Source organism: Pseudopodoces humilis, chromosome 12 (assembly GCF_049639895.1).
Source record: "Pseudopodoces humilis isolate 2021_Gansu_Grassland_sample_001 chromosome 12, ASM4963989v1, whole genome shotgun sequence".
Lineage (NCBI taxonomy): Eukaryota > Metazoa > Chordata > Aves > Passeriformes > Paridae > Pseudopodoces > Pseudopodoces humilis.
Genome location: NC_142211.1, coordinates 20,215,241 through 20,287,329, shown reverse-complemented (window position 1 = coordinate 20,287,329; position 72,089 = coordinate 20,215,241). Strand labels below are relative to the sequence as shown.

At 44.5% G+C, this 72,089-nt stretch overlaps 1 pseudogene; it reads right to left on the bottom strand.

The window, feature by feature from the left end:
• Positions 1-40,405: 40,405 nt before the first annotated feature.
• On the bottom strand, positions 40,406-58,557 carry LOC148183482 (uncharacterized; annotated as a pseudogene).
• Between the last annotated feature and the right edge of the window lie 13,532 nt (positions 58,558-72,089).

Below are 72,089 nucleotides of genomic sequence, written 5' to 3'. Positions count from 1 at the left end.
TTCTGAGGGCCCTATGGTAACATTGAGAATTTCAATAATTTTTGCTTGCCAGCGGGCTTCAAGTTGTCTTGACATAAAGCCAACAGTGCGATTACACTCTCATAACATTGCCAATTGATTCGGATGAGTTTCATTGCTAACTAAACTTTAAAATGCTTGAGGATCCAATTCAGGGACTCCTATGAGACAGGTGCGAAAAGGATCTCCAGGTGTGGCTAGGCTTAAACACATTGATTTTTGGCCTGTCAAGTGTGCCAGAGTGACCCATATGTTCTGTCACTTTTGGATGTTAGTTAACGGACAGTTGGGACTATACACATTACAATTACGATGAGCAGTTTGTTCCATGCAAATGACACCATGCTTTCAGAATCACGGCTAGGTTTTAAGGTTAAATGAACTTTCAAATATGCTCACTTTAACTCTTGAAGAGGGAATACTTATACTTTATACTAATATATTTTCTAAACTTATCAATAACCTACAAATAACAATTACCACACAAGCTGAACTCTGTATCCTAAACTATTATCTAACTACTTCTAACACACGTGTTCTGGTATTTATGCAATATAAGCGGGAAAGCAATTTGCTTAAAGGATAAAATACAGATACAATTTGCTTTTATATACAGTTAGATGGAGTCTCTATACTCTTTTAGATCTTCTACAGAATTCTTCTTACAAACAGACCGATTTAATGTGATTCAGTCTTGGAACATCTGCTGCTCTGGTGACGTCAGCTGGCAGCCGATCAGTGACTGACTGAGGGCATTGATGTTCAGGTTGTTCTTCACATGTAAGAGATGCTTTCGGGGTGTGGACGGTCTGGGACACGGCAGAGACCTATATAGTCGAGTTAGATGTTAGTAGTTTATTTCAGGGCGTGGGAGAGAGAGAGAGCCTGCTATGAGCCAGCAGATAGAGCTCAAAGCAGGCTCAGAGGGAACAATACAAAAGGGGGTAAAATATGAATACATGAGTTCAAGACTTAAGATTGCTAAGAAAGAGAGTAACAGAACAGAAGTGAGAGAGCCGGGAAAAAGAGAGAAGAAAAGCAGGAAAGAGCAGGAAAAAGAGCGTAGAAAAAGCGAGGCAAGAGAGACAAGAGAGACAAGAGAGCGAGGTCTCTTACAATTGCTTATATAATCTATACATTTGAATATTCTATTCCTTTACTAACCAATCTTTCTAAGTATACTAATACAGTAACATCTGTGTGCGACCTATAGAAATCGCTGCTTTTGCATATTTTCAGTTATCTCAGGGTCCTTCAGACTTCTCCTTATAAGGCTGGGGAGAGGGGTCTCAGCTTAGTTTTATTGGGGGAAAGAATGTGTTCTGGCATACCAGCCCGGTTTCTTTGAATTATTCAAACCGTGCTTTCATTTGTATTTCTACCTTAGCCTTTCTGCCTAAGGAGTCATATTTATAATTCCTTTCTAATTCTACCTTCCCAAAATTCACATCCTTTTAAATCTTAAAACAAAGAATAACTGAAAAAAAATGGTAAGGACATAATATCATGATAACAACATAAAATTTCTGTTGGCAGTCTGTGTAGTTTTCAGACACAACTGTGTCTTTGCAGCTCCACTTCTGATCTTGTTTGGAGTACCAAGGTTGTGTGGTGACGTCTCCGTTCACTGGATCTCATGTTTTCAGAGGCAGACAGTCTGGTCAGATGAACAGGTAACCTTTTTGAGCCTGTTAACAAAACACAGACACTTCTCCCCTTGAAGTCAATAAATCAATTTGGCTTAGCTGTGGTACACCCAATTGTAAATTTAGGTTATATGATCTTTCTAAACTTTCAATATAAATATTTCATTATTGTGGTCCAAATTTCTAATGCACATATTACACTAATCAAACGCTTCTAGGGCATCAGTTCCCTTAATTAAAAAAAAAATAAATAAAATGAGACGTACTTCCGTCATACACATCAATATCAACACAAAACTACATACACAATGAATAAAAAACTTTTAACAGTTAAAAATTAATCAAATAATAAACATTATTAATAACATATGTGATATAAAATGACTATTAACTACTAAAACACTGCACCAGCATCTCATAGTCTGCAAACAAACAGAAACAACAAAAAAATCAGTGAAGGATTGGATAACCACCTCTGGAAATGATTCTCCAAGCCCACTTCAAAACTGATCCAGCTGTCATATTAATAGGGTCAAATTGCTGAGTCAAAAAGCGCCTCACATACTGATTTGGTACAGAAATCATCTGGATCTGTTGGCAAACATTCTGACCAGGTAAAGTCAAGGCTTGGCCAGGGCCTTAGGCTTTAAACTGGAAAGATGCCTCTTAACTCATTTTCAAAGCAAGGTTCTCAATAGTAGCAGCTATGAGATGCTTACAGCACAGCAAACTGTTAAAATGCATTTGTACAAAACAAATGATCAGAAGCTTTAGGTACCAGACCAATTAAACCATTCAGCAGTTGGTTTAATCTGAAGCCTCTCCCATGGCAGCTGACCCTCAGCAATGGTACATTTTCTTGAAATTCTGAAACCACTGAAAAATAATAAAGCTATAAAAAACAAAAACTGCATAGATTGCAGCAAACAATAAAACTCCCGATGAAATCAAGGGTGTCACAGACTGCATTCACTTATATCCACAAGCAGGTGTTCTTCAGTGTTCTATCACAGCTGTTTTAATCATAGTCATCTTAAACATAATGAAACTTAACTTTACTTAAGTCTATTAACACTTAATCTATATCAAATTAAAGCATAACTTAATCTTATTCTATTATTACAAAAAGGCAACTGAAAGTCTGATATATACTTTTTAAACACAATATAACAGTAACATGGATTCGCTATAAGGATTATAAAAATGTAACAAATACATCACAATTTTATGTCATTTGGCTTTAAAAATAACTCACAATAATTGCAAATGTTATTAAAAATACTTATTCATAACAGAAATTTGCCTAGTATATCCTTAAATTGGTGAGGATTTAAAGTGCAGTTTTACTAGAGAAAAACCACAGCAACACAGGATTTGGGAAGTTGCCATTCAGCTTTTGTAGCACTTTTCAAAAACATCAAGTCTAACTTTTAATTAAAATTTGAATTCCAAATGGGTATATATGCTGCTAAACGTGTTTTTTATAACAAAAGGACTCACATTGAAATTACCTTATTAAAATTGTGGAAAAAACCAAGCAAATGGGTAATATATGCTTTAAGTTAACTTTGTCTTGTACAGTAAAGTTCTCCTAGCTAATTATTTTTAAACCATAAATATCTTTTGTAGATAACATTAATTGGAAGGTTGTTTTACTAGCAACTGTAAATCATTCAATATTTTAACATTAAGTTTTAAAATTAGTTATTGCAAGGTAACTTTTACTTCTGTTAATATTCACCTTAAACACTTTTTTTTTAAAAAGGGGCTTTTTGAACTTTCGAAGAATCACAATAATTTCTTTAGTAAAACTCTAGAAAACTGCAACTGCATGAATTCATAATTACTTAAAACACAAAATTAACTCTAAAAGGGTATATAAAAACATTTTAAAAAACCAATAAATCATGACTTTGTAAGAAACTGGATATTATCCTGGTGCTTTTTCTTAGAGAGGGAGTGGGGGGGGGCGGGGGGAAACTGCCTGCTCTGCTGCTGCTGCTGGTCTGCTGTTATCTTTCTTTACATCCCCCACATACTTTTGCAGACAAGAAAAATGGAGAGAAAGAAAAAAACCCTCACAAAGTTAACTTTAACAAATGCAGTTCTTTCTCTCAATATTTCTCTCGTTGTTCACAGATAGAGGATAAAGGGCACGATTTTACAAAAGCAGGCGATATTACATGAAAAGTCTCTCAGGGCCAGGTGCTAACAACGGTGACCCTTGCAGCTTATCAGCTTTTAATTACAGTGATGAATTTTGAACTAGAGACCATATAGCTCGCGATTTTTTGGCTATTTTGTCTCTCTTTGAAGCTGTCTGAGCCACCTGTTTCTGCTCAACTGCTTCTGTAATTGGTGATAATTGTCCCACGTGGCCTTGGAGCTTTTTCTGCACTGCCTCTGCCCTGGGGGTGCCTTTGTTCTCTGTTCACACCTCAGTGCTCCCCCATGTCCTCCCTGGTTGGGGTGGAAACCAATCTAAATTTGGCTTCTCTTCTTCCAGGGTAGTAAAGTTGTAACTTAAGATTGTAGTGTTAAAAGTGTCTCCAAAGGTGGAGCAAATAGATCAGGATGTGTCACATCCTGCCATTGCTGAACAGATTCTGTTCGTTGTTTAGGCATTTGTTGTGGAGCTGCTTTCTCATTATTTTCTTCTCTCTGACTCTCCCTCCCTCTCTCCAAGGGTGGCATAGACAGGAATGCTCGCCCAGCAGTGGGAGGTAAAGACAGCTGCTTTGACACAGGTAGAATTACGGTGCTCGCAGCCTGAGCATATCTCGCTTTCCTTTTTTTTAAGGTATTAATTACAATCCTCCAAGCTGGACCAAGAGACAGTGTGTCTTTGCTTTTCCCCGTAATTGTTGTCTTCCACAACAAATCTCCTGTCTTTCCATTCTTCCGCTGAAAAAGGTAGCAGCTGGACCTGGGGGCGCCTGCGCCAATTATCTCTAGCCCGTAAAACGAGTTTTTCAAGCCCATATCCTTTGTAATGAATGCACTCAAGAGAGTGATACGATTCAATCAAAGAGAATTTTATTAATTGTAGCAAGCAAGCAATAAGCAAAAATCAGCGCTGGGAGACAGGGGAGTCTCTGCTCCATCTGCTGCCGTGCTTCTGATTTCCGTGTTCTCCCTTTTAAGTGGTCCGACTTCCGGGTTACGTGTCCTTTCTCGGGTGTCTCTGCGCATGTGCCTCCAGTCTCTGGGGGTCGTTTTCTGCCTTCTGGTGGTCGCAGGATGAAGATCAGGAGTCTTCCTCTTTTGACCTTTCCTATCTGTTTTCCTTTTAAGGCTTATCTGGGTGGCTTAGCTCTCTGAAATTCAAGAGAACTTGCAAGGCTGTTTTAATGATTATGCGAGCATCAGCAGCAGCCTTCAACCTCATCCCTATTTCACAAAGCATAGTTTTGCAAAGCATCATATCTACATGTTTAGTCGAACAAAAGGTTCTCTATTTACCACAATTCCCCCCTTTTCCTTTTGCTTACTTTTGTTCGTTAAATCTTTGTAGTTCTCTTTTACTTAACTCTAAATAATCTTCTGTCTCTTCCTCATTTAAGGCTTCATATTTACCTTGTATTAACATAAGGTGAGCTGCTTCTAACCTGCCTTTCACAATGCTAATGATTTTGTTAAAAATGCAAGGTCCAAACATAAGTCCTAGGATTAGTAAAATCAGCGGTCCTGCTATGGTGGATAGTAGAGTTGTTAACCAGGGAGAATAGTTAAACCAGGATTCGTACCAGCTTTGTTGCATTTCTTGTTCCCTCTTTCTCTTTTCCAGTCCTTCTCGTAATTTAGCCATGGTCTCTCTTACTATCCCACTTTTATTTACATATACACAACATTCTTCTCTAAGTGCAGCACACAGGCCTCCTTGCTGTAAAAATAATAGATTTAATCCCCTTCTGTTTTGTAAGGCTACTTCAGCCAACGAGTCTAGGGAGTCTGTGAGGTCTTTTATAGATTTATCAATTCTTCTCAAATCTTCATCTACTGAAATTCTAAGCTCCCTGAGCCCCTGGTGTTGATTCGCTAAGGACGCTACACCCGTTCCTAATCCAGCTCCTCCTATGCCTAGTAATACGGCTACTGTTAGTGCCGTGAGGGGTTCTCGCTTCAGCACATGATGCCCTGGGTTTTGATATTGTGAATACACATATTCTTCAGGATGATAGATAATTCGAGGAACTATTATAACCTGTATGCAAAATTTGTGGGTTTCATTAAAGATTTTTATGGAAACACATGGGGTTACTCCTAAAGTGTTACAAACCCATTTTGTATTAGCTGCTGGAATCAGCCACTGAGCCGGCTTATGAGGGTTGTTAATCTGCATTTTTGTTTGACATAAATGATCTTTGTCTGGGGGCACATTTCCCACACATATTCCTTTCCCGGTAATTTGAGATAACGTTATTCCTGGGGTGTTTTCTCTTCCCTCTTTCCATAGGCAGGCAGCGGGATTAGTGCCGTTTACTCTTTTCGGTTCGGTTATGGAACCTATGGCCTCATAGAAGGGTGGGTTAATGTTATAGCATAACCAACATTCTTTAGTTAAATTTGGGTATGTGTTATTTAGTACTTTAAAGGTAGCTTGTAAAATATTCCAAAGAGCCCCGTTTCTATATTCCTGAGGTGTCTCCTCTGTGGTTGATACTTGGGACCTGTTATTTTCTGTTTCCTTTGAACAGTTATTCTGATCCCTTATTTTGGGGTCTATTGCTCTCCATACCACTGGATTTGGTCCAGCAGATCCAGAATCATGGGGGACCCCTTCCTTTCTTATGAGAACATGCCCTCCCCGATCCTTTCCGGGTTCCCATATTCTGAAACCCCAGGTCCGTCCTAATAACCACCCAGGATCTTGGGGTTGTGCAATATTGATGTAGTAAAACTTACAAGTCTCAACATATGTCACTACCCCCGAGGGATCTGTCCAGGGTTTTATACATCCGTGTGGACCCCTTTCTACCTTTAGATATTTATCTGGGTTCTGTACTTTCCATCCCACGGAAATTGTCTCACAGCCCCAATATCTACAGTAAAATTCACCAGGGTAATTACAATATCCTTTGCCTGGATTAGAAGCTGGGCACATATATAGCACATTATGCCCGGGCCGGCTATAACCAGTACCCCTCCACTTAATGAGAGAGTCCAGAGTAACTTGAAAGCTAGGGGCTTCAGAGGTGAGCTGTGATTGGATAACGACCTGGTCTTCCCATCGGATTAAAGACCAATTGAAAGGTTCATGAGTCTTACTTGCGCAAATATTAAATGTGCTGGTTAAGATTATAAATGTTATTAACTTCTTTAACGAACACTGGTTTCCCCTGCTATAATAGAGGCTTTTCTTTTGTGAATTGCTAATTTGGATTCCCCAGAAATTACTTTGCTGGGTTGTCTCATCCCCACTCTTGTGGCATTTCCAGAACCATGACCCTTTGGTCCCATGTATATTGGAGTGCTTCCCTCCATGGTTTATTACTCCTCTGTCTCTCCCGTCGACCCGGTTGCTTCGGGACACAGGGTGTACCATCTTCTCGACAGCAAGAGTACTCTTCAGGAGGGGGATTATTTCCTCTTTTATTGATTCTTTGTATATATTTTTCCCAACTTTTATGCTTTATTAAAGGGGTATAACACCCTAATTTCCAGAGCCACCGTCTGCACAACCCAGCTACTATATTGGATACAAAAGGCGTAGGTTCGTTTGGATGATAGCAATAATACAAGGGATTGACCCATTTTGAGTAGATGGCCCACCACTTCTCTGATCCTTTCTCAAATCCTCCTGCTCGTATTCTGGTTATTAGGGCCCAATCAGTGAGTTCCCTCTGGGCAGTGTAGCAAGCGCTACACACCCCTCTTGGTGGGTAGCCTCTATGACAGTGGGTCCACCAGAGTTCTTCACATATTATACATTTAAAACAAACAAAAGGATAACAATCCTGACACAAAGTACAGCCTATTCTAACACCTCTATTATATATTTCCTCACCACTAGGTGGAGGTCTTCTATATTCTATATAAAAGCCTTTATGGAGTTTATTATTCATAAGTTTCTAAGCAGGTTAATAGTTTTTTTTGGGTGTCATTTTGTTCGGGATATTTTAAGTCTCAAGTCCCCAGCCGGGCTAACCACTTCCCAATTACTAGCCTTTGGTGCTTCCACAGGTCCTTTTATTCGACTCGCATGTGTCTAGCCTTTCTCCGCCGTTCGAACCACAGAATCAGTTGTTAGAAGGACTTGATACGGTCCTTCCCACTTCGGTGTTAGGGGATTCTCTTTCCAACTTCTTATTAGCACCCACTCTCCGGGTTGCACCTGGTGCAATATAAAATCCAATGGTGGTCTTTGGGCTAACATCCCTTTTTCCCACAATGCCTTTTTGAACTTCATTAATTTTATCAAATACTCATTGATGTATTGATCACTTACATTTGGATGTGTTTGAATTTCCTCTATATTATAGGGCATACCGTATAACATTTCAAAAGGGGAAATTCCCAAATCTGCCCTTGGCTGGGTTCGAATATTCAGAAGGGCTAGTGGAATACACTTGACCCATGATAGTTTTGTTTCCATCACTAGCTTGGTAAGTTGCTTCTTTATTTCTCCATTCATCCTTTCTACTCTCCCAGAACTTTGAGGGTGCCAAGGGGTGTGTTGTTCCCACTTTATTCCTAATGCTTTTGCCACATCTTGAGTTATTTTTGATGTAAAGTGGGGACCTTTGTCAGAGTCTATTGTCTCTGGTACTCCGTATCTAGGGATTATTTCTTCTAATAACACCTTTGCAACTGTTCGTGAAGTTTCCCTAGATGTTGGGAACGCTTCTACATAATGGGTGAGATGATCTACTAGGGCTAAGAGATATTTAAGCCTCCCTACCTTTGGTAGTTCTGTGAAGTCAATTTGAATATTTGCAAAGGGTCTTTTTGCCAGGGGTCTCCCTCCATACGGTAATCTTCTGAGATTTTTCCTATTTGTTTGTAAGCATGGGAGGCAGCTTCTAGTAATTTGCTTAACTAAATCTCGAATACCTGTGCTCATATATTTTGCAGCGAAATAGTCTGTTAACCCCTGTGCTCCCCAATGTGTCCTTTGATGTATTTTTTCTAATATTCTTTGAGCTATAGCTTTTGGTAGTACTTCCCGGCCATCTGGGAGAAACCATCTTCCCTCTGGATTCTCGGTTGCTCCTGTCTCTGGGAGTTTTAACCTCTCTTCCTCAGTAAATCTACTTCTCAAGTCATTATCCCTGTGTTTCCAGATTTCTTCATGCCCCCTTTTTTCTTTTAGGACCATTATTCGTAATGCCGCTCATTTTGCCTCCTGATCGGCGGCATTATTTCCTCTACTCTTCAAATCTATTCCCTTCTGGTGTCCTTTCAAATGAACCACTGCCAATCTTTTGGGCTTTCTCAGGGCATTTAATACTTCAATTATGAGTTTTTGATGAACCAAATCCTTCCCTTGGGAGTTTACTAAACCTCTTTCTTCCCACAGTTTACCGAATGTATGCACCACCCCATAACTATATCTGGAATCTGTATATATTGTCCCCTCCTTTCCTTCTAGTAGTTTCAATGCCCTTAATACTGCATACAATTCGCAGGCTTGGGCGGACCAGGACTTGTCTAATGGACCTGATTCCAGGACTTGCAAATCAGGTCCTCGCACGATGGCATAACCCGCTTTCCTCCTTCCTTCTATTACTCTGGAGGACTCATCTACAAACAACTTTTCTCTGCTTTCTAATTCCTCTTCTTCCAAATCAGGTCTAATTTTGGTTTGTTCCTCAATTGTGGTTATACAGACATGTGTCAAAGGTTCACCTTCAGGTTCTCCATATAAAAATGCAGCTGGATTTTGTAAAGCTGTCGTTTCTAGTGTTAAGTTTGGGGCCTCAACTAAAATTCCTTCATATTTTAGAAGTCTAGCATCTGAAATCCACTTGTCTGCCTTTTGTTGTAACACACTACAAATGTTATGGGGGGACATTACCTTCAAATTGCTATTAAAGGTAATTTTCCTAGCTTCCTCCACCAGTAGGGCACATCCTGCCACTACTTGCAGACAAGCTGGCCAGCCCTTACACACGGGGTCCAAGATCTTTGATAGATACCCTATCGGTTTCTTTTTCCCTGCCCACTCCTGAGTCAGGACTCGGAAGGCAATTCCGTTTTCCACATTTACAAACAAATAAAAGGGTCTTTTTAAATCCGGGAGACACAAAACAGGAGCATGAATTAAACTTTCTTGTAGTTCCTGGAGTTTTTCTGTGTCTTCTGAATTCCATTTTATTAATCCCTCTTGTGTCAATTTATGATATAAAAATTTAACTTTGCTACTGTAATTTTCAATCCACTGTCTACAGTACCCTGTTAACCCCAAGATTTGATGTATCTGTTTTTTATTTTTAGGAATCGGCAGTGACAGAATTCCTTGTATCCTTTCAACGTCTATCTTTTTCTCCCCCTTTTTAAGGTAATGGCCTAAATATTTCACTTCTTCTTCTACAAATTGGAGTTTTGCCCTGGATACTTTCAATCCCTTTAACCCCAGGAAATTTAACAGCTTAATACTCTCTCTCCTTACATCTTTTTCCTCTTTCCCAGCTAAAAGCAAGTCATCCACATATTGTATCAAGGTCACTCCTGAGTCTGTTTGATAATCCTGTAAAATCTGCTCCAATGCTTGTCCAAACAAATTGGGGGATTCTGTGAATCACTGGGGCAATACTGTCCATCTCAGTTGTTGTCTCCTTCCCGTGTCTGGATCTTCCCATTCGAATGCAAAGTAATCTCGGCTATTTTCATCAAGAGGGCAGGCCCAGAATGCATCTTTTAAATCTATAACACTGTACCATAAACTGTCAGGTCCCAGCTTGCTTAGTAGTGTGTATAGATTTGCTACTACTGGGAATCATGCCACTGTGAGTTTGTTAATTTCTCTTAAATCGTGTACCAAACGATAAGTCCCATTTGGTTTCTTTACTGGCAGTATGGGTGTGTTAAAAGGTGACATACATGGTTCTAATAGTCCCTTACTTAGCAATCTATCAATTTCTGGCTTCAACCCTTTTAGTCCCTCAAGTGATAAGGGATATTGTTTTATTATAACTGGGATTTCTGGGTTTTTTATAGTGACCAAGAATGGGGTTATCCTCAACTGTCCCACACTCTCAGGTGCATACCACACCTCTGGGTTTATTTTATCTTCATCTTCCACCCTTAAAGAGCATAGCCTTATCCTCAACTCTTTATCAACTATATCTAAGTGTATTCCCAATTCAATAATTAAATCCCTTCCCAACAAATTATAATATGCTTCTGGTACTAATAAAAAATTTCCCAACCCAATTTTTGATTCTGATTCTATCATCACATCTTTAATAACCCCCACTTCAAAGGGTTCCCCCTTTGCCCCTACTACCGTAGCGGTTTCTTTGGATATACTACATCCTTTAGGTAAAAACTGAATGGTTGATCTCTCAGCTCCAGTATCTACCAAGAAAGTTATTTCTTGGTACTGGGGACCCACTTTTAACTTTATCAAGGGCTCTTTCTGGTGTTTTCGGGTCCCGAGAATGTAGAGCCCCTGACCCCCCTAGTCTTCTTTGAACATTTTTTCATCTTGGATCCTCACCCTACATTCTCTCTTAAAATGTCCTTTCTTTCCACAGTAAAAACAAACCTTAACATTCTGTCTTTCCTTTGAATTCCTGATTGGTCTCTGTTGCTTCCCTTTCCAGGTTTGATCTCTACTCTCTCTCACAGCAGCCACCATCATCTTAACTTGCCGCTTCTGAGCCTCCTCTTCCCTGAGAACATACACTTTTTTTGCCTCCCGCAAAAGCTCATCGAACCCTCTGTCTTGCCACCCATCCAATTTTTCTATCTTCCTCCGAATATCCTCCCAGGATTTTGCCACAAATTGTGCTTTAAGCAGCGCTTGCCCCAACTGGGTGTCTGGATTCATCCCGGAATATAGTTGGAAGTTCTTTCTTAGTCTTTCCAACCATTCCGTAGGGGTCTCGTCTTTCTTTTGCCTCTCGTTGAATGCTTTATTGATATTCTGACCCCTTGGGACTGCCTCTCTAATCCCTTGAATTATAATAGTTCTCAAATCCTGCACATGTGCTCTGTGCACTGGATCTTGGTGATCCCAGTGGGGATTTTGGAGGGGCCATTTTACATCTGCCAGTGGTCCCTGAACATGCTGAGCATCCCAAATGCGCATTCCTTCCCTTCTAATCATGTTTTTCTCTTCTGCCGTAAATAAAATATTCAGGATAGATTGTAATTCTTCCCATGTGTACATATTGGGTCCTAAAAATTGATCAACTCTTTCTGCAACCCCCAATGGGTCTTCCAGCAAATGCCCTATTTCCTTTTTGAACTCTCTGACATCCCCCGAACTGAGAGGGACAGATATAAACCCTATTCCAGCTTGGGGACCACCCATTGGCATTTCCCTTAATGGGAATAGATTCTCTTGTTTCTTTCTGGATCTATTCCTGGTAACAGGCCCCACATCTGGCATGTCTAAATCCTCCTCCTCAGGGTTTGGAAGGGGGGGGGCTTGTGGTGGGGGTACATAAGGAGGGGGCATTATCAAAGTATCTTCTTTTCGGGGTTCCTTTTTCTTCCCCTTCCTCTCCCCCGAATTCTCTGTTAGTTTAAATATAAAAACTTCAGGACTTGCTATCCAGATTTTTGCATAAGCACTTTCCTCTGAGCTGAAGGGGATTTTTGTGTTTACCCAGGAATTTAACTTTTGTCTAACCCAATCTTCAGTTGATCCAAATATAGGCCAAAATACAGTCTTTGAGATTTCCTTTCCTCCCCATATTTCTACACAATAGTGAATCATTTTTGCCTTATCTTTATTTTCTGTTCCCAGGAAATGCTTCCAATTTTCTAATATAAAACCCAACGGACTATCTCTAGGTACCGGAGGGAGTTTAATAGATACAGGGGGCTTGCTTTTCCCCTGCCCCATTCTTCCGGAGTGCCTTCAAATCACACAGTCTCTTTCGCTTCCCCTTGTTCGTGGCCCACGCCCTCGCGGGCTAATGGGAGACGCACTAATGAGGGTCCGCTCTCGCTTGGGGAATCTGGCTACCAGTCCCCCTCTCACACACACACCACTTCGCCACACTCCGGGATCCCTACCCCAACCGAACGGTTCCCCGTTATACTCACGCGTCCCGCATCTTTGTCCGGACTCTGTGCACAGATTTTAAGGGGTTGACCGGTCTCCCTTTTGCTTATTGCTTTAAATTTAGGTTCATCGGTGCAATCGAGGCAGAAACCGGCCCTCCGGGCCGCTAAATAATAGCGGGGCGCCCCCCCGTAATACCGAGAATCTGTCCTACAGATTGCATCCGAGTCACGGCACCAATCTGTAATGAATGCACTCAAGAGAGTGATACGATTCAGTCAAAGAGAATTTTATTAATTGTAGCAAGCAAGCAATAAGCAAAAAATCAGCGCTGGGAGACAGGGGAGTCTCTGCTCCATCTGCTGCCGCGCTTCTGATTTCCGTGTTCTCCCTTTTAAGTGGTCCGACTTCCGGGTTACGTGTCCTTTCTCGGATGTCTCTGCGCATGTGCCTCCAGTCTCTGGGGGTTGTTTTCTGCCTTCTGGTGGTCGCAGGATGAAGATCAGGAGTCTTCCTCTTTTGACCTTTCCTGTCTGTTTTCCTTTTAAGGCTTATCTGGGTGGCTTAGCTCTCTGAAATTCAAGAGAACTTGCAAGGCTGTTTTAATGATTATGCGAGTATCAGCAGCAGCCTTCAACCTCATCCCTATTTCACAAAGCATAGTTTTGCAAAGCATCGTATCTACATGTTTAGTCTAACAAAAGGTTCTCTATTTACCACATCCTTGACTGCTTCACTTCATTTAACAATAATGTTTAGAAGCAGTTTTCGTGCTGCCGCAAACCCATTCATTCTTTGCAGACACAGGCAGGGGGAGGGGAGTGACCCCTCCACTTGGGTGCCGATGCGCACTCGCCCTCGGTCTTCGCCCCAGCTCCGTCACCCTTGGCTTCCCCCAGCGGTCCGCATCCACGTCCTCTTACGCACGGACTTGCCTACCCAGTACCGTTCCACGTCAGCGTCTTCTTGCACACAGATCCACTCCACCGGCCCACGTCCGCAACTGTCTGCACATGGACCGCCAAATCCCTCTGCCCGCAAATGGTCCCAGATTGGAGCGCCAGATATTGAGAAACCACTCAGACTATTCAGCTGAGTTTTCACAGAATATGGTGAACGTTGTTTATTTCTATCTTTAGCACACTTTTATAGGGTCTGACAGAGTCCCTGGGCTTCTCAAGATACTATTGGTTAATACATATGGTTTACATTCTTTCCCCAATAAACAAGGCTATTGTTTTTCTTTAATTCTTGCTGCTTCAGGAGAGTTTCAAGAACACTACCTTTAATATCATCGCTTATACCAAAGGCTGGCTTGTGCAGACAGGCTTTTACTAAAATGTCATGCTTTTACTGTTAAAATGTTTTACTACACCCCTCCCTCCGAATTACTATAAATTTGAAATCAAGGGGCTCTCAGGCAGAGATCTGGGGATAGGAATAACAGTTCTTTACTAATATGTATAACAAAGCAAACAAACAACAATAACTACAGCATTAGCAAGAAAACAGAACCAGGGACGCCGTGACAGCTTTCTCGGCCGAGATGGGACAGGATGGAGGAGAGGCTTTGCTTCACAAACCCCCTTGGGCAGTGAGTCCCAGTGCTCCTGCAGGGCTCTGCAGAACACCCAGCTGGAACGGCAGGAATGAGCAGATATCCCAGGCCAGTGGATGAGGTGTATCAACAGCTCCACGGCAGTGGCTGGCACTACCACTCGTCCCAGCAGGATAGGGGTGCGAGGCCACCAATGAAGAAGAAAGAAGGAAGCAGGAGAAGAAGAAGCAGCAACGCCATCTGGGTGATGGCGAATTGCCTTCTTTCAGCCCCAACAGCTCCCAGCGATTGTTCTGCTCTGAAGCTGAAGCAACCAGCCAGCACCCAGCTGCCCCTGCCCTTCCTTTTTCTTTCCCCCCTTCCCCCCTGGGCCCAGCCGAACTATTTGTGTTTCTCAAGCACCCACTAAGTACCAGCAGTCAGATTTTCCCTGCCACTGATGGGTAAAAATTCTATAGGTGAGCTAGAACAAAAGGAAGGACACCTAACACCAAACAATACAAACAGAAGCATTATTTCAGTAGTCATTGACTGTTTCCCCAGGATATTTGTTGAGATCATTTTAGGCCAGTGTACTTAAAACATACGGTGGCAGTGTCATTCAACAGCTAATATTACATATACATTTCAGCATTACAGACGATTCTCACCCAAAAATCAAATCCCATTGAGGTATACATTGTGTTTCCCCATTCTTCTGCATTATCCACCAAGTCCAACATGGTCTTTGAGCAAAAACAGTCCCACAGATGAATTTGCCTTTGAGGCAGGAGTAATCCAAACTGTTTTCCCTAACACATTCCTCATATGCACCACAGGGCCTTTATTCCCTTCTTTGTTACATAAGGGTTCTGACTGAGCAGGCCCAGCTCAATTGGTGGAGCCTCTGGTGTAAACTAACGAGGTGGCTGTTAAAAATAACAATATACTATTGTTTTTCACATTTATCTGTTAGCTTTTGCATGTTGTTATTGATCATAAGTATTTGGATATGGTACAATTTGTAACTCCTTTTAGCTGCTCATTAGTATAACATAACCTATGTTTGCACCATATAGATTGTAGAAATAGTGGTGTGAGCAATGTATTATATTGTAGGCCTTAGCAAAACACAAAATGTTAAAATGCTTCTATGTAACTAAGAGAATGGTGTAAACAATTGTTGTTTCCCCCACATCTGCTGACTGACCTCTCCAAGTGATAAGATAACAGTGACACAAACCAGAGCACCGGAAAAGAATTGAAGAAGGACTTGTTCACTCCTTATCAGGAAGTGTGAAACAACAGGATGGAAACACAAGATGAAATAAAATATATTGGCTTAATCCACAGGATGTCATGCAGATAAGTCAGAGTGTAAAACCAAACAGAAGAGTTCCTGAAACATCAAAAAGCTCAAAAGAATGTTTGAATAATGTATGAAACATGAATATGCACGTATCTCAGTAATGTAACAGTATATAGATAACTGTGGTGGTGTATATTTCTGGGAGTTACCTGGTTTCTGTGTAAACCCTCCCTGCAGCTGTGACGTGTTTTCCCCTCCCCTCCCTGTCCCTGAAGCGTTATTCCATTGGTTGGTGTTATATGTCCCCCCGCCCCTCTCCCGAGGTTTGAAAAAGCCCGGGAAGGAGAAACCTGGTCTCTTCTCTCCTCTGGAATCCAGCCAGAATAAACATCCTCCGTTACCCAGAGGGAGAAGCAGCACTTTTTGGTCTTTTTCTTGGTCACGAAGGATCTCCCTGAACCTCTCCATCAACTGAGCTAATGTGGATTACATCGAGGGGCTAAGGGACGATCTCTTAGGGTGGCGACCAACGTTGGGGCTTTAGATCCCCTCGAGAAGGCTGGAAAACACCCCACGGGTGTTCTAACAAGCCTAGGTACCGTCACCTACCCTGCAGTTTTACTGACAGGGGTCGGGTTGGTAGCTCGGTGGGTACACGAGTCAACTCGGACCGAGAACCTTTTTCTTTTCTTCGAACACCGCGCATCCTTCAGGAAACAGGTACTGGGGGGGGCGCGGGGGGTGCGGGAGATCCAGCGGTTGTTGTGGGGTTTTTGCGAGGCACGGTGGTGTGGTGTGGTGCTGGTGCCAGAGCCTCTCCCCGGTATCCGGACCGAGGGAGCCCACATGGCACTACACGTGGTGTGGGGGGGGGGTGCACTGGCGGCGCGTCCTGGGCTCCGCGGTGGGTTTTAAACCCGGACCGCAGTTTGGATCTTTTCTGCTTTTCGGAGGAAAAAAAAAAGGCTAGATCAGCCTGTGTAGTAAAGCCTTAAGATTGGCCATGGGTACTCTTTTGTCTACACAGAAAAGGAATAAATATTCCCTTATTAAGAATATTTTAAAGGCTGGAAATATCAATTTCTCAAAAAATAAGCTGAAGAAATTAGTAAAATGGGTTTTTTTGCATTTTCCGGATTTGAATGTTGATTCCCTGCCTGACTGGGAAAAGGTTGGACAAGCCCTTACTATGCAAGTTGAACTGGGGGACAGCACAGCTGGGAAATACCTCCCCCTGTTCCTTTTAATTCGGAAAACATTTCTACAGAGGCAAAAGCCTCCGGCTTGCTCTTCCCCCTCCCTTCCCTCAGCCCCCCCGTCAGAGGGTTTGTCCCAGGCATTACAGGCAGACAAAAACTGCCCGTACCCTTCCCTCTCCACAGAAAACCCCGAAAAACATAGCTTTAAATCCTCCCTGCAAGGAGGGGAGGGCTCGGCTGAACTTACTCAAGAACACATGGCTGAGAGCCAAGATGGCGCTGGCCACGTGTTACCTGGCCACATGGTGAATCCTCCTGTGTATCCCCTTTCTCCTACCCATGATCCCTCCCACCCACCGGTTCCCGCCCCCAACCCTTATCACAACCCCTTTGTTCCCCCTGACGTTCCACCCTGCACCACCCCCCAGCCCTGCCTGGCCCCACCCTATGACCCTGTCCCCCGAGGCTGTAACCCTATCCCCTATCCCTCCGGCCCCTGTCCCGCGGGGAGGAGGGGCAGGAAGGGAGATAGTTACACCCCTTGCTCCTGCAGAGGGGCAGGGGGAGGGGTGTCCCGGCACTGCTGCCCGATGGGGGGGTGCCTGCCTACCGGGCCTGGAGTGGTGGGGCGCGGGCCCTGTGCCGGCTCCTGTGGGGGTGGGGCTGGGTCTCTCCACAAGCCCGGTGAGGGAATGGGAACCCCGGGGCCCGGCGTGAGGGGGGGCCGCCCCCTGCCCGGCTCCTGCGGGGGAACAGGGACCCCGGAGCCCAGCGTAGGGGTGTGCGGAACCCCGGAGCCCGGCGTGGGGGTGTGCGGAACCCCGGGAACCGGCGTGGGGGGGGGGGCGCCCCCCGCCCCGGCTCCTGCGGGGGCGGAGCTGTGGGCTGGGCCGAGTGGGGGGTGAGGGGCGGGGCCCCTCCCAGTTCCCACGGTCCGGGGGGCAGGCCCGGGAGTGAGCAGGGAGGTGAGGTTGCCTCACCACATTCCAAAGGCGGGTGTGGTTGTGCTGCTGCAACATGCCCTGATGGCCCCGGGGGACGCCCCGGGGGATTGAAGGGTGGATTCTCTCAGCCTGCCCCCACTGTAGAGCCACATGGTGCCCCTGGAGGGTGGGGGAATGCAAGCCTTCCCGATATCCGGGCAGGACAAGCCTGTCCCCCCTGCCGGTTCAATGCAACTCCCGGGAATGGAGAACAAAATAGTTGTGACTCAGCCTTTTTCCCTACTGCTGCTCCAGTTACTTTTACTGGAACAAGACCACAGAATCGTACTTACAAACCGTTTTCATACCAAGACAAAAAGGAAGTTTGCAAAGTACAAAGAGAATTTGGTCGTAATAGTGAAATATTTAAAAGCATTGTTAAAACAACACTAACCTCAAATGATTTAGTTCCTACAGATATTAAAGATCTTTTTAGGGGTTTGCTTACACCATCCAAATTTGAATTATGGGAAAACACATGGAAACGATTTCTGAAAAACATACTGGTGGAATCACTAAAAACTAATCACCAATATGTAGATTTATTAAATAATCCTATTACTTTAGAGCATTTATGTGGTGAAGGAGTATGGGAAAAACCTGAGGACCAAACTAGAGCATTGCCAAAGGCTGTGATAGATAAAATCACTACAGCTGCAGAAAAGGCTTTCACCCAGCTACCTACAGCTGATGCTAAGGGCAGTTATATTAATGTAAAACAAATGCCCTCAGAAGGATTCCTGCAATTCTTAGACCGATTAAGAGAACAAGTCTCCCGGCAGGTAGAAGACCCTGTGGTACAGGCAGAGTTAGTCAAGGAACTTGCTCAGAGAAATGCTAATGAATCTTGCCGTAGAATTATTTTAGCTTTACCTATGGATCCCCCTCCGACCCTTGCACAGATGTCAGAAGCCTGTGCAAGGAAAGCAGAGATGTTTTCACAGGAAAAGAGACCTCCATGGACCACCCCAAGACCTGTTGATGCAGTTTCATCTGAGACAAGGAGTGAACAGATGACGTCTGACCAGCAACAGCGAATTTGTTTTCACTGCAGAAAACCGGGACACTTTGCTAAAAACTGTCCTTTAAAACAACAGAAACACACGAATACCAGCTTGCCAAAAAACTTACATCACAGCGCTTATCCACTCAGCGTGCAGACATAAATGAAGTGGAAATGAATCTCTGTCCTTTAATAAAAAGGGGGGAGGGGGGTGAAAAACTGCAAAAATATAATTGTGAAAATCGTTTGCCTAATAAGGTCTGGCAACCGCAAAAGCGATTCAGACTTGTAACTTCTAAAGCCTTTTGTTTCAGATCTGACCGCTGGACTGTCATGGGAGTAGATTTGCAGGATAATTCACAAGACCTGGCTGGACTGGATAGTAGGTATTTTGTTATTGGAGACACAGCACACACACCAATAGAGATTGAGGTGGCTCCCATGACAATCACGGGAGACCTAACACACCTCATTCTCTTAGCTAGGTGCCCCCAACCACCTTTCTATGTAGATAAAGGGCAAGTAATAGCCCAGGTAATCCCTGTTCCAACAGAAGTCCCAGTAGATGACAAAGCACCGGGAGTCTACTGGGCAGAAGTAGTGGGTGAAAACAAGCCCATTATGGGATGCAATTTAATACATAAATCAGAACATCTCCATGTGGAAGGGTTAATTGACACTGGGGCAGACGTGACCATCATACCGGAAAAGGTGTGGCCCTCACATTGGGACCTACAACCAGTGGCAGGGAAAATACAGGGTGTTGGAGGAATGAAACTGGCAAAAATTGCTAGAGATATCGTCCAGATCGAAGGTCCGGACGGTAGGATAGCTAGTGTCCGACCTTTTGTCATTGACTACAAGTGCCCCTTGTGGGGGAGAGATACCATGTCCCAGTGGGGGGTAAAACTAACAATCCCTGAGACACCTCAGGATTTTTGATAGAGGCCACTGTAGAGCGTCCTGTCCAAAAAATATCTTGGCTAGATAATGATCCAATTTGGGTGAACCAGTGGCCTCTCAGCAAACAAAAACTTGGGGCGCTAGAAAAATTAGTGGAAGAAGAATTGGCTAAAGGACACATAGTAGAAACAACCAGCCCTTGGAATTCCCCGGTGTTTGTAATAAAAAACCCAGGGAAAGATAAATGGCGTCTCCTTCAAGATTTAAGAGAAATAAACAAAAAAATACAGGACATGGGATCTCTCCAACCAGGAATGCCATCTCCAACCATGCTACCGCAAGATTGGCTACTAGCAGTAGTAGATATTAAAGATTGTTTTTTTCAAATTCCCCTGCATCCAGAGGATGAACCAAGGTTTGCCTTTTCCATTCCCACAATTAACCGGGAAGCTCCAATGAAACGGTACCACTGGACAGTTCTACCTCAGGGGATGAAAGCCAGCCCCTTCATCTGCCAGTGGTATGTGGGGTCTTTGCTGTCCTCAGTGCGTGCTGAAAAGAGAGAGGCTATCATTTTGCATTATATGGACAATATTTTAATATGCTGTCCCAATAACAACATACTGAAAGACACCCTTGACCTAGTGGTTAAAGTTTTAACCTCTGCTGGATTCCAGTTGCAGGAAGACAAAGTTCAAAGGATGCCACCTTGGAAATACCTGGGCCTGGAAATCACTGCATGGACTGTTGTTCCACAAAAATTGGAAATTATTGGTAATCCTAAAACTCTAGCAGATCTTCATTCTCTATGCGGGTCACTAAACTGGGTCAGACCATGGCTAGGTCTCACAAATGAGGACCTGAGCCCCCAACTCAATTTATTGAAAGGGGAGAGAGAATTACTGTCTCCCAGGGAGCTGACTCCAGAACCAAAAAATGTAATAGAAAAAGCACAAAAGGCCTTGACAGAAAGACAGGCACACCGCTTCAAACCTGAGCTGCCTTTCAAATTTATTGTCCTGGGGAAATTGCCACACCTGCATGGGTTAAAATTCCAATGGGCCGAGGGGCAGAGAGATTCACTCTTAATCATAGAGTGGGTCTTCCTCTCCCATCAAAGACCCAAAACTATCACCAAGCCACAAGAGCTGATGGCTCAGCTGATTCAAAAGGCCAGGGTAAGGCTGCGGGAACTGGCAGGTTGTGATTTTATGTGTATTCACCTCCCAGTCAGGCTCTCTGGAGAAGGCAAAAACTCCCCTGAGAGACTGACCAAAGAGATGTTTGAGCATCTGCTGCAGAGCAATGCTAACCTCCAGTTAGCTCTGGACAGCTATAGTGGGCAAATTTCAGTTCATGCACCATCACACAAATTGTTTCATGAGGAATTCCATCTCATTCCTCGTGAGAAAAGTAGCCGAAGGCCACTCAAAGCGCTCACAGTGTTCACTGATGCATCTGGGACATCCCACAAGTCGGTGATGACTTGGAGATATCCACAGACTCAGCTTTGGGAAGCTGATGTTGAGTTTGTGGAGGGGTCACCCCAGATAGCTGAACTAGCTGCGGTCGTGAGAGCCTTTGAGAAATTTTCAGAACCAATTAATTTAGTTACTGACTCAGCCTACGTAGCAGGAGTGGTGTCCAGAGCGGAACAGGCAGTTCTCAAGGACATTGAGAATGAGCATCTCTTTAGATTGCTTTCAAAACTGATTTATTTGGTTTCAAATCGAGAACAACCTTTCTATGTGATGCACATAAGATCGCACACCCCGTTGCCAGGTGAAATCGCTGAGGGGAACCGGAAGGCTGATTCCCTTGCTGCCCCTGCTGAAAAGGTATGTCTCCCTGATGTGTTTCAGCAGGCAAAAATAAGTCACCAGCAATACCATCAAAATGTGCCGGGACTGATTCGTCAGTTCCAGCTGACACGGGATCAGGCTAAAGCCATCGTGACTACCTGTCCCAATTGTCAGCTCCAGGCAGTGCCATCATTAGGCATCGGGGTTAATCCCCGAGGCCTTAAGAGCTGTGAGGTGTGGCAAACAGATATCACTCACATTCCCAGTTTTGGTCGCCTTAAGTATGTACATGTGAGCATTGATACATACTCAGGAGCGGTGTATGCCTCTGCTCATGCAGGAGAAAAGTCTGTGCATGCTAAACAACACTTAGTGCAGGCCTTTTCCGTATTGGGAATCCCTAAAGAAATTAAAACAGATAATGGCCCAGCGTATAAATCCTAGGAGTTCCTGGAATTCGTCCAGCAGTGGGGAATGGAACATAAAACTGGCATCCCCCACTCCCCCACAGGTCAGGCTGTAATCGAGCGTACACACCAGACGCTCAAACAAGTCCTAGCCCGGCAAGGTAGTGAAGCAGTGTGGATGTCTCCCCAACAGAAACTCTGTAAAGCTCTGTTTACCATTAACTTCCTAAACTGCTCATTTGAAAACATGAATCCTCCTGTAACTCGGCATTTTAACAGTGGTGATCAGTTTAAATTGTCACAGCATCCACCAGTTTTAATCAGGGACCCTGAAACTTGGCAAACCAAGGGTCCCTATGAACTTGTCACCTGGGGGCGAGGTTATGCATGTGTATCCACCCCTTCAGGCCCACGATGGATTCCTCAGAAATGGGTAAAACCTTTTGTTCCAAAGAATCCAGCACCAGCAAGAAGAGAAGAGAAGCAAGTGGCTGTTGCTTCCAAGAGAAGACGCCGCTGAAGAGAGCAAGAAGAAACCTCTCTAACCTCTGACCTGCATACTGTAACTGTGAATATGTTTTAAAGAATGTCTGTTTCCCCTTTTTTTTTTTTTAGAAATAACCTACCTCTTACTCAAATCCATGATGAGCCTTAACCCTGCTGTCATCCTGCTCACACTGAGCAGCCTGACAGCAGCCTGGATCGTCCCACAGCCACGCCAAAACATCTGGGTGACCCTGGCACAAACACTCCAACAGGAAAACATGTCTATCGACTGCAGCAGCAAAAAATCCTATGTCTACCTGCCTGGTAGGAATTCCCTTGCAGCATGATGAATTCACACACAGCTTTAGTACACTGACTCCTGAGGCAGATAATAAACTACACAGCACTCATGTAGAAGCAGAGTTAAGAAACCCAGTAGAAGAATGGCTACCCCATTTTCCTAAGGCAACCCAGGAACCCCAAGAGTTAGAGCTGCTGGGTTCCTCCCCAGCATCATACTGTGTACACTTTAGGGTCAGTCCTCCAACTCATAAAGAAACATTCCACCATATAGTACAACATCGAGAAGAGTTCACAGCAAAAAGGTGGTGCCGTGTACTAAGCTACATCAAGGTGCACTCCTTGGCTCATACACACCCCAAAAGCCTCCCCAAAGGACTGTTCCTCATTTGTGGGGACCGTGCACGGGCAGGAATTCCATCCCGTCTCCTCGGAGGGCCGTGTCCCATAGGGCGTCTATCACTGTTAGCGCCCAATCAAACTTTAATTGGCGAGTGGACCCATAAAAGCAATTTGACCAAAAAATTTCAGAAGAGAAGTGCTACAAAGTTAGATGAAAATTGTGACTCAGAGATTTTCCATTGGTCAAAATCAAAAAGAATTGCTGCATCCATTTTCCTTCCTTGGGTGGCTGCAGCCAAGGCCTTAGGTGAATTGGGACACCTAGAATGCTGGGTGGTAAAACAAGCGAATTTAACCTCTAATGCCATAAGTGCCCTCCTAGAAGATGAGGAAATTACCAGGCAGGCGACACTTCAAAACCGTGCTGCAATAGACTTTCTCCTGTTGCTCCATGGGCACGAGTGCCAGGAGTTCGAGGGTCTCTGTTGCATGGATCTGACATCGAAAGCTCCTAACATCCATGCCACGCTCCGAGAGATGAAAAGCATGATTGGACAAGTCAAGCAAGAAGCAGATGACTGGTTTAATGGACTGTTTAAAAACTGGGGACTCTCGGGGTGGTGGGCTTCGGTAGTGAAAACTATTCTGTCACTGCTAGTCATTGTTTTGCTATCGGTGTTAGTGTTTGGAGTGCTAAGCAAAATATTGTACAGAAGCATAATTAAGCTAATCTCATCTACCTCAGATGTCAACCATATAGAGTTGGCAGACCGGAGTAACCCTCACCAGCCTGCAAATGGGAATTGGTGGGCCACTTGAGGTCAGTAAGTCGTATAAGCTCATTACCTTTCATTTAATCACATATATCAAAGTAGGGGCAGATGTAGTGGTGTATATTTCTGGGAGTTACCTGGTTTCTGTGTAAACCCTCCCTGCAGCTGTGACGTGTTTTCCCCTCCCCTCCCTGTCCCTGAAGCGTTATCCCATTGGTTGGTGTTATATGTCCCCCCGCCCCTCTCCCGAGGTTTGAAAAAGCCCGGGAAGGAGAAACCTGGTCTCTTCTCTGGTATCCAGCCAGAATAAACATCCTCCATTACCCGGAGGGAGAAGCAGCACTTTTTGGTCTTTTTCTTGGTCACGAAGGATCTCCCTGAACCTCTCCATCGATTGAGCTAATGTGGATTACATCGAGGGGCTAAGGGACGATCTCTTCGGATAACGCTGTCTTAATCTACTGCTGTGTTCTCTGGCCAATAGCCAGAAACACCCCAGCGCTGGACATTGACCTTTTTTATCCCCTTATTAAAATTTTAAAATTTTAAAGAGCGAACTTTTTCACTTGGCCTGCACTAAATGTTAATCCCAATGTTTGACGGTCCCGCTATTCATAGCTTTCAATGTTGTTTTTAACAGTCCATTGTACTGTTCAACTTTCCCAGAGGATGGTATGGATGCTAACTATGAAGCAGGGAGCACAGTGCCTGTGGAATAGCAGGTCGTATAACTTTCTCAGTCTTGCCTGAGAAAGTGGCCTGGGAAATCATAAGGAGGAATTCAAACAATCCTCAGAGATAGAAAACAGCCTTGCAGGTGCTGTTTGTCTGTTCCTTGTTTTCTTGCAAGAGAAGGTCGAGGGGTGGTGTACACCACTGACCAATGATGGTGATGTGTTAGTTTACTAACCAATAAGAGTTTTACTTTTCTGTACTTTCACATATCGGTCTATAAAAAAGATCTGAGGTAATAAACCTTGGAGAAATTCTCCTGTTCGACTCCCAAGAGAGTCTGTGTCGTTCCTCTCGCCATTCCCAATAGAGCGACAGATGGAACGTGATAGGGAATATGATATACTCAATACCATGCTCTCTGGCCCAGGTGTCTGTGAGTCTGTTTTTGAAATTAGTCCCATTGTCTGACTCAATTCCCTCTGGGGTGTTGTGTCACCACAGGACTTGTTTATCGAGGCTCAAGATATTATTCTGGGCAGTGGTGTGAGGCATAGGGTACATCTCCAGCCATCCAGTGGTTGTCTTCACCATCATCAGCACATAGCTCTTGCCTTGGTGGGTTTGCAGGAGTGTGATGTCACCAATCTGACAGGCCTCCCCATATTTATAATTCTGTCATTGTCCCCCATACCATAGGGGCTTTATCCACATGGACTACTTGACTGCAGGACATGTTTCACAGTTATGGATAACCTGGGAGATGTTGTCCATAATAAGAGAGTGAGATGCTGTAATGCATTTAGAAAAATGGTGTGACCTGAAAATGCAACCCCAAAATGTAGAATGTAAGCTTCTTTCCCTTATCTCTTTCTCCCCAGTTCTCCTTATTGACTGTGTGAATGCAATCCACCCTCTTCCCCCTGCCTTCAAAAAGACACACGTTATCAATATTCTTCCTCTTTCCCTCCTGCTCTCCTTCTCCACAGGATCCGAAGAATAAAGCTGAATTTCCATCTCAACAAGGGAAAGAGCCCTGGCTTTAGTTCCTCTCTTCCATGCTATACTATCTCCCCTGTTTTTCTGGCTGCAGCTGGGCGGACAGTGGTAACAGAGAAACAGGGGACATAGGAATAATAGCAGTCTGTTGCAGTGCATCTAAAAATCTTGGTATGTCCCAAAGGAAAAACTCACCCTCAGTCTGTGTAATGTTAGTCCCTACCTGAGAACCTTTTCCCTTTCCCCTGTCCCATTGGCTGTAACTTCCCTGTGTCCCCTGATCACTCCCGCCCCCTAGTATAAGAGATAAGACCCAGGGCATTTCGGCCTCTTTCTTGCCCCGGATGGACGACAGATAATAAACCCGGGATTATTGCAAGCAAGTTTGGGCCTCCTGTGTCTAGATACTTTGAGTCTGTGTTGTATCCACTCCTGGACCTCTCCCCCACCCGTGTTCTGTGAAGAGCGGTACTTTCACCACAGGGGGTAGAACAGAGGGGTCCCCTGGGAGCAGATTGCAACAGCAGTCAACCCGTCAGTCATGAGCTCATCTCTATGTTGTATTTCTTCACTGATGACCAGAGGCATCATGGGCCCACTGAGTCAGAAAATTCACCCTTATGTTGCAAGTCCAGATCCACCTGAGATACTTTAGTCTTGGCAGCTCAATCCACCTGCCTGTTGTTGCGATGTTCTTCTGTAGCCCAACTCTTAGGTACATGTGCATCTACAGGATGGATGTTTGCAGCCACCTTGTCTACCCAGGCACCAATGCTTTGCCACAATTCAGCAGCCTAGATGGGTTTTCTTCTGTTCTTCCAATTGGTCTTTTTCCATTGGTTTGGCCACCCCCACAGAGCATTTTCTATCATCCATGAGTTAGTGCAGAGGTAGGGCTCTGGCCATTCTCTCCTTCAGTGATATCTAAAGCCATCTGGACGGCTTTTAACTCTGCAACCTGACTTGATCCATCTTGTCCTTCAGTAGCTTCTGTGACTCACCATCTAGGGCTCCATAAGGCAGCTTTCCATTTTTGATGTATCCCTATGATATGGTAGAAGCTGTCAGTGAAGAGACCATATCTCTTTTCATTTTCAGGTAGATAATTATATGGTGGGCCCTCCTCATCAAGTATCACCTTTTCCTCCTTTTCTGATGATAATCCAAAAGTTTTGCCTTTGGGCCAGTTTGTGATGACTTCCAAGATCCCTGGGCAATTGGGGTGATCAGTGGTTATTCCAAAAAGCATCAGTGGCATGCTCTCTGAAAGGAACTTTCCCTTTGAACATCCAGAGAAGCACTGGCAGTCAGAGTGCCAGGAAAAGCTGTGCTTCGAAACTGGTCATCCTGCAGGCTGCAAAAGCTTCCCAGACCATGTTTCTGTATATATATATATGACAGACTCATACTGATGCCTTGGGGCACTACTAGACAGTGTTAAAGGAATAAAGTAGGTATTTATTAAAAAGGCCTTCCAAGGATGCACCCTGGGCAGTACAAGAGCTTGGCCATGGCTACAACCAAGATGGAAGATAGATCACACATTTTCACACTTTTATAAGTTTTGGTCTATTTACATATTGGAGTTGTCTAATTACAGCTTCTTTAGACCCCTAAGCCAGAAGAAATGGTATCAAAGTCTGAAAGGTGGTCAAATGACTAAAAGGAGCATGCGCAAAGAGACAAAGTGAAAAGTTCAACTGAGAAGAAAATTGCTGATTTCATCACAAAGAACCCCAGACAACCACCAGTGACCAACAAGGAGCAGTGCACAGCTACAAAGAGGCATGGAGCTAATTTTAATACGAAGCAGGAACAAGTGAGGTTAGGAAATGAATATGTATTAGGCGAATTGTGTAACCCTAGTTTATAGAGAGTTTTTTAGCAGATGGGGGGCACGATACATTAGTAAAAGCCTGTCTGCACAAACCAGCCTCTGGGATAAGTCGTAATATTAAGGGCTAAAATCCTTGAAACTTGCCTGCAGAAAGTAAGACAATATTCTGGTGTACAAGGATAAGAATGTAAACTTGTGTGTACTAGCCAATAGTAGCTTGCTCTGCCAGCAAACCCTGTAGAACCCTATAAAAGGTGTGTTAATAATAGAAATAAACAGCATTCACAATTACTTCTGTGAAGACTGGTGAACAGCTGGGGGGTCCTTCAACATCTGGCACTCCGACCAGGGACACCTCTGTGGGCAGAGGGGCTTTGGAGTCAGCGGAGCGGATCTAGGCGTTAGACGTCGTGGGCTTGGATCGGCACGGGATAGGCAGCCTGAGAGCGGTGAGACGCGGTGCGGTAGGACGTGGAAATTCAGGTTGCTTGGGGGGGCCCAGGCAAGGGCGTAGTAGAAGGGTCGCAACCTTCCCCCTTGCGGTTTGCCGTCAGCATGGAGGCAGAATTTGCGGCGGCGAAAAACTGCTTCTCAGTATCCTCGTCAAATGAGGCAAAGCAGCCAGGGAAAAGGACCTGGATAAGCTCATTATATGGGCAAAAAATCGTGGGCATTTTGCAGTGCCCTCACTGCTTTTTGCGGTGGAAGAATGGATGGATGTCGGGAATCTGATGTGGGATACGGCAATCACAGGAAAGAGTAAAGACGTAGTAGCCCTCGGTTCAGTTTGGAAACTTGTGTTAAATGCCCTACGGGATATGAAGGCAGAGTCCTCAGTAGCAGCAGCTGCCATAGATGCCATGGCGCCGTCCGAGACGGACGCGCCGCAGCCACCCCCTGCCGAGTCCTCTAGCCGTTTGAGTGCATTTTTCGGGGTTGGGCATGTCCGGCCAGCGAAGTGGCTTACCGGGAAGCAGTGTAGCACCGTATCGGAACTTTTAAAATCTCAGGGGTGCGCCAATGCGGCTCCGGCCGCACCGGCCGAGCACTCCGCAGCTCCGGCCGCGCTGGCAGAGCCTAAGCCGGAAGTTACCCTGCCGAATGCGGATGTAGAAATGACAGCTCCCCCGGAAGGAGCGGGCACCAGCTCCAGCCAGGCGGAGCCTGATACGTCAGCAGAAATGAGAGCCACAAAGTGCAAACCAAAGATCTACCCTTCGATGCCATCTACCGTTCACTGGGGAAGACTGCAGGACATCCCTCTCCCCTCCGATGATGACATCTCTATGCACTCCGATGACGGACGGCTTGCAGCAGGAGCAGAGCCAATTGATGACAACGCAACATCAAAGAAAGAGCTACTGGGATGGACACAAGTTGCCGGCCCAACTCTATTCAGCAGCTCAACCCACCAGCAACCCGAGGAAGCCTGGGAATCGATTTGGCGGCATCGGTAGATGTCACACTCATCGACAGCAATGTCCGCAAAATCCCAACTGGAGTTACAGGACCTGTTTATTCTGCTACCAGTGCACTTGGTGCTTTGTTGATTGGGAGGTCATCTGCTGGAATTGCAGGACTTATTGTTCTCCCAGGAGTCATTGATGCTGATTACATTGGTGAAATCCAAGTGTGTGCCTACACTCTAGCTCCTGCACTTACAATCAAAAAGGGAACAAGAATTGCTCAATTGGTGTTGCTTCAAAAGGTGGCAACTGAGAAAGACATTTTTCGAAGTGCTCCTGAACGCGGAGCCAAAGGATTTGGGTCAACAGGAGACACAGTGGTGAATCTCGTTCAACAAATGAGTCATCGGCCAATAACTGAAATCACCCTGTGCCACGGATCAAAGCAGCAAAGAGTCAAGATGATGCTAGACACGGGAGCTGATGTTACCATCGTCAGCCGAGTCTGGTGGCCAAGAGAATGGCCTGTCCACAGAGTCTTAAGCTCGGTACAAGGTGTAGGAGGATACTCCACGCCGCTGAGAAGTGTACACCCAATCCAGTTTCGATTTCCTGAAGGACAGACTACCACCTTATGTCCATACGTCATGCCTTTGCCTGGAAGCCTTGGAGGGCTCGTTGGTCGAGATGTTCTCAGCCAGCTCAGATCAACACTAACTCTCCCCAATCAATCTCCTTTTCAGTAGTCGCCACTGCTGACAGGCCGCCAACCCCAAGGATTCAGTGGAAATCTAATGAGCCTGTGTGGGTTGAGCAGTGGCCTCTATCCCAGGAGCGGCTAGCAATTGCTCATGAGCTTGTCAAGGAACAGCTACGAGCAAAGCATATCCAACCATCGCTCAGACCATGGAATACTCCAATTTTTGTCATCCCAAAGAAGTCTGGAAAATGGCGATTGCTGCATGACCTACGCAAGGTAAATGACCAAATGTGGGCAATGGGAGCGTTACAACCAGGGATGCCCTCTCCCACAATGCTGCCACAAGAATGGCATCTTCTAGTCATAGATCTGAAAGACTGTTTCTTCACGATACCCCTGCAGAAAGAAGACACAGTGAGATTCGCCTTCACTTTGCCGTCAATCAACAAAGAAAGTCCGTCTCAGAGATTTGAGTGGGTGGTCCTTCCACAGGGGATGAAAAATTCTCCAACAATGTGCCAACTGTTCGTGTACTGGGCACTGACACCTGTGCAGGCCAAGCTCTCCCAGACAATCATTTATCACTACATGGATGACATCTTGTTTTGTCAACGTGATCCATTCCAAGATGAAGATCTCACATTTATCACTGCCCAGCTTGCAGCAAAAGGCTTGGTGGTTGCCCAAGAAAAAATTCAAAAACAAGCCCCATGGAAGTACCTAGGGTGGATTTTGACATCTTCATCAGTCCACCCGCAAAAATTGGAGTTAACCACTGAGATCTGCACCCTTAATGATGCACAAAAGCTTGTGGGAGATCTGCAATGGGTACGATCCATTGCCGGTATCCGAAATGATGAGATAGCACCCTTAATGAGCCTTTTGAAAGGTACAGACCCGCAAGCTCCCATTACCCTTTCGGCAGATCAAAAGAGCTGTCTCATTTATCTAGGGAAGAAACTGCTTTCAACACTAGCAGACAGAAGATTGCCAGATGTGCCTTTGGGACTTCTGATTTGTAACCAGTCTGTTGCACCATGTGCTATCATATTTCAGTGGCCTGCTTGACAAAAAGAGAAAGGGGGAGAAGGCCCACCTAAGAGCCATCGAGATGCCAAGAAGTCTGCCAAGAAGCCAATGTTAGTGCAATTAGCAAAGAAAGGTGCAGAGCCTCTAGCGATCCTTGAGTGGATTTTTACACCATATATGCCACCAATGAGTATCTGGCAGAGGACAGAAGCAATTGCTTATCTCATCAAAAAGGCGAGAACACGAATTGTGGAAATTAGTGGCACTGAGCCGGAACACATCAGTCTGCCAAAAACGGTAGAAAATTTTGAGTGGATGCTGAGACACTCAGAACCAATTCAATTAGCGCTGCTCAGCTATCCTGGAATGGTACACAACAGGCAACCTAGAGACCCACTCCTGCAGTTCATCTTAAAACAGCGGTGGTTGCAACAGCCCAAAGTCGTGAAGCAGCCAGTAAAAGGCCTTACAGTATACACGGATGCAGGAAGTCGGCGGAAAAAGGCAGCCTGTACCTGGCAAGAAGACTCGAGTTGGAGAAGTAAAATTATAGATGGAGATGCACATGACTCACTGCAGACATTAGAACTTACAGCCGTCACATGGGCACTGTCTCATTGGCGAGACATTAAGCTGAACATTGTATCAGATTCATTGTACGTGGTAGGAGTGGTACAACGTATTGAAGATGCTCTCATCAAACCACCAGATAATAAGCGATTGTGTCAACTATTTTTTCAAATCAAAAGAGCTATAGAGGACAGAAATGAGCCCTGTTGCATCATTCACATCCGCAGTCATCAAACAGAATTAGGTCTCGGAGAAGGCAATGCAAAAGCTGATATGCTTGTCAGTCCTGTTGTAGCAGCACCAAGAGACTCTTTCGCAGCTGCAAGAGAGAGTCATGCTCTCTTTCATCAAGCCGCAAAAGCCTTGCAGAGACAATTTAATATCAGCTTAACAGATGCACAAGGCATTGTAAAATCCTGTCCACAATGCAGTCAATATGGAACCACTCTAGGCTTAGGCGTTAACCCTAGGGGTCTTCAAGCCTGTGAGATTTGGCAAATGGACGTAACACATGTGCCTGAATTTGGTCACCTCACATATGTACATGTTACAGTAGATACCTTTTCAAAAATGGTTTGGGCCACTGCACAAGTAGGAGAAAAAAGCATACATGTAATTCGACATTTAGTAGTGTGCTTTGCCGTAATGGGAGTTCCGAAAGAAATAAAAACAGACAATGGGCCTGCATATGTAGGAACATGAGTTTCTCAATTCTTACAAAAATGGGGAGTCAAACATGTAACTGGAATTCCCCATGTGTCATCTGGACAGGCCATTGTAGAGAGAGCCCATAGGACCCTAAAAGATTACTTGAATAAGCAAAAAACACCAGAACAGTTAGACCCTACCATTCGATTGCAGCAAGTGTTGTTCACTCTAAATTTCCTCAGTTTAGTTGGGGATTTAGAGCAACCCCCAGTGGTCATTCACAATAGTCAAGTAAAGATGCAAGCTACCCCAGAGGTTAAGTTATATTACAAAAAACCAAAAACAGGTATCTGGGAGGGACCAAGTCCATTGCTATTTAACAGGCGTGGTTACAGTTGTGTTTCCACAGATACTGGACTGCTGTGGGTGCCTAGCCGATGGACCAAACCAGCCACGAAAGATCTGAGGAACAATCAGAACATTGATGCCCTCAGTCAATCTCTGATCGGCTGTCAGCTGACACCACGAGAACAACAAATGTTTCAGGACTGAATTGTGTCAAATCATAGTCTGTTTGTGAGAAATTCCTGTGAAGATCTGAGAAGAGTGCAGAGACTCTAATTGTGCACGAAACAAATTTTAGTTGTGTGTTTACCCTTTTGCAAATTGCTTTCACACTTAGACTACATATATACCAAAGCACGTGTGTTAAAGTAGATAGATAAGAGTTAAGATAAGAAGTTTAGTGTGTGTAGTGATTGTTATATTAGTATAAGGTATAAGTATTCCCCCTTCAAGAGCCAGCGTAAGCATCTTTGAAAGTTCACTTAACGAAGTTTTAGCCGTGAGTTTGCAAACATGACGCCATTTGCATGGGACAAACTGCTTATGGTAATTGTGCTGTGTGTAACCCCAACCAGCTGTCTGCTGACTGATATCCAAAAGCGACAGAACATATGGGTCACCTTAGCACACCTGACCGGTCAAAAATCAATGTGTTTGAGCCTAGCTACCCCTGGAGATCCTTTTCGCACCTGTCTCGTAGGAGTCCCTGAATGGGATCCTCCAGCCTTTAAAGGTTTAGTTAGCAACGAGACTCAACTAAATCGATCAATAATGCTGCAAGAGTGCAACCGCACCATTGGCTTCACATCTAGACAACTTGAAGCCTGCTGGCAAGCGAAAATTATTGAGGTTCTTAATGTTACCATGAGACCCCCAGAAGAGTTAGATCTGCTAGGTTCCACCAATACCTCAGGTGGATGGATGATGTTTGAGCCCCCAACAAAAAATCATCCTGACAAAGCAACACAGCGCTGGGCTACAGTCAACCCCATAGTTGATCTCGTTACTGCCACTGAGAGTAAAGCTTTTTACTCGTGATGCAATCTCACAGGACAACTACCAAAGCGCTTACCTAGTTCCATCTTCCTAATCTGTGGGGATAGGGCATGGAATGGAATTCCTGCTAGTCCACGTGGAGGGCCATGTTATCTTGGGAAACTTACTTTGTTGCACCCAAGCTTACATCAATTGCTGAATGTGGCTGACAAAATGAAAACCAACAGACGGTCCAAGCGAAGCCTAAATGAGTTACAGTGTAATGATGCTAGAAACCCAGACTTTTGGAATCGAGGTATAATATGGGCAACCTCCTTCTTCATTCCAGGAGCAGCCGCCGCCAAAAGTCTAGCCACCCTAAAAAGGCTCCCTTGCTGGACTAGGAAAGAATTAAACTTAACATCCACAATGTTAAGTGAACTTTCAGCCGATGTGAGTAGTGTACGTCAGGCAGTATTACAAAACCGAGCTGCAATTGACTTTTTGCTCTTAGTGCAAGGACATGGTTGTGAGGAGTTTGAAGGCATGTGCTGCTTGAATCTTACTGATCATTCAGTTTCCATCCATAAGCAACTACGCCAGCTTCAGGATGGGTTACATGCCCTGAAGGAAGATAGTAACCCCATTGAGAGTTGGTTTGCCAGCTGGGGCATCACTGGGTGGTTGAAGTCTCTTGTGCTAGAGCGGGGACGAATGCTCTTTATAGGGATAATGGTGATAATGCTTGTAAGTTGTATGCTATCTTGTGTTCGTAGAAGTGTAGTACAAGCCGCATCCAAGGCCTGGTTTGTGCAAAAAGAGAACGGGGGAATTATAGAGAGTTTTTTAGCAGATGGGGGGCACGATACATTAGTAAAAGCCTGTCTGCACAAACCAGCCTCTGGGATAAGTCGTAATATTAAGGGCTAAAATCCTTGAAACTTGCCTGCAGAAAGTAAGACAATATTCTGGTGTACAAGGATAAGAATGTAAACTTGTGTGTACTAGCCAATAGTAGCTTGCTCTGCCCACAAACCCTGTAGAACCCTATAAAAGGTGTGTTAATAATAGAAATAAACAGCATTCACAATTACTTCTGTGAAGACTGGTGAATAGCTGGGGGGTCCTTCAACACTAGTTTGTAAAGAATAAAAGCAGAAGGACCAGTCTCCAGGGTGTGCATGTCTTTGGAGGAGCTTACCCCTGAGAGTAATGACCGGTTTGTCTTTACAAACAAGCTGTGGGTCTGCTGATAAGATGAAACTATCACTGAGAGATAACAGAAACAGTGGGATGGATTCCACTGAAAGATGAAAGAGACACTGGGGAAACACCATAAAATTCCACTAGGGTTAAGAATTAAGAAGGAGATTATGCATTGGGGGGGGAGGGGTATCCCAGGTATTAGGCATTCTGGGAAGTCTGTACCTCTCAAGTACCTCAGCCTATGGGGAAAGAGAGAAAGGGACATGCGGCTGGGAAATTAGGATAAAAGGGAGGCTGCACTCCCCAAAAATTTGAGAGACCCCAGGGGAATGCCCCATGGCCCCTCCCTTTATTCGAATAAAGTAAAAGGACTCTGTCTCCTTTTTGGACATAGACCTCTGGTGTTTGTGGATTAATTTTCCTGACACCCCCATGCACCTCAGCACTGAATAAATGTTGGAGTCTGAGATACAGATTGTGTGCCCTTGTTTTTAATACTTAGTCCTAGAATTCAAAAAAAAACACTGAATTTCATATAATATGAAATTCATGGGCATGTTTTCATGGTGATACATGAGAACAAATGCTAAAGTTAGATAGGAAAAGTGTAAGTGTGTAGATTAGAAAGTTTTTTAAATCACTGGGTGAAAAAGTAGTTTAGAGAACAGGAGACAAGATGGAGGATTTAGGGTGTTGTCTCTTGTCCTTCTTCTTTCTTCTTCATGTTCTTCTCCTAGGGGTTTTTGGGTAGTAGTAGGTGATTGGTTAGAAAATGCCGCAGTGCAGCACACAGGTGTTGGGTCATTGGGTCACTAAGAAAAATAACTTAGTTGGCATCTGTTAATTGGGTAAATGGACATATAAAAGACCTTGAAGAAGATCTTTGTTAGCCATTTTGCCCCTTTACTATCATAGTGCACATAGCTCCTTGTACCTTGTAATGCTGATAAGAAAAAATAAACAACTGAGACCGAACAAGAGAAAACAAGCCTCCCTCTCATCAATCTTCAGTTCAAAGGGAAAAAGAACCCAATCCAAAAGTCCTTTAACTAGACAAATAAATTAATACGTACTCTTATAACTTACTCTGTGAGTTACAGAGTTTTCTTTCCACATATCAAAGTCAGGTGTTAATAAGGTCCCAGTCCAACAGCGGCTCTTGAGAGCAGAGCTTCACTCATGGTAGAAGACAGAAGGAGACAGAACTCCGCAGTGATGGCAAATTCTTCCTGCAGCAACCGCAGCCTGTCTCCCCTCCAATGTCGAGAGCAAAAGAGAGCTCGAAGCTGCGCCCAGCCCAAAACATCGCAGTAACTCTGCCCTTCCCAAGAGAAAAGCCCTCAGATAAGAAACTAGCCTGCTGCACCATTCCCCCTCCTCCTTCTCCTCCTCCTCCTCCTCCTCCTCCTCCTCCTTCTCTCCACATCTTTTTTTCTCTTAAGTATAGGTAGTTATTGTCTTTTAGCAACAGATGGGGAAAAAATTCCATGAGAGAAAGAAAGAAAAAAAGGAAAAATCCTAACCTCCAGCAGAGGGCTTGGGGTTTTGGCAGGTTAGGGGCCAGGGAGGACAAAGCTGGTTGAGAGGTGCTGGATGCTTTGCTTTTAAGTATGAAAGTCAAGTTCAAAGACTGTAAACCCACGCAAAAGGCAGCCTAAAGTTTATTTTCCACCAGGATTGCTTATGTTGCCTGAAGACGCAATGGGGACTTTAACCCGGAGATAAAGTCAGCTTCTGTGGCTGTTTTGTAGTCCTTTGCTGCCAAGCATGAAAAAAATTGCGCAGCTCTCTTTTGCCCCTATAGTGTGCACAATTGGTCTTTGTAGCTTTGCTTGGAAAGCTTCGGTTGCTGGCAGTCTGACAGGCATTAATTTGACATGCAGTGGTTGAATTGCTAGTAATTGGCTAGCTGCTTTCTCTGGGTGGTTCTCTGCTCTCGTTCCTTCCCTTTCTGAGAAACGACACTCATTTTTAAAATTTCAAAGGTTTATTAAACCTTAACAAAATACAACAATAGACGGAATAAGGAAGAAAGCAGCACTGAGAGCATAAGACTAAACTGCCATGTGCTCATCTATACAGTGGATCTTCTGTTTTTCATACTCTTGACCCCTCCCAAAGTATTGTCAGTCAACTATTTTTCTGCCTTCCATTTATGGAGATAATATTCTTACAACTTGATTGAAGGTCAGGTGTTGCCATGCCTGTCCCTGTTTGACACGAAATGATTCACACAGACACAGCTCAATGTGTGATAGGAAACAGAGAGCGATTTATTCCGTGATTCTAGTATTTATAGATTCTTAACAACGACCAGGGATTGGATAGTCAGGTTACCACCTCCCCAAGCACACTGGTCATGAGAAACATCCATCAAAAGACATTTCTTTAATGGAATGCATAAACATCTATGTTTATATTTACTTTCCTGGGAAAGTGTCTAGAAGCTATGAAAACGAGATCAGAAGGTTTAATTCTCAAGGTGACATCTCACCTTTTTGTCTTTAAAAAAATAAAAAAAAAAAGAAAAACGAACAGAGAAAACAAACAGTATCTTAAACAATCAAAAAGAAAAATAACATAGAAAATGAACCATGTTCTAGACAATATCAGAAGGCTTTAGTTTCAGGGTGATATCTCACCCTTTCTCCATTACAAAAAATAAAAATGAAAGCGTGTTTGTCAACAGTGTCTGCTTGTGGATGGGCCAGCGGGGTGATCACTCATGTCATCTGCATCTGAGTAATCATCCGATGGCCCATCCATTGGATGACTTTGAATTTTGTCATGGTCCCCAACCCGTTTGTTGGCCAGATGCTGCCTTTGCGGTCACAGGTCAGGACGAACACACTTTGCAGGTACCCAGCGTACCCCAGTATCGGTGGATACACACGCATACCCACGCCCCAAAACGATAAGGTCATAGGGACCTTCTCACTGTTTGGTGACTTAATTCCTCAACTGAACCTTTGCTCGAGGCTGATGTGTCTCATCCGAAACCCGTGTAAAGTGATGGTTCAGCACGACAGGGTTATTGGAGTTCTATGGCACCGTGAGGTGATTGAGGGTAGATAAAGTTTTTTCCAAACAACTGTGCGGGATTTTGTAAGAGACAGTCCAAAGATTCTCTCATCTGTCTCACAACCAACTCAAAGACAGAGACTGAGACCCTGAATATCACAAGGGACTTGGTTTGGGGGTTTGGGCCTAGCTGAGGTGGATGTTTGCTAAGTGATTGTTTGCAGGTGGTTGCATGGTACACTGCCCTCATTCCTGCTGGTGAGCAGAGGTTTGTGCGTGTTACCCTGTGCAATGGGTTTTCCATGACACATTGCCCTTGTTCCTGCTGGTGAGCAAAGACTTGCAAAATGTGGTTTGCTCTGTACCCTACACCTGTCCCCTGCACAATGGAATTCATCACAATGATCATCAATCTCCTCTGGTTTTGGCCCTGTGCCCCTTGCTTTGCAAAAGACTATAAAATTATACCCCAAACTTACCTTCCTTTGAGATGTCCCCAACGGACAGAAGACTCTGCGTTGTTGGACGGCTGAGTGGACTCGGACGTTGGTAGCTATAATCCCCTTACCCTCTCTTTTCTTATGCTTTGCTTTCTCTTCCCTCTATAGCATATTAGTGCTGATGAGCACTCAATAGAATGTGTTTTGCTGTTTAAGTCCTTGTTTTGCTGATAATCTTTTGTACTCTAAGACCGAATAAAAGAACCACATCACGAATCCCACCTTGAGGATCGTGGCAGGTTTCACCCTGCATTCCCCGTTTTTGCTTCTGTAGAACTCGCTTTAGTGTACCATGAACACGTTCCACAATAGCCTGACCAGTTGGAGAGTGAGGGATACCAAACTTGTGTGACAAACCCCACAACTGCAGGAACTGCTGCACCTTCTGACAGGTGTAAGCAGGACCATCATCGGTCTTCACAGAAGAAGGTATGCCTAAGATGGAAAAGGCCTGCCTCCAGTGGTCAATGACATCGCGGGTCTTTTCTTCTGTGTGAGTGGAAGCCCACATGGCAGAGGAAAAAGTGTCCACACTGACGTGCACATACTGGAGCCGACCGAACTCAGCAACTTGGGTGACGTCCATCTGCCAAAGCTCCAAGGCCCTGAGGCATCTGGGGTTTACCCCTGCTGGCAATGGTGCAGCAAGGACATGACAGTTGTCACAAGACTCAACAATGCCATGGGCCTTAGCTGATGTCAACTGGAACTACTTCTGCAAAGTATGTGCATTCTGGTGGAAAAACCCATGCGATGCCTTGGCCCGTGCGAGTGTATCAGGCTGAGGTGTAACCCAGGCTGGGTTAGCCAATTTGTCAGCCCTCGCATTACCTTCTGCAATGAACCTTGGCAAACTGTTGACTCCTCACATGCAGAACATAGTATGGATGCACCCGGACCTGAATGGCACTCCACAAGGCCTTCAGTAAATGAAACAAGGCAGGATTACTGACTTCTTTCAAAACCAAATGACCCAACCGCTTGGCTATGTTGGCCACATAGGCAGAATCCGTGACCAGATTGAAAGGTTCCTGGGAAAACTTCTGAAACTCCATGACAGCAGCCCGTAATTCCACCAATTGGGGTGACCTATCCTCATGACTCTCCAAAACCTGCCACTCTGATCCATCCTTCCAGGTAGCAATGGCCTTTCCAGTCCTCCCCGAATCTTCAGTAAAGACAGTGGGTCCTTGCACAGGTTCCTGATTATTTTTGGGCTCCAAAGAAATTTCAGTGAATTTTGTCACTTGGAATAGCTGGTGGCTGGGCAGATGATAGGTGATCTGCCCAGAAAAGTTTTCCAGAGCACATTGCAGGGAAATTCTGTTTGCAAAGCTCCAGTCAAAGTCCTCCCATGGCACTGGGAGCGCAATCTTTGCAGGATCCGCACCCATCAATTGCAAACATTGTTGCCGGCATTTGATTATCAAATGAGCTATCAGCTCAAACAATGTAGTTGCCATCTTCTGTGGGTGATGGGGCAGGAAGACCCATTCCAGGACATGAAAGGGATCGGACCACTCATCATTCCATTGGCCAATGATACCTGTGGGATGCAAATCTGGAGTGGTAATGAAAACAGCGACATCAGTGGAAGGATCAATGTGATAAACCTGACAAGCAGAAACTGTTCACTGAACCTCCTCCAGCACCTGCTGTGCCTCCGGGGTCAGCATCCGAGGTGACTTCAAATCAGAGTCTCCCTTCAACAGATCAAACAAGGGAGACAGCTGTGCCGTGGTCAGTCCCAAATAGGGATGCAACCAAATGATGACGCTCACCAACTTTTGGATATTATTCAGTGTCTTCACTGAATGCACAAATTGCACCTCTTGATGTTGGACTGTTCGTTCCAAAATTTTGACCCCCAAATACTTCCAGGGAGGTTGTTGCTGAACCTTTTCTGGAGCCACTTGCAGCCCGTGAGAGTGCAAGGCATTGATCAGCTGAGGCTGTATCCTCAGCAGCTCATCCTGGGTGGGCGCAGCCACCAAGATGTCATCCATATAATGATAGAGATGAGCATCAGGAAACTGCCGGCAAACTCCAGACAGGGCTCGAGCCACATACCATTGGCAAATGGCAGGCGAATTCCCATGCCTTGTGGCAAAACCTTCCACTGATATCTCTGTGCGGGCTCAGCATTATTGACACCTGTCACTGAGAAGGCAAATTTCAGTCTGTCATCGGGATGCAAAAGAATTGTAAAGAGACAATCCTTCAGATGCACTATTAAGACTGGCCAATCAGCAGGAAGCATGGGGGGTGAAGGCATGCCAACTTGCAACGTCCCCATGCTTTCCATCACAGCATTAACTTTCTGGAGGTCTTGTAGCAACCTCCATTTCCCAGACTTCTTCTTGATACAGAAAACAGGAGTGTTCCAGGGACTGGTTGAAGGCTCCAGATGACCCTAGTCCAACTGTTCTTGCACTAAATCACGGAGGACGACTAGTTTATCATGAGGGAGGGGCCACTGCTTCTCCCAAACCGGTTTGTCCACCAGCCATCGTATAGGAGGCATTGGACAGTCTGCACCCTCCAGCACAGTGTCCCCCATCAAAAATCCATCCTGATACGCACTCCCCATGCAGCCAGAACATCCCTCCCTCAGAGAGTTATCCGGGAGTCCTTCATGGCATATGGCCAAACCATGGCCGTGTTTCCCTCTGGGTTCGTGATGAACACGGGCCTCTGGCTCGCATAGCATTGTGCTTCTCCTGCCAACCCTGAAACAGACGTCTGTACTGGTCCCAAGGGCCACTCTGGGGGCCAGTCAGCAAACCTGAAAATCATGATGTCTGCGCCAGTGTCAAGAAGTCCACGGAGGCTAACCTCTGACCGTGTCTCACCAGGGATGGAAAAGGTGCAGACCCACTCAGGACAATCCTTGGCCATCAGGACAGCAGTCCAGTAAACCTGAGGAGGCCCAGTGGACCTGAAGCCGTCATCTCCTTGCAGCCGGTCCTCACCTCTGGAAACCCAAGACTTAAAAGGCACAAGTTGAGCAAGTCTGCTTTCCGCAGGGATAGTGACAGGGTGGGTGAGCATGGAAACCATGGCATAAATACGCCCCGTGAAATCCAAACCAATGACTCTTAGGTGCACAACGATCCCCTGAGCAATGGTACTAGATCTCCCCACAAGAAGAGTATGCATGCCCTCACCCACTGGACCAAGAGCATCTAAAGGAACCCTGTACATCCTGCAAGAGTCTAAGACAACCGTGTCCACAGTGCAGACATCAAGGCCTGCTGAGCCGCAGGTGCTGGCTACGAGCCGGCCAAGCAAACCTCCAGCGGCTCCGGGGTGTGAAGAGAGGCTTGTGTCTGAGCGTGTCTCAGTTGCGCTCTGCTTCCCATTTCCTGAACCTGACAAAGGCTGACCATTGGCATGGACCTTTGCCTTGCACACATTTGCCGCATGATTTGGCCTACCACACCAGGCACAGAAAAACAAGGGAGTTGAGACCCCCTGCACTTTCTTTTCCTGCTTCTTGTTGGCCTGAGCATTCCTCTGTTGCTGCTGCCCACCCTGCAGCTTCACCCAAGTTGGTCACAGAATGGCAGCCACAACAGGCAGCTCATCAGCAGCAACACCTGCCTCTACACAAGCCTGTGCCATTTGCTGCAGCGAGGGACCACCAGGGAGCATCCCAATGATCCTCCAACACACGGCATTACAGTTAGACCTCACAAGGTTTTTGAGCACAAGCTGTCTCGCCGCACTATCCTGCACCTGCCTCTCCACAGAAGCAGTCAGCTGATTCGCAAATTGCAGAATGACTCGTCAGCCTGCTGGACATCAGTCCCAAAAGGCTCCTTCAGGGTGGCCAGTTCTATGGTCCACACTAACACTGCCATGCCTGTCTTTTTGCACTGCTCAAGCACAATAGGGTCAAGGCCAACCTGCCTATTAATGTCAGCAAAGCCGTCCTTGCCCAGCAGAGCATCAAATCTGATCACACGCCTGGGATCCCGCTGACCCAAGGCAGTATTCTGCGGCATCACTAGACATGCCATCTGAGCCCATTGCGATTCAAAAATATCATATTCAACCGGATGAAAATGAACACGGGCTATACTCCAGACATCATAATGTACCAGGATACCACCAACAAGGCCCCAAAGGGCCTGCATAACTTCATTTGACTCTAACCCATGTTTCTCAGCTGTCTTCCAGAGATTCACCAAAGCTTTCTAGGATAAAGGCTGATGGGTCCTCTGAGTCGCATCCTGAAGCACAGGGAACGCCTGATAACCATCTGGAAGGACGGCCTTGCCTGCTACGTCCTGTCTCACGGAGTGCCCTGAGACAGGGCCAGGCACCTGGCCGGAAGACAATGAAACAGTGCTTGGTGTCACAGCCGTTGTAACACCATCAGAACCAGAGGAGTCATCCCCACCTTCCAGGGGGCTATGCTCGGAATCATAACCAGCCACCTTGTCAACCTTGGCCCTCACCGCCTCCCAAAACCGTGCCTGGTCCCCCGGCCGTCCGGTCGTCTGTCAGGGGGGTAAAGTACATAGGCCAGCCTATGAAGCCCCACCAGCCCAGAGCCCTTTGCCCCTGGTGATGTGCGGAATAAAGGGACTCTATAACTAGCAGAGTAGTTATAAGAGCAGGTATGAATTTATTCAGTGCTGAAGTGCATGGGGATATCTCCTCCAAAAGTATGCACACCTTTTTGATTGGGTTTTCCCTTTTTATCCTTTACAGACTAGGTTTACACGATACGCCTAATACATATTAATTTCCTAGCCCCGCCTGTCTTCACTTCATATTACAATTAGCCCCGTGCCCCTTTCAGTCCTTTAGCCGCTTTTTGGGACTTCAAATCCGTTTCTTCCGGCTTAGGGTTCGAGGAATCTCCTTTATCCTGTGGTGCCTTTGTCTTTGCATTTTGTTTGTGTATTCCAGATCCTTATCTCATCTTGCAGTCTGGTTCTTTTTCCTGTTCTTGTGGATTAGGGTGTCAGGGTATGGTTTTTGTCAGACACCCCTTTTAGTCAAGCATTTCTTTCTAATTCTTAATTTCTCTGTTTCACTGGGGGCCATCAGTTTCTTGACGGCGGTATCACCGCCTGTGCCAAGAGTAAATAACGTAGGGCCCGGATCTGCCGCTACCGTCTTGACCGTGGGAGACGGCAGGGGCGCCCCCACTCCATCTGTGGGCTCGGGCGGTGCTCAGGAACCCGAGGTGAGATGGAGTGGAGCCAGATCGGCGCAGCCCTCCCCCAGCACGGGGGAAGACCGAGGTGCAGGGAGGGGCGTGGCTCACGGAGCGGCACTGCCCTGCCCTGCCGCGGGGGGCTGTCTTAGGCTTTCAGGAGGGGAGTACCGCCGCACGGAGCTGGCAGAAGCCAGCCCGGCTTCTGCGCCGCACCCAGCACTTCCCCCCACGCCCAGTGAATCCAGAGCGGGAGGAGAGGCGTCCAGGATCGCCCCCAACATAGCCCCACCAGGGACGCAAAGCCCAGTAGTCGGCGCCAGCTGCTCTTCTCAGAGCGGCACGGACGCCCCAGCCACTGGGACAGGGGTCGAGAGAACGGCAATCAAACCCCTGTCCTGCGGGATGGCGCCCACCCATACATGCATAGTCAGCGCAGAGCCTGGGCCCGCCTTGTCAACTCTGTGTGGGGGTATGGCACAGCCCCACTGCAATGAGGGCATGGAATCATCCCCGACTCCGTCTCCAGGGGTGGTGCGGGCCCCTGTTCTGGCAGCTCCCTCCCCTTTGCGCTGGAAACGCACACAGGGAAGGCGACCTTGCCCCTCGCTTCCACCTCCTGGGTGCTGGGAGAGGCAGGGCCACACCCATCAGCTCCGCGGAGCCCCCAAGAGCCCGCTGACAGGGGCCCAACTTGCTGAGGGCCCCAGCAACCCTGGGGGAGCCGACCCTGGAATCCGAGACACAGCCCTCCCCCAGTCCCGCGTCACGGGGGGAAAGAGGAAACTCCCCACTCCCGAAGCTGGAATCCATGCCATCCTCCTCGTCCAAGTCAGAGAAAACAGCCACAGAACTGGCAGAAGAGGATGCACAGCTGTCCAGAGCACAGTCACACTGCCGCCAAATCACAAGAAGCCAAGCTATTTCTGCATTATACGCTGTGGGCATGGCCTGAATCAGGGAATGTCCCAGTGCATCCCAAGCTCGCTTCCAGAAAACTGCTTCAACCATAGGAAAAAACCCCTCAGCTCTCCCAAAAGAATACAACCACTGAAAATCAGCATCCGAAATGTTGATCCGCTTCCTATCGAATACAGCACGTCAAAATCCCATAACCAAGGCATCCGTTGGGGAGAACCCGAGAGAAGACTCTCATGGGGTAGCATAGCACAGAAACTCACCAAACAACACTGCTACCGTTACCTGCAATACACTTTAAGGTCACCAAATGTCGCTGTTGGACATGGAATGATTCACACGGACACAGCTCAATGTGTGATAGGAAAAGAGAGCGATTTATTCCGTGACACCAATATTTATAGATTCTTGACAATGACCAGGGACTGGATAGTTAGGTTACAACCTTCCCAATCACATTAGTCATGAGAAACGTCCATCAAAAGATGTTTCTTTAATGGAATGTATAAACATCTATGTTTATAGTTACTTTCCTGGGAAACTGGCTAGAAACTATGAAAACAAGATCAGAAGGCTTAATTCTCAGCATGACAATTTATACCTCCCCACTTTGGGTAGTTCAGTGAAATCTATTTGAATTCTCCTAAACGGACCATATGCTAAAGGGCAGCCTCCTAATGAGGTTTGCCTTGTCCGTGTCTTATTTATCCTCTGACATGTCATGCACCCTAGTACTTCTTGTTTGGCTAGCTCATAGATCCCTTTATACCCAAAAAACTTCAGAAATGGCTCTGCAAGTGCTCTTGCCCCCCAATGAGTCTGTTGATGTAACCTGTTCAAAACCTTCCTTGTGTAATCTCTAGATAGCAATTCCCTTCAATCAGGAAGTTTCTATTTGTCTTCTTTCCACTCGCCCCCTATCTTATATTCTTCAATTTCTTATGAGGTGGGATGGGAGGGATATTCCTGGAATTTATCTCTTTTAATTTCTGGAATATCTACCAGTAGTAGTGCTGCTTTCTTAGACTCCATATCTGCAAAATTGTTTCCTCTAGTTTGAAATTGCCTCCCCATCTGATTGCCCTTAACATGGACTACAGAAATTGCTTCCAGTCCCCTAATAGCTTCTTGGATTTGTTTTATTAATTCTTCATGAATCAATCCTTGCTCTCGGGTACTGGTTAAACTTCTTTCTTCCCAAATTTTCCCAAAGGTGTGGGCTATCCCAAAGGCATATTTGAAGTCTGTAAAAATTGTCCCTTTCTTTTCATTTAACTTTTTAAGTGCTTGTAAAACTGCATAAAATTCACAAGCTTGTGCTGACCAACTAGCACTTAAGGGTCCTGGTTCTACCACTTCTCCTGACACTCCATCTATTATTGCATACCCTGACTTTCTTTTTCTTTCTATGATTCTTGAGGACCCATCCACAAACCACTTTTCCCCTTCCTCTAGTTCCTCTTCTTCCAAAAACTGGTCTTATCTTTGTTTGTAATTCTACCACCTCTGCACAATTATGATTATATGCCTCCAATGGCTCACCAAATAGGAACTGTGCTGGATTCTGAGTGGTAGTTATTAGTAATTCCAGGTCAGGTGAATGAATCAGTATAGCCTCATATTTTAAAAGCCTGGCATCTGTGAGCCATTTGTCTGCTTTCTGTTGCAAAATGCTTCTTACATTGTGGGGGGTATGTACTATCAGAGGGACTCCAAAGGTGATCTTTTTGGCCTCTTGTACTAATAGTGCTACTACTGCTGCTATTGCTTGTAGGCAAGTGGGCCAGCCTTGGCTTACAGGGTTTAAGAGCTTTGACATATATCCCACAGGTTTTTCAGTTCCAGCCCAATCCTGCGTTAGTACTCCATGAGCAGTATGGTTGTTAACATCTACAAACAGTTGAAACTTCCTCTTTACATTAGGAAGGCTTAATACTGGAGCTGCTACAAGAGTCTCCTTTAATTTTCTAAATTCTCACATCTTTCTCTGTCCATTTTATTCTCTCAGTAGTCAATTTCTCACATAAGAATTTTACCTTCTCTCTATACCCTTCAATCCATTGCCTGCAATACCCCAAAAGTCTCAGTAGCTGTCTAACTTCTCTTTTTGTCCACGGGGGTGGTAATGCAAAAATTCCAGCCACTCTTTCAGGGTATAACTTCTTTTTCCCTTTTGTGATCCAATGCCCTAGGTACTTTACCTCTGGTTCAGTAAAATGTAACTTCGATTTTGATACTTTTAATCCTTTCTTTCCTAAGAAATTCAATAATGCTATTGTGTTTGCCCTTACTTTTCCCTCCTTCTGACCAGCTATTAATAAGTCATCAACATACTGCAAGAGCTTGGTTCCCTCTGTTGGTGCCAACTGAATTAACAGCTGCTCCAGTGCTTGTCCAAATAAATTGGGAGAACCGACAAACCCTTGGGGGAGCACTGTCCACCTAAGCTGTTGTTTCCTTTTTGTCTCTGGATCTTCCCACTGAAAGGCAAAATAATCCTGACTGTTTTTTGCTAATGGACAAGTCCAGAAAGCATCTTTCAGATCTATTACACTATACCGGCTGTCTTCAGGAGAAATTTGGTTCAGAAGGATGTATGGGTTTGCAACCACTGGAAAACATGTTTTTGTTCTTTAGCTGATTGCCCTCAGATCCTGAACTAACCTATAGGTTCCATCAGTTTTCCGTACTGGCAAGATGGGGGTGTTGTGCCTTGACATACAAGGCTCCAGAGTCCCCCTTTTTATCAATTCATCAATTACAGGTTTTAATCCCTTTCTCCCTTCCATAGAAATGGGATATTGCTTGACCCTAACTGGGTCCTCTGGCCTTTGTATTTCAATGGAAATTGTCTCCATTTCCAGCCTTCCTGTTGCAGTGCATTAAGGTATATGGTATGTCCCTGAGGACAAACCCACCCTTGGTTTTGTATAATGTTAGTCCCTTCCTGGCCTCCCTTCCTTTTTCCCTATCCCATTGGCTCTTACCCCCCTGTCACGATCCGCAAGGTGGGATTCGTGATGTGGTTCTTTTATTCGGTCTTAGAGTACAAAAGATTATCAGCAAAACAAGGACTTAAACAGCAAAACACACTTTATTGAGTGCTCATCAGCTCTAATATGCAATAGAGAGAAAAGAGGAGAAAGCAAAGCATAAGGAAAAGAGAGTAAGGGGATTATAGCTACCAACGTCGAAGTCCATTCAGCCGTCCAACGACACAGAGTCTTCTGTCCGTTGGGGAGATCTCAAAGGAAGGTAAGTTTGGGGTATAATTTTATAGTCTTTTGCAAAGCGAGGGGTGCAGGGCCAAAACCAGAGGAGATTGATGATCATTGTGATGAATTCCATTGTGCAGGGGACAGGTGTAGGGTACAGAGCAAACCACATTTTGCAAGTCTTTGCTCACCAGCAGGAACAAGGGCAATGTGTCATGGAAAACCCATTGCACAGGGTACCACGCACAAGCCTCTGCTCACCAGCAAGAATGAGGTCAGTGTACCATGCAACCACCTGCAAACAATCACTTAGCAAACATCCACCTCAGCTAGGCCCGAACCCCTAAACCAAGTCCCTTGTGATATTCAGGGTCTCAGTCTCTGTCCTTCAGACGGTTGTGAGACAGATGAGGGAATCTTCGGACCGTCTCTTACACCACCCCGTGGCTCACAATCGTCGAGGTCTTTCTGCATGATGTTGTAGTGCTGCTGCAAAATTCTTCTTTGAAGTCTTCAGGACTCGTTACAGTTGGTAGTATATCCTGGAAGAAACAGAGACAGGTAGTAGGGAAAAGATAAGGGACCGAAAAAGGAAAAAGAGAAAACAAACCAACAAAAATCAATATATTGATTTTAAAGAAAAACTAATCCATATATATAATTTCAATTAAGGCTTCCATATTGGTTTATCATTAAACAATCAATTTCATTCTAAAATACAACATAATAAAATGATTAACCTCATAGTCACAATGGCAAATTATTTATTGTACTGTCTGCATAATTCATCCAGTATCAATAACCTTAGGGGTATCAGCAGCATGCAAAGTACCAATCATATTGTGTGCATCCATTATGGAAGTCAATTGTGTCAACCGCTTCGTCATTCTCCAATTCAGGATGTACAAGATTGCTGATAGAACAAAACCAAGTAAAACTAAAACCAAGAGGACGATGATGGCATGACACAATTTGTTCAAAACACCTGTAGCAGTTGGTGACCACCCAAAAAGAGTGTCCCACCACTCATGCTCAGCAGCTTTCCTTACTCTTTCCAAAACACGATGTTTTCCTTTCACATTGTGGTGAACCGTAACTAAGGTCTTTTGTCCATCCTTTTTGATCTTTTCCAAAATTTCGATTAAATCCTGGTGAAACAACAATTGCCTCACCAGAGTAAAGTTCATTCCAATTGGAGCAGGCACTAAATGATGAATCAAAGTGTAATTATACTCCAAAAGATAATATGAAGTAACTGGAGCTAAATAAGAAAAGTCACATCCTACAATCTCAGTAAAATTGCATACACAAAAATTTGAATGATTCTTAGTATCCACTACTATGTTTTCTACAAGCATACTATCACAAGCAGTTCTCAAGCATACACATCCATTGCCTACATACACAAGCACTGTTTCAGAAGTGTCATTAGGATGGATTTCAAAGTGACAGATATTCTGTTCTGTGTCTAAACAAATGTCTTGAACTTTGATTTCATTACTTTCACAGATAAACCCTTGTTGTTCCCGGACAATACAATTTTCTAAACCAACAGTTTGCCATTTCCCACCAAGCTGATGGGCCCATTCCCTATGCTCTAAAGTTAGCATCCACACTAAAGGATAGAGAACAGCTCCATCATGATTCAGCCCCAGTGCAATGATAGGAAAAAGTGAATGTACTGAAGCATTACGTCAATTATTAATTTGTGATCATTTACATTTACCATTTCCCAATTTGGTAATATGTTTGATAGCAACCACTGTTGGATTCCCAAAGCTAAAGATGACCTCAGTGGTTGTTGTATTTTGGTCAAATCTTTAGTTGCAACAAACAATTTATTCATTAATACTTCTGAATCAATACTATTCAAAATTCCTAGTCCTGATCCCACAGCACCAGTTATATCTCGTCATCCATTTGTGAAAAGAATTGCGCTTTCGCAACGAGGTTGTCCACCCCTCAAAAGAAGTTTGCAAATAAGGTGAACAAGCTGGCTGAATCTCTGAAACATGGTTTTGCATTAGTAATTTGACTTGTTTGATAGACCATGCTGGATTAAATAGCATTTGTTGTTGGCCAGTTTTCCTGATTATATAGGGTCCAATTTAACCAGTGGTTGGGTGGTGATAGGTATAGGTGTTATGATATTATCATCAAGTTCTCCCCTGTATTTTGGTATTGTTTTACCATACACAACTTTAGAGGACAATTGTACAGCCATTAAATTCAGCCAACAATCTTGATTCTGAGTTTCACAAGATATAACCTGGCCATGAGATCTGGTGACATGACTGTGTACAGGTTCAGTGTGGGATCTGGTACTTGGTCTGCAGCGTGTTGAAACATCATCACCTTGGGCTAACATAAAAGAAGGGAAAACATTAGCTTTGTCATTTTGTTGCCATTTGGTTCAATAAACTGTATTATTAAGATAGTAACAAACGTTAATAGTTAGCATTAGTTGACATTAGTAGTAGTTATGCTAAGGCTTGGTAGGCCACATGTGACCTGCAGATGAACTATATAGCAGATATTGCAATGTAAGCAGTGTAACTAGGAGATAATCTAGGAATGTACCTTTTGGCAAAACTTAAATGTCAGAGAGATAATCGTACCAGGTAGTGAAAGAGAAGTAAGAAATTGTGATGATGAAGAAATTGTGTAGAAAACATAGAAAAACCCTGTGATTTTTCTGTGAAATGGGGCTCTGTCTTTGGACGCTAGTCCACAGGCTCCCGGGTCCTCAATAAAGCACCGCATAAACGACTTCGGTTGTTTGTGTTTTCTTCGGATCGGGCAACAGTTTTCTGGCGACCGCGGCAGGACTCCGAAGGTGCCTGGGGCGATTCGCGTTCTGATTCACTCCACGCCGGCACCGAGTGATTCTCGGGGAGTCATCGGTTCGTGCCCGACCCCCGCACCTGACGGACGACTGCAAAAGGTAAGCCCAAAGGTGCTTTATTTTTTTCTGGTTTGGGTGCCTGCTCATAAGACGAGGCAGCGATCCTCGCAGGGTTGGGCTAAGACGTCTGGTTGGTCTGGGAAGCCTAGGCACCGGCTGTCAGACGCGGCGAAAGCTGCGCAGGTCCGGCACTTGCCCCTCGCGGCGTCGAGAAGCGGCAAGTCAGTTTGGTCTGGTATTTATCTGGTATTTAGTCCTTTTTGTTTGTTGTATGTAGTTTGCTTAATTCCGGATTGTGGTTTTGTATATTGCTGCTTATTGGATTAATATAATCGTTAGTTGAATTTGTTGCTGCTAAAAATGAAACTACCTCAGAATTGAAGTGATTGTTGTGTGAGTGCGTGGTATGATTGATTTTGTTGGACTGTCAATATTGATTGTGGTTTTTATTGTTTTATATATTGCTGCATATTGGTTGTTGCTATTGGTTACCGAGTTTTTGTACGGCTGTGAGTAAGGTTCAAAATGCCATTCAAGACACTTAAGTTTATGGTTCAGTCTAATAAAGGTATCCCAGAAAATACCCCGCTGGGATGTTTACTGAAGAGGTGGAAAAGTGAAAGGTTTTTCCAGGAGATGAGTAAGGATAAAATGATTGACTATTGTAATCATTGGTGGCCCGAATATAAGCGAGAAGGGCCGTCATGGCCAGAGAATGGTACTGTGGATTTTGACACCATAAATTCGTTAATGCGCTATCTGGAGGAAAATGAAAAATGGGATGAAATACAGTATTTAGACTTGTTTCATTTACTGCGCCGTAAAAAGGAATGGCAGACTGAGTGTGGAATAATGGTATTGGAGATGAAAGAATCTAAGTGCAGGGGTTGTAAAGAAGGATCTAAATGTGTTCAGTGCTTAGCCTTAACCTCTCGACCAGAGGAGGATTTGTCTTTTATGGTGTCACCCGGTGCGCTTCCTGCTTCACCCCCCCTCCTGCTGTCTCAACCCCTCCTGCTGTCTCACCTCTTCCCTCTGTCTCACCCCATTCCTCTTTGTATCCACCGTTACCAGAAACCAGCACTGAGGATGAGGATGAGGATGAGGATGAGGAGGAAGAGGTGGCAAATTTAACGGTAGTACCGGGGAATGTTAAGAAAGTTGTTATCCGACCTAAAACCCCTTCCCCTGTTTCTCCCCAGAATCGGCGAAATACTCCGCTCGCGGCACGAACTAGACAGGGACGTAAAAATTACGGGGAATCCCAGCTTATTGCCCCTTTAAGGGAAGCTATGGGACCCCAAGGAGAGAAAGTGCTTGTGAAAGTGCCTTTCTCCCCAGGAGATCTGGTGATTTGGAAGCAGTCAGCAGGCTGTTACCGTGAGAATCCGGAGAGGGTGGCCCGGGTGGTCAAAATGATAATTAAAACCCAGAATCCAGATTGGAATGACATGCAGGTTTTGCTAGATACTTTGATGGATTCCACTGAAAAGGAGATGGTGTTACGGGCAATGAAAGAGCGTGCTCGAGAGGTGATTAGGCTGCGTTGTACAGTAGAAACAGTAAATGACTTAGTTCCGAGTGATGATCTGGGGTGGGATCCAAACAGGGTTGGAGGAATGGAATCTATCAAGGTGTACCAGGAGTTGTTAGTAGAAGGAATCAGGACTGGGATGCCTAAGACGCTAAATTGGTCAAAACTGTATTCTGTCAGGCAGGATAAGAATGAATCTCCCTCGGCGTTTTTAGAAAGACTTAAAGAAACTGCTAGACGCTTCACTGATTTGGAGATCGACAATGAAGCAGGAAAATTGCAGCTTGCTTTAATCTTTCTGGGTCAGACACAGGAAGATATCCGCAAAAAACTGCAGAAATTAGAAGGACAAGATACTCGGGATCTGGATAAAATGCTAGAGGTGGCTTGGAAAGTTTATAATAACAGGGAAAAAGAAACGGCCAAGAAACAGCAGGCGAACATACTAGCTATAATGCAGCAAGCCAGTGAAAGGGGGGGAGGCAGAGGTGGTTTTGGGCGCGGTCGTGGTTCTGGACGTGGCAGGGCAGGATTCCAGAATGTTAAATTTGGAGGACGGGGGATGGCCCCTCCTAGTCCCCAGCAAGGAGAGATTGCTCCCAATCAATGCGCGTTCTGTCGTCAGATAGGACACTGGAAGAATGAGTGCCCAGTGAAAGCTGGATTGGGAGGAATGCCAGTGAATGGACCAACGGGTTACCCCGTGAATCCAGTAGGTGGCGCCCAAGCATTTGTATTGGGAAATTATCAGAATCAGAGCTGACTAGAACAGGACTTGAGGGTCAGGATTGATATTGATGGGAAAGAACAAGAGTTTATCGTGGATACGGGGGCAACGCATTCAGTTTTAAACAAAAGGTTAGGACCTATCAGCGATACTACCATACAGGTAGTGGGGGCAACGGGACAATTAGAAGAAAGACCCTTTTTGCAACCATTAAATTTGAGATTTGGAGGAAAAGAATTAGATCATCAGTTTTTGTACATGCCTAATTGCCCCAAGCCATTGCTTGGCAGAGATTTGTTGTCATCATTAAATGTCAGAATCATATTCGAGAATGAGAGGGTGAAATTAGAGGTTCCAGGAGAAGAAATTGCTAAATTGTTTGTAATAAAAGAAATTGATCCCTCTCCTATTCCTATTGAAGTAGATCAAGCTGTAGTACCTTGGGTATGGGAGACTGGGAATCCAGGAAAATCAAAAGCTGCTCAGCCGGTGGTAGTAGAATTAAAAGAAGGAGCTCAGCCAGTGAGAATAAAACAATACCCAATCAAGTTAGAAGCTAAACAGGGTGTCGCTCCTTTGATAACTCAGTTTTTAGCACAAGGAATTTTGCAGGAATGTGAATCAGACTTTAACACTCCTATTTTTCCAGTCAGAAAACCCAATGGTAAGTATCGGCTAGTGCAGGATTTGAGGGCAATTAATAACATTACTAAAGACATTCACCCAGTGGTTGCCAATCCGTATACTTTATTAACATCTGTGTCAGAAACATTTAAATGGTTCTCTGTTATTGATTTGAAAGATGCTTTCTTCTGCATCGCTCTGGCATTGGAAAGCAGGAAATATTTTGCCTTTGAATGGGAGAGTCCTGATACTAGAAGAAAGAGACAGCTCACCTGGTCTCGACTGCCGCAAGGATTCAAAAACAGCCCTACAATATTTGGAAATCAACTGGCGAAGGAATTGGAAGAATGGAAGACTGCTGAGGTAAGAGTTACCTTCCTCTTATGTCATTCTCCAGTACGTGGATGATATCTTTTTAGCGACAGCAGAAAAAGGAATGTGTCTGAAATTGACTATTGCTCTGTTGAATATGCTGGGCCAAGCTGGCTACCGAGTGTCAAAAGAAAAAGCACAGCTAATAAAAGAAAGTGTAATATATTTGGGATGTGAAATCACCCAAGGCCAGAGACGGTTGGGAGTTAATCGAGTGGAAGCTATTTGTGCTATTCCCCTTCCCAGGAACCATCAAGAACTAAGGTCCTTTCTGGGAATGGTAGGGTGGTGCAGGCTGTGGATTCTGAATTTTGGACTTCTAGCTAAACCATTATATGAAGCTTTGAAAGAACCGCAGTTGAGCTGGAATTGACAGAGGGAAAAGGCCTTTGAAGACTTGAAACAGGCATTGAAAGAAGCTCCGGCATTAGGCCTTCCAGATTTAAACAAGGACTTTCAGTTGTATGTGAATGAGAGACAGAAATTGGCACTGGGGGTGCTAGCTCAGAGACTTGGTTCCTGGAAACGCCCGGTAGGGTATTTCTCGAAACAACTAGATACAGTAAGTGCTGGTTGGCCGTCATGCTTGCGGGCAGTTACGGCCACAGTGATCCTCATCCAGGAAGCCAGGAAATTGACTTTGGGAAGGAAAATAGAGGTATTTGTGCCTCACATGGTACTGGCAGTCTTGGAACAAAAGGGGGGTCACTGGCTTTCATCCAGCAGAATGCTGCAATACCAAGCAATTCTGAGAGAACAGGATGATGTAGATCTAAAAATGACTAATCATGTTAACCCAGCAGAATTTCTCCGCAGTGAGCAGGAAGAAGGAGAATTAGCACATGACTGCATGGAGGTGATTGAACAAGTGTATGCCAGCCGAATGGATTTGAAGGATGTTCCAATGGAAGATCCGGATTGGGAACTGTTCACCGACGGGTCCAGCTTTGTAGAAAATGGTACCAGGTATGCGGGATATGCAGTGGTAACAGTTACCACTGTAGTGGAAGCAAAGGCCTTGGCTCCTGGAACGTCAGCTCAGCGAGCTGAGATCATTAGACTCACTAAAGCCCTAATGTTAAGTTCCGGAAAGAAAGTGAATATATGGACTGATTCTAAATATGCTTTTGGGGTTGTGCACATTCATGGCGCCTTGTGAAAAGGACGAGGGTTATTGAACTCTCAAGGAATTACTATCAAATATAGAACTGAAATTCTAGCCTTGCTAGATGCAGTACACCAACCTGAAAAGGTTGCAATAATGCATGTGAGAGGTCACCAGAAGGAGGAAGGAAAAATATATCGAGGAAACAAATTAGCTGATGTCACAGCACGAGAAGCGGCCAGAGAAGTGTGGACCCAAATGGCCCTGATACCCACTAAGGTGAGTCCTGTAACTCCACATTTAATTCAGGAACCGAAGTATTCCCCGGATGATGAAAAACTAGCATCGCTGCTGAAAGCGCAAAAGAATGCAACTGGATGGTATGTAACAATCATGGGACAGGTTGTAGTTCCCACCCGAATTATGAAAGCCATCTTAGAGACGGAACATAATAAATGCCATTGGGGAGCAGAGGCATTAGTAAAATTTCTAAAAAGAGAAGTAATTTCTAACCAGATGTTAACATTGGCAAAACGGGTGAATGCCATGTGTTCAACTTGTTTGAAGAATAACCCAATAGTTAGGAAACAGATTCAGTTAGGGAAATTACAAGTGGGACCAGAACCAGGAGATTACTGGCAAGTAGATTTTTCAGAATTACCGAAAGCACAGAACTTTAAGTATCTTTTAGTGTATGTATGCACTTTTTCAGGATGGCTTGAGGCCTTTCCTTGTCGCACCAATCAGGCAAAGGAAGTGGTCAAAACACTGTTGAAGGAAATTATTCCAAGATTTGGGGTACCGTTAGGACTGTCATCAGATAGAGGCCCACACTTTACAGCAGGAATAGTACAAGAGGTGGCCAGGATGTTAGACATATCTTGGGACTTACACACCCCTTGGCGACCTCAATCGAGTGGTCAAGTGGAGCGGATGAATCAAACAATTAAAGGATTTAAAGACATGAATTTGCAATTACAAGCCACATCCCGAATGACTTTACAGAACAGGATGGCACTAGATATGCTATTGTTAAAAGAGCATGGTGTGTGTCAATATCTAAAAACGAAAATTGACCATTGCTGCATCCATATTCCAAATGTGACCATTGAAGTAGAAAAAGATATTTCTCAATTGGAAACGATTGAATCCAAAACAAGAGAAATTGAAAAAGAAGCACAACATAATTAGATCGGAGCTATATTTGAGTCCTTAGGACTTCAGGTTTCTGGATGGGTTTCGTCAATAGTACAGTACATTCTGTTATTTGCAGTTTTGTTATTAATCATTTGGTTAGCCTATAAGTGTGTTCTAGGAGTCATCGAAAAAGAAACAAGACGCACCAGAAGAGTGATAAAAGCCTTGGCAAGAACCAATGAGATACGCCTCAATGAAAGACGCCGACCTCCTCCGAAGTATGAAGATGTCGTTGGGCAAGATAATCCAGCATTTGAAAGAACCAACGATAACTAAGAGTTGAGCATTCTTGCAGAAGATTGAAGAATGCTCAAAAGGGGGGAATTGTTGCCATTTGGTTCAATAAACTGTATTATTAAGATAGTAACAAACATTAATAGTTAGCATTAGTTGACATTAGTAGTAGTTATGCTAAGGCTTGGTAGGCCACATGTGACCTGCAGATGAACTATATAGCAGATATTGCAATGTAAGCAGTGTAACTAGGAGATAATCTAGGAATGTACCTTTTGGCAAAACTTAAATGTCAGAGAGATAATCGTACCAGGTAGTGAAAGAGAAGTAAGAAATTGTGATGATGAAGAAATCGTGTAGAAAACATAGAAAAATCCTGTGATTTTTCTGTGAAACGGGGCTCTGTCTTTGGACGCTAGTCCACAGGCTCCCGGGTCCTCAATAAAGCACCGCATAAACGACTTCGGTTGTTTGTGTTTTCTTCGGATCGGGCAACAATTTAGCACAAAAAGGGGTATTCACACCATGGTATGTGATTATTATACTTAATATAGGCCTTGCTACAGCATTTATTTAAATCTATAAGTTCACAGTTTATCTGATCTTCATGTCCCCCGGTGTTCTTCTGTATAAAATAAACAAAACAGAGTCTGCCACATAGGGGCAGGAGATTAAAATGATGGAATTATCCAGCGGATGTTTATCCGATGCTCTTTTCCCAAGGCATCGGAGGCTACCCATGCATATTCTCCTGTAGTTCTTTTAAAAGCTTCAGCTTGGACTAACCAAGATATAATCCCCACTCTTACCAGCAGAAAGCGTAGAATTTCTTGCCACTTTTCCTTTTGCCATACTGGAATTCTGTTTACTTCCCAATCCTTTTGTTGCCAAAAAGGAAGCCACTCTACATCCCTTGAACATAGCATAGGAGTTAGTGTAGATACAGACAGGAGAGGTATTCTGTGCCTCATGGTGGAAAACACTCCAAACAGCTATCAGCTCTGCAGCCTGAGTGCTGCTTTCCCCTTCAGTAATTCGTTCAGCAGAGGAAAGGTGGAGGGCTACTGCCCTGCACCTCCACACCTCTCCCTCTCATTTGGCAGAGGCATCAGTGAACCAAGAGTTTGCTGATTGTTTTTGCTCACTGTCCAGAACCTGTGAGTGATGTTGCCTTGGCCCACTGCCCAGAATCAGTTGAGGGTGAGGTGGAGGGCTTGGTACAATGGGGCTGGAATTCTGCTACTGAGAGACCAATTTACTTAATTTTTCAAGTGGCAGGTTAATCATTAAACCCTTTGGTACCCCTTTTTTCACCCTCAAGTTCCACCAATACTGTAGGCTAGAAATTTGCCTACCCTTTTCTGTTTTTATGTTAGGAGGGGTTTCTTTAATTACCAAGGCAGGTTTGTCATGGCTGCTACTTAAAATCTCAGTTTTTTGTATCACCTGATTTTTTTACAGCTCCTTCAGTTATTGAGAAGATGTTAGAGTAATGTTCAATCTGGGCATACCACTTTCTCACTGAGGCCCTCTGGGCCACCCCGTCAGGGTGGGGAGTCCCAGTAGTGACTGTCTTTATAACTTCAAAAGGGCCTTTTAATGCAATTGGTTGTTGTTGTGCAATTTTTTCCATTTCTATGAGAGCTGGATTAACTACAAACAATCCCTTTTCCCAGGTAGTGTACCTCTTTTCAGCATCTTTATTTTTTATTACTTCTTTTTCATCTCCTCCCACAAGGATATCATCTATGGTTGTTTGGAGGAGAATTGCTGTAGGTTTCAGTGATTCTGGAAGACCACAAATTAAAGGGGTCATAAATTTAGCTTTCACGGGGAACAACATTGGTGATTCATAACCAGCAATTAATTTTCTTTCATGAATCAGTTGCAAACAAGCTGCCTTATGAATGTTTTCTAGAATTTGGTCTGGGGAGCCGGTTAGAGCTACAGGATCTCCCTTTTCCAGGGGGTTAAGTCCCCCTGCCCAATATGCAACTCGCTGGGTTAGGGACCATGGGTTGCGGTTATCTCCTGTTGTTAAGAAAACACCATGTCCCCAATAACCACTTGCTTCTTGTTCAGATAATCGAATTTGATCTCCCCCTGTGAGAGACACTCGGAATACGTATTCTGTCTCTGGCTCGTGAGGGAGACGCCCGTACTCCTTTTTTACTTTGGCCAACTCAGTAGCAGTGTACGGGATTTCTTTAGTGGTTATATGTGGATCAAGATCTTCATCACTGATATAGTTATATTCTGTTTTAATCAAAGGTCTTATTTGGGAGCAACAGTTTTCACCACAATTTTTTACCAAATGTAATTCTGCTTGAGGATATATGTGATTTATCTGTGGAGTTTATTTTTCCAGTGACTCCTTAAAGGAATCAGCACACTGTGAATTTTTGGCACACTCCTCACTCAGAGCAATTCGTAAGAAATGAATTTAATTTTGCAAACTTTCAACTAAATTTTGTAGGGATTGTATAATTGCATTTTCTTCCTGCCTTCGTCTTATACGAGCCTCTACAGCTGACGTAAGGCAAGCTCCCAATACAGAACAAATTATGGTTTTATTACGGCCAAATTTGAACTTTGCCTCATGCTGCAGGGAGCAAATTCTATCAGTTACATTTTCCAGGTTGAACCAATTATTTTGAGCCCATTCTTCCCCGGCTGGGGAGGGCTTAGCATTGTGCTTTGCTAACAAAACAATGAATGCAGCTTTATCTTTTATCCTAGAGTTTTCAGAGTGTTCACTCATCTTTGTGTGTGAAGGGCCCAGTACCACTACAGGGAGGTAAGACTTAAGTTACGCACAGGCGCAGCCTTTGCCACGTCACCCTTCACGACCCTGTATGGGTGAAGAGACCAAATCTGCTTGGGAGGCACCCCTTTATGTTAAAATTCAGGTTGTCTCTTCACTACACCAAGCAGTCAAAATTCATCAAAAACACAAAACAGTACACAGAACCACTACAGGGAGGTAAAACTCAGTCACGCTACATCAGACGCAGCCAACGCTGTGTTCCCCCCTGCCGTGGGTGGAGAGACCAAATCTGCTTGGGAGGCACCCCTTTATGTTAAAATTCAGGTTGTCTCTGCTACACCAAGCAGTCAGCATATAAAAAACCAGTAAGTCCCACCTTTTGTACTCAAAGATCCCTTGTAAAATTCTGAAGACAGAGCCCTCAAATGAGTGTAGGGGTGCTTTTCACCTGGGCATGTGCAGTTTTTGAGAAATTCGAGTCACCTCCCTTGCTTTCTAGACACTGCTCACCAGCGTGGCAGGCTAGGTGCGGCTGAAGCGAAACGTCCTTCCCCTGATACAGACTGCACAACAACCTGCAACCCCTTCTGTCTCTCAGAATCCTGTCCGTGACGCCAATTTATGTCACGATCCGCAAGGTGGAATTCGTGATGTGGTTCTTTTATTCGGTCTTAGAGTACAAAAGATTATCAGCAAACCAAGGACTTAAACAGCAAAACACACTTTATTGAGTGCTCGTCAGCTCTTATATGCGATAGAAAGAAAAGAGGAGAAAGCAAAGCATAAGGAAAAGAGAGTAAGGGGATTATAGCTACCAACGTCGAAGTCCATTCAGCCGTCCAACGACACAGAGTCTTCTGTCCGTTGGGGAGATCTCAAAGGAAGGTAAGTTTGGGGTATAATTTATAGTCTTTTGCAAAGCGAGGGGTGCAGGGCCAAAACCAGAGGAGATTGATGATCATTGTGACGAATTCCATTGCGTGGGCGACAGGCGTAGGGTACAGAGCAAACCACGTCTTGCAAGTCTTTGCTCACCAGCAGGAACGAGGGCCATGAGTTGTGGAAAACCCGTTGCGCAGGTTACCAAGCCTCTGCTCACCAGCAGGAATGAGAGCAGTGTACCGTGCAACCACCTGCAAACAATCACCTAGCAAACATTCACCTCAGCTAGGCCCGAACCCTTAAACCAAGTACCTTGTGATATTCAGGGTCTCAGTCTCTGTCCTTCAGACGGTTGTGAGACAGATGAGGGAATCTTCGGACCGTCTCTTACACCCCCGTATCTCCTCACCTCCCCCTTCCCTATATTTTAAGAGAGAGCACCTGAGACACCTCTTTCTCTCTATTGCCTCGGGCCATTCACGTACAATAAACCCGGGACCGCATCCGGCAAGATTGAGCCTCCTTTGTCTAAATACCCAAGTTCATGCTGAATATATTATAGGATTCCTCCCTCCCTCCCTCGCCCCCCCCCCGGTGGTCTGTGTAGGGCAGACACATATCCACGGAGGACAAGAATGGAGGGATTCTCATAATATTTACAGCAGTGACGCCCGCTGTGTCTTAAGCTGCAAAAGCCCATGCTAAAAGGTTGAAAAATCTAGGGCCCGTTTACTCCTTTAAAGTTTTGAACGCTGTTTAAAATACAGCCAAAAAACTTTCAAGACTAAATTGACAATCCTCCAAGCACCAGTGGGATCGATTCCAGAACAAAGGTACTTTTTCCACCGCCAGAAACAAAAGACGAGGGTAAGCACAGTCTGAACACCGGGCCGGATCGAGTCAGTGGGATCCCCCAAGCAGAGGCCGTGATGAGCAGCGTGCTGGCAAAGTATCCCTCCATGGGGGTGGGGTCCGGAGCGACTGCCGTAAAGCCCTGAATCCAAGCAGCGGGTGGGCCCCGGGGGCCGCACGGTGGCTGAGAGATCCCCCTCCCACGCGGCAATCGAGCGGAGCAGACCGGCAGGGCCGGCACACGGAGGCGTGACACCCCTGGACGCTGGGGAACTGACGCAAGAGAGATGCATGGCACCGGATTCCAGGATCGGCAGCGTACAGCCAGTGGGGGGAAAGGGAAGTCTCCCGCGGCTAAAGCTAGCTGCTGGGTCCTAGAGAGTACTGTAACCCTTTTGGTGCCAGTTCGTTTTCTGCGGTAGAAAAAGATAGACAAATTGTGTTCATAGCTGCTTTTACATAAAAATGGGATCACAGCTTTCTACACGAGAGGAGTTATGCACAAAAATTACAAGATTTTTTAAAAACCACAAATGAAAAGATTTCCAAAAATAAGGTAAAACAGTTTATTTTGTGCCTATCTCATCATCATGTACAGCTTGAATTGTTACAAATAGATTCAGTAACTGCCTGGAACGAAATTGGAAACTTATTAACTCTTAAAGTAGAAGAATAAGACAAATCTGCTTCAAAATTTCTCCCATTTTTCCTTTTAATTCAAATAGAATTGGTCAACAGAGAAATGAAAGAGAGAAAGCCACTGCAGTCCTTACCAGATTCCCCTAACCCTTCTCCCAAACCCCCTGCTCCTCAGACAAAAGAGGTACCTGAGACAACCCAAGGAAAACAGGAAATGCAGCTTGACAATGCCATTCCTGGTCCCATGTGTCTCCTTCAGCCACCCAGTTCTGATGGTTCTGCGCAGACCATCAAGACTCCTTCCCTGTACCCTCCTCTTCCCAATGTTAAAGACAATGAACCCCTTTATCCCCACGTGGCTGAGAGCCAAGATGCCGCTGGCTGTGTGCTACCTGGCCACATGATGAATCCTCCATTGTATTCCCTTTCTCCTAACCACAATCCCTTCCACCCACCTGTCTCCGCCCACAACCCTTACTCCATACACAATCCCTTCCTTCCCTCGGACATTCCTCCCCCCTCCACCGTGCCCCCGCCCTGCATGACATCACCCTGCGTCCCTGCCTCCATATGTTGCAGTCCTGCTCCCTATGATCCCTTGTCCTGTCCCCACAGGGGGAGTGGTAGTGGGAGAGAGAGCTACACCCCTTGTTCCTGCGGAGGGGCAGAAGGAGGAGTGTCCCGGCCCTGCCCCCGGGGGCGGGGGGGAATGGGTCCTCGCCCATCTCCTGCGGGGGGCATTGCTCGGCCCCTCCACAGGCCCGGTGGGGGTGCGGGCCCCCCTGGGCCCGGCAGGGGCAGGTGTGGGCAGGGAAACCCAGGAGATACAGGCCCTGGGTAAAATGAAGATATGCTTACAGCTGCTCCTGTAGTATATAATAACAACAGAAGAGCAGTGCAGATGCAGCATCAACCTGTCAATTACCAAGTTATAAAAGAAATCTGCAAAATAAAATAGAAATTGGTAAATATAGTGAAGTATTTAAAGGAATAATTAAAGCTACATTAAAATCACAGGATTTAATCCCTGCTGATCTTAAAGATCTCTTCCGATGTCTACTGACTCCCTCCGAGTCTGACCTATGGGAAAGCTCATGGAAAAAATCCTTAACAGAACTCTTAGTCAAACTTAAGCAAGGCAACCAAAATGCACATGATGCAGAGAATAATGAAATAATTTTAGAACATCTATGTGGAAAGGGAATTTGGGATAATCATGAAGATCAAGTGAGAATATTAACAAAATTTATTGCAGACAAGATTTGTGATGTAGCAGAAAAAACTTTTAACCAATTACCAACAGTTGAAACGCAAGTCAGCTATGTTAATATTAAACAACTTCCATCAGAAAGTTTTTTGCAGTTTGTTGACTGGCTTCGACTGCAAATACAGAAGCAGGTAGAAGGACCAGTGGCCCAGATGGAACTAATTAAAGAGATGGCTCAAAGGAATGCCAACAAAGCCTGTCGCAGTTATTCTGAGTCTGCCCGTTAATCCTCCACCTACCATAGCAGACATGATAGAAGCCTGTGCAAAAACAGCAGATTTGTACAGTGTACACGACAAGAAGCCAGGATCGACAAACACAAGGACTGTAGCAGCAGCAACACCAGGAACGAACAGGCCACAGATGTCATCAGAACAGCTGCAGCATATCATCTCCTTCCAGTGTAAGAAGCCAGGACATTTTGCAAGGAACTGTCCTCAAAACTAGCAACAAAAGAAACACCAGAAAGAAACTGTAGCCAATCAACAAAAAAACTAGAAAAGAAGCACTATCCCTTCCTGCGTGAAGGTAGAAATGTAACAGGCCTAAAACAAAAAAAAAAAAGACTCTATTTTAATTAAAAAGGTGGAGAAAGGGGAGCAAGGTGTGGGACCACAGAAAAATAATTGTGGGGAACGCTTGCCTAACAAGATTTGGCTGCCACAGAAACAAACTAGACTTGTAACTGCTGAAGCTTTTAATTTCAGAACTGACCATTGGACAGTCATTGGAGTGGATCTGCAGGACACTTCACAAGACATGGCAGGACTGGATAGTAGGCATTTTGTTATTGGGGACATAGCACACACACCAATAGAGATTGAGGTGGCTCCCATGACAATTAAGGGAGATCTAACACACCTCACTCTCTTGGCTCGATGTCCACAGCCACCCTTCTATTTGCCCAAGGGGCAGATAATATCCCAGGTGATCCCTGTTCCAGCAGAGGTCCCAGTAGATGACAAAGCATCAGGGGTATACTGGGCAGAAGTGGTTGGCGAGGGAAAACCCATTATGGGGTGCAACCTGACTCACGGACCAGAGCATCTCCATATGGAAGGGTTGATTGACACTGAGGCAGATGTGACTATCATACCCGAAAGGGTGTGGCCTTCACATTGGGAATTGCAACCCGTGGCAGGCAATATACTGGGTGTTGGAGGAGTAAAATTGCCAAAGATCTCTAAGAGCATTGTTCAGATCGAGGGCCCGGATGGAAGATTGGCCAGCGTGCATCTGCTTGTCACTGACTACAGTGCCACCTGTGGGGGAGAGACACCATGTCCCAGTAAGGAGTCAAACTAACCATTCCTGAGACCCCCTAGGATTTTTAGAGGGGGCTAATGTAGAGCGTCCTTCCCAAAAGTTAACATGGCTAGATAATCCAGTTTGGGTAAATCTATTGAAAGACCACCAGCTATTCACCAGTCTTCACAGAAGTAAATGTGAACGCCGTTTATTTCTATCTTTAGCACACCTTTTATAGGGTTCTACAGGGTCCATGGGCTAAGCAAGTTACTATTGGCTAATACACACAGGTTTACATTTTTTCTCCTACACACAAGGATATTGTTTTGCTTTACTCTCTCTTCTGCAGGAAAGTTTCAAGGACTTTAGCCTTTAATATCACGATTTATTTCAAAGACTGGTTTGTGCAGACAGGCCTTTACTAATATATAAAATATAGCAACAATTCCCCCTTTCTCTTTTTGCACAAACCAGGCTTTGGATGTGACTCATTCTATACTTTTATGAAGACAAGATAACATACAACTTAGACTTTCATCCTGATTAACATTATAAGTAAAGTCCGCCCCCCCTTCTAGCACAAGAGACCTCAACCATCCAGTGATACTCCACCTGGCGAACCAACTTCAAATGGGGTCGCTATCTTCTTTCAGGGCATGTAACCCATCCTGTAGCTGTTGTAGTTGCTCATGGATGAAAACTGAATGATCAGTAAGATTCAGACAGCACATGCCTTCAAACTCCTCACAACCATGTCCTTGTGCTAAGATCAAGAAATCAATTGCAGCTCGATTTTGTAATACTGCATGACGTACACTACTCACATCGGCTGAAAGTTCACTTAACATTGTGGATGTTAAGTTCAATTCTTTCTTAGTCTAACAAGCGAGCCTTTTTAGAATTGCTAGGCCTTAATTCATTCAGGCTTCACTTTGACTGATGTTTTTTATTTTAACAACTACATTCAGCAATTGGTGTAAGCTTGGATGGAAACAAAGTAAGTTTCCCAAGATAACAGGGTCTTCTATGTAGATTAGCAGGAATCCCATTCCACGCTCTATCTCCACAGATTAGGAATATGGAACTAAGAAATTGCTTTGGTAATTGTCCTGTGAGGTTGCACCGTGAATAAAGGCTTTACTTTCAATGGTAGTAACGAGATCAGCTATAGGGTTGACTGCAGCCCAGTGCTGCATTACTTTCTTGGAATGAATTTTTGTCGGGGGCTCAAACATTATCCATCCACCTGAGGTATTGGTGGAACCCAACAAATCTAATTCTTCTGGGGGCCCTATAGTAACATTAAGAACTTGGATAATTTTTGCTTGCCAACAGGCTTCAAGTTGTCTTAATATGAAGCCAACAGTGCGATTGCACTCTAGCAACATTGCCAATCGATTCAGTCGAGTCTCATTACTAACTAAACCTTTAAATGCTTGAGGATCCCATTCAGGGACTCCTATGAGACAGGTGCGAAAAGGATCTCCAGGTGTGGCTAGGCTCAGACACATTGACCTTTGGCCAGTTCAATGTGCCAGAGTGACCCATATGTTCTGTCGCTTTTGGATTTTAGTTAGCAGACAGTTGGTCGGGACTATACACAGCACAATTACTATAAGCAATTTGTTCCGTGTAAATGACACCATATTTGCAAACTCACAGCTAAAACTTTAACGTTAAATGAACATTCAAAGATGCTTACACTACCTCTTGAAGGGAGAATACTTATACTTTATACTAACATAACAATTACTACACAGACTAAACTCTTTATCTTAAACTATTATCTAACTACTTTTAACACACGTGCTCTGGTATATATGTAGTCTAAGTGTGAAAGCAATTTGCTGAAAGGGTAAACACACAACTACAATTTGCTTTATATACAGTTAGATGGAGTCTCTACACCTTTCTTAGATCTTCTACACAATTTCCCTCCCAAACAGACTATGATTTAACACGATTCAGTCCTGGAACGTTCACTGCTCCCGTGATGTCAGCTGGCAGCTGATCAGTGACTGAGGGCTTTGATGTTCAGGTTGTTCTTCACATCCTTCTAAACCTTAAAACAAAGGACAACTGAAAAATTGGTAGAGACATAACATCATAATAACAAGATAAAATTGCTGTTGGCAACTGTCTGTGTAGTGTTCAGACACAACTGTGTCCTGACAGGTCCACTTCTGATCCATGTCTGAAGTACCAAGGCTGTGTGATGACATCTCTGTTCACTGGATCTCGTGTGTTCAGAGGCACACAGTCTGGTCAGATGGACAGGTGACCTTTCTGAACCTGCCAACAAAACACAGGCACTTGTCTCCTTGAAGGTAATGAATTACACTAATCAAATTGCTTTTAGGGCATCAATTTCCCCCGTTTTTTTTTTTTTTTTAAAAAAAAGAGATGTACTTCTGTTGTACACATCAACATTAACACAAAACCATATACACAATTAATAAGAACCTATAACAGATAAAAATCAATTAAATCATAAACATTATTAATAAGACATGTAATATAAAATTACTATTAATTACTAAAACACTGCACCAGCATCCCATAGTTAGCAAACAAGCAGAAACAAAAACTCATCAGTGAAGGATTGGATAATCACCTCCGGAAATGATTCTCCAAGCCCACTTCAAAATTGATCCAGCTGTCATATTAATAGGGTCAAATTGCTGAGTCAAAAACTGACTCAAATACTCTTTTGGTACAGAAAACATCTGGATCTGTTGGCAAACATTCTGTCCAGGTAAAGTCAAGGCTTGGCCAGGGCCTAGGCTTTAAACTGGAAAGATGCCTCTTAACTCATTTCTAAAACAAGGTTCCCAATAGTAGCAGCTATGAGATGCTTACAGCACAGCACACTGTTAAAATGCATTTGTACAAATCAAATGATCAGGAGCCTTAGGTACCAGACCAATTAAACCATGCAGCAGTTGGTTTAATCTGAAGCCTCTCCCATGGCAGCTGATCCTCAGCAATGGTACATTTTCTTAGAATTCTGGAAACACTGAAAAATAAGAAAGCTATACAAAACAAAACTGCAGAGATTGCAACAACCAATAGAACTCCCGATGAAGTCAAGGGTGTCACAGACTGCATTCATTTCTATCCACAAGCAGGTGTTCATCAGCGTTCTGTCACAGCTATTTCAGTTGTAGCTATCTTCATTTCTCTAGGAAAATAACTATACTTTGCAGTTTAGACAAGTGTCTCCAATAAAACATCAAACAATTTAAATTAAACAATATTTAAACCTAACAATAATTATTTATGACAAAAGGAAATAACAAAACTTAACCTTAAAAGAATATCCAAGTTAGAAAACTTAACTTAAAAACATTCAAGCCTAAACATAATAAAACTTGAGTATTCTTAATTTTATTAACACTTAATCTATATTAAATAAAAACATAACTTAATCTTATTCTGTTACTACAAAAAGCAGCTAAAAGTTTGATATATACCTTTTAAACACAATATAACAATAACATGGATTCACTAAGGATTATAAAAATGTGACAAATACATCACAATTCTATGTCATCTAGCTTTGAGAATAACCCACAATAACCGAAAATGTTGCTAAAAATACTTATTCATAACAGGAATTTGCGTAGTATATGGTCAGATTGATTAGAATTTTAAAGTGCAGTTTTTCTAGAGAAAAACCACAACAACACAGGATTTGGCAAGTTGCTATTCAGCTTTTGTAGCACTTTTCAGAAACATCAAGTCCAATTCTTAAACTAAAATTCAAAATCCAAATGGGTATATATGCAGTTATATGTGTTTTATATAACAAAAGACTCACATTGAAATTACCTTATTAAAATTGTGGAGAAAACAAGCAAATAGCTAATATATGCTCTAACTTAACTTTGTCTTGAACAGTAAAGTTCTCTTAACTGATTATTTTTTAAACCACAAATTTTTTCTGTAGATAACATTAATTGGAAGGTTTTCCTAGTAGCTGTAAATCATACCATATTTTTTAACCTTAGGTTTTAAAGCTAATTATTGAAAGGTAACTTCTGTTAATATTCACCTTAAACATTTTTTTTTTATCTTTCAAAGAATCACAATATTTTCTCTAGTAAAACTCTAAAAATTATAACTGCATAAACTCATAGTTACTTAAAACACAAAATTAACTCTAAAAAGGTATATAAAAACATTTTGAAAACCCAATGAATCATAACATTTTAACAAACTGGGTACTATCCCGGTGCTTTTTCTTAGAGAGGGAGCGGGAGAGGTGGACTGCCCGCCCTGCTGCTGCTGCAGCTCTGCTGTTATCTTTCTTCACATTCTCCACATACTCTCGCAGAGAGGAAAAACGGAGAGAAAGAAAAAAAACCTCACAAAGTTAACTTTAACAAATGCAGTTGTTTCTCTCAATTTCTCTCTCGTTGTTTGCAGATAGAGGAAAAAGGGCACGATTTTAAAAAAGCAGGCGATGTTACACGAAAAGTCTCAGGGCCAGGTGCTAACAACGGCAACCATTACAGCTTATCAACTTCTAATTACAGTGATGAATTTTGAACTAGATACCATGTAGTTTGCGATTTTTTGGCTATTTTGTCTCTCTTTGAAGCTGTCTGAGCCACCTGTTTCTGCTCAACTGCTTCTGTAATTGTTCAGAGTGGCCTTGGAACTTTTCTTGCACTGCTTCTGCCCCGAGGGTGCCCCTGGTCTCTGTGCACACCTCAGTGCTCCCCCATGTCCCCCTGATTCGGGTGGAAACCAATCTAAATTTGGCTTCTTTTCTTCCAGGGTAGTAAAATTGGAATTTAAATAAGATTGTAGTGTTAAGAGTGACTCCAAAAGTGAAGCAAATAATTCCGGATGTATCACATCCTTCCGTAACTGAACAGATTCTCTTCGTTGTTTCAGCGTTTGCTGTGAAATTTCTTTCTCAGTATTTTCTTCTGTCTGACTCTCTCTCCCTCTTTCCATGCACAGCATAGATAGGAGTGCTTGCCCAGCAGTGGGAGGTAAAGGCATCTGCCACTGTGATGCAGGTAGAATTACGGGGCTCACAGTCTCAGCATATCTCGCTTTTCTGTTTTTTAAGGTATTAATTACAATCTGCCGAGTTCGACCGAGAGACAGAGTGTCCTTGCTCTTTTCCGTGATTGCCGTTTCCCATATCAGAGCCGTTATTTCCGTCCGTTCCTTCACTTCAAAGAGCAGTGAGGGCACTGCCAAATGCCCATGACCATTAGCCCATATAATGAGCATATCCAGGTCTTTTTCCTGGGCTGCTTCGCCTTGTTTAACGAGAATGCTAAGAAGCAGTTTTTTCGCCGCCGCAAATTCCACTTCCATGCTAGCTGCAAATGACGGGGGGGAAGGTCGCGATCCCTCTACTACGCCCCCCGTACCTCGGTCTCCCCCAGCAACCTGAATTTCCACGTCTTACCGCACCGCATCTCACCACACTCAGGTTACCTATCCGATACCGATCCAAGGCAGCATCTATCTGTGCTCAGATCCGCTCCACCAACCTCGGTCCAAGGCTCCGTCCCACTGTGCGTGGACCCACTGAAGCCCCCCTGCATGCAGGGTGTCACATTCGAAGCACCAGATATTGAAAGACCGCCAGCTATTCACCAGTCTTCACAGAAGCAAATGTGAATGCCGTTTATTTCTATTATTAACACACCTTTTATAGGGTTCTACAGGGTCCGCAGGCTAAGCAAGTTACTATTGGCTAATACACATAAGTTTACATTTTTTCTCCTACTGTCTTAGTTTAGGGCAAATTAGGAAGGAAAACTCCAAATGGGGATTCCCCCAGGGAAATGCCCCTCCCCACCAACTGGTCCGGGAAAAGAAAAAAAAAAAAATTCCTTGGTGAGAAGTGGAAAAAGCTGTTTATTTAACAGAAATTGAGTAATATTAAATAATAAAACCTCTTGCTGTTCGATGGGATGGCAAATCTAGGAAGAAAAAAGTCCTTTTCATGTGCTGTAGCTCGGCTCGCTCAGGTTCTTATCAGTCCCTCCGGCGCTGGAAAGCGCCGAGGCCCAGGCCCCGGTGGGCCACAGGCGTGAGCTCCCGGGGTTTGGCTGGGTGTTCAGTCCAGAGCAGGCTTGCACAGATCCAAGAAAATTGGGAAAAAAAAACAAGCAAAGGTCTAGGGACTCCTCTGCTTCAGCTAGCTAGAACTAACTAAAAGCCAGAGAGAAGCTCTGTCCCGCTGTCTGTCCGTGCTGCAGACAACACAGTCCCGCCAGCAAGATGTGGGGGAGTGATGTTTTTCCTTAACACAAACTGCGCGCTTCTTCTTCCCCCTCTCTTGCTCTCAAAGCCAGTCTTAAAGGTGCAGAACTTAATATATAACATAAACCAGACGATTGGGGATACCAGTATCATAAAGTCACCCCAGGACACCTACACACAAGGATATTGTTTTGCTTTACTCTCTCTTCTGCAGGAAGGTTTCAAGGACTTTAGCCTTTAATATCACGACTTATTTCAAAGACTGGTTTGTGCAGACAGGCCTTTACTAATATATAAAATATATCAACATAAATCAGTGGCCTCAGTAAACAGAATCTCAGGGCGCTCGAAAAGCTGGTGGAGGAACAACTAGGCAAAGGCCACATAGTAGAAACAACGAGCCCTTGGAATTCCCTGGTGTTTGTAATAAAGAAGCCAGTTAAAGATAAGTGGTGCCTCCTTCAGGATTTGAGAGAAATAAACAAAAAGATTGAAGACATGAGGTCTCTCCAACCGGGAATGCCCTCCCCGACAATGCTTCCACAAAATTGGCAATTGGCAGTGATAGACATTAAAGACTGTTTCTTCCAAATTCCCCTACACCCAGCAGATGCACCACAGTTTGCCTTCTCAATTCCCACAGTTTACCGGGAAGCCCCAATGAAGCAATACCACTGCAGAGTATTACCTCAGGGTATCAAGGCTAGTCCCATTATCTGCCAGTGGTATGTAGCGTCATTATTACCCCCTGTTCGCGCTGAAAAAAGATAAGTCATCATTTTGCACTACATGGATGATGTGCTAATGTGCTGTCCCAATGACACTATACTCCAACACACACTTGACCTAGAGGTTAAAGTTTTACCCTCTGCTGAATTCCAACTGCAGGAGGACAAAGTTCAAAGGATGCCACCTTGGAAATACCTGGGCCTGGAGATCACCACGCAGACCGTGGTTCCACAAAAATTTGAAATCATTAGTAATCCCAAAACCCTAGCGGAACTCCATTCCCTGTGTGGGTCATTAAACTGGGTCAGACCCTGGCTAGGTCTCACTAATGAAGACCTGAGTCCCCTGCTCAATTTATTGAAAGGGGAGAGAGAGCTGCTTTCTCCCAGGGAACTGACTCCAGAAGCAAAAACCACAATTGAAAAAGCACAAAGGGCCTTGACAGAAAGACAGGCACATCACTTCAAGCCTGAGCTGCCTTTCAAATTTATTGTCCTGGGGAAATTACCACACCTACATGGGTTAATATTCCAATGGGCCGAGGGTCAGAGAGATGCACTCTTAATCATAGAGTGGGTCTTCCTCTCCCATCAAAGACCCAAAACCATCACCAAGCCACAAGAGCTGATGGCTCAGCTGATCCAAAAGGCCAGGGCGAGGCTGCGGAAACTGGCTGGTTGTGGCTTTGTATATATTCACGTCTTGGTCAGTATTTCTGGGGAAGGAAAACACTCTCCTGAGAAACTGACCAAAGAGATGTTTGAGTACCTGCTGCAGAACAATGCTAACCTCCAGTTATCTCTGGACAGCTACAATGGGCAAATATCAGTCCACGCACCATCACACAAATTGTTTCATGAGGAATTCCACCTCATTCCTCGTGATAAAAGGAGCTGTAGGCCACTCAAAGCTCTTACAGCGTTCACTGATGCACCTGGGACATATCATAAGTCAGTGATGACTTGGAGAGATCCTCAGACTCAGCATTGGGAAGGTGATGTCGAATTTGTGGAGGGGTCACCCCAGATAGCTGAACTGGCTGTGGCCGTAAGACACTTTGAAAGGTTTTCGGAACCGATAAATTCGGTTACCGTCTCAGCCCATGTAGCAGGGGTAGTGTCCAGAGCAGAGCAGGCAGTTCTCAAAGACATCGAGAACGAGCATCTCTTTAGGTTGCTCTCCAAATTAATTTGTTTAGTGTCAACTCGAGAACATCCTTTCTATGTGATGCATGTGAGGTCACATATTGATTTGCCAGGCGAAATCACAGAAGGGAACCGGGAAGCTGATTCCCTTGCTGCTCCAGCCAAAAAGGCACGTCAACCAGATGTATTTCAGCAGGCCAAGCTGAGCCACCAGCAATGCCACCAAAATGTCAAGGACTGATCTGACTATTCCAGGTCACACAAGGTCAGGCTAAAGCCATTGTAGCCACCTGTCCCAGTAGCCAGCTCCAGGCTGTGCCATCCCTGGGTGTCGGGGTTAATCCTCAAAGCCTTGAGAGCTGCGAAGTGTGGCTGACAGACATCATACACATTCCTAGTTTTGGTCGCCTAAAGTATGTACATATGAGCATTGACACATACTCAGGAGCAGTGTATGCCTCTGCTCATGCAGGAGAAAAAGCAATACATGCCATTCAAAACATAGTACAAGCCTTGTCAGTGCTGGGGAT